Genomic DNA, 72,089 nt, shown 5'->3' on the forward strand with positions numbered 1-72,089 from the left:
GTGTGTGTATTTAATTACGGCAAAGCACACGAGGGCTATCTGCCTAAGGGGAGGGATGCCTTTCGTGGAGGACTTTCTAAGGGAAACTGGCTCGTATACACGTTACACATGGGGAAAACCACGAAAACGCCCATGCAGCCAGCCCGTTCGCGGGATTCGAACCTCGGACCGAACTACCAGTGTTCAGCGACTTTACCGCTCGGCCACTGGTGGGCAAAGAAAAGGAATGTTATGAAAGACTAGTGAAGTCAATTTGCAAGTTCTAATTACGAAAGGTCCCATGCTCTAAGGAGTCATTTTTTAAAATACTTAATTAAAAAAAAGTATTTAACGTAAAACTTCCAAACTCACACATGTGGAATATTAATTCTATATATTTTATCTCATTCTTATGTTATTGATTAATTTCATAGCATTTCATGTGACACTAGTAGTAATTATTAATTAAATTTTATGCAGTTTCTGATCTATGTTTTGATTTTTTATTAATTACGTAAGGTTACATAAGGTTTAAAATTATGTAAGGTACAAAACCTTTCTGCATCTATTAATGCATGCAGAAGTGAATGAAATTATGCCAGTGAAAATTTTTAAAATCAAAAACAAATTTCTGTGGAAAATTAAAGTTATAAATTCTAAATGTAAACAAAGGAGTGAATTTGAAAGTTATCAAATAAACCAAAGTGTTGGTAATTTTTGCAGTTTTGCAGAAGAATTTTTATACTTTGCAGAACGGGAATATGATGTTTGGTTTTGTTAGTATTAATTATTACAACTGAATTATTGCAACTTAAACACATAATTTATAACTTTTTAATTTATTTTTATCATGTATATTTCATGTGTCATAAGTCTTTAAAATGAACTTAATTCTCATCATACAAATTTACAAAACACAAATTTAACACAAATTAACACAAATTTTTTTAAAGAAGAAAACGTCACATTTGTTTTGCTTAGTTGCACATGAGAAAACATGCCTATATATATAGAGAGAGAGAAACAGGAGTTATGTTTACTTGCAGACTTTTTTCTTCCTTTTTACTAATATTATAATATGAAAATCAAGGGGGAAATTAAGCAATCAATTTAATTTTGAAGGATGTGATTACAGTAAGATAACCAATCAAAAATATCCATGAATGAACTACTGGTAACTATCATATTATTATTTAAAAGAGACCTACATTCCAATAAGAATGCTTAGTAACATTAACATTTCAGTATCTGATAATAATAATTTTCATTCCTACTTCCCTATACCTTGAATTTCACTCTTATTACTGTCCATTGCTACTCCCTAGACCTCAAAGCATTTAATTCATCTGGAACTGCAGTTTGTGTCGTCTTCTACAGCATTCACGTTATTACCATTCAGTTTGTACTACCACGAGCAATGATCTTCAGAATTACCGTATTGCGTTGCATTTTCCACTCCACCCAGCTTTAGAACCAGATTCTCAAAATTAAAAAAATATTTGCAGAATTTTCCCCTTTTTAATGCATTCATAAAATGAAGATCCCAAGATTTTAAAATGGATTTATCGACATAATGATTGTTTTCGTCATACTAACAAAGGCAAACTTTTGCACACTAAAGCCCCGTTGAATCTTTCTCTTCTAACTGTTGAATAATATGTCAGGCTAATTAAAAAAATGATCTATGATAGTTAAAGCAAATACCAACTGCCATTCACTGTGCAATTTTGCCATATCAGCTGCATATTCACCTTCTCTAATTATTTATGTATGATCTGAGGCCTAAGGAGTTGCAAGAACAACAATGAGAATGAAAGAAATTCAAATTATAAAGAAGTAGAAATGAGATAACTTATTAGATGTTGCAATTGTGTGTATTCTTATTGAACTATAGGTTTCTTTTAAAAAAATAATATTGTGACAGTAGTAGTTTATCCATGATTACTTTTCATTTGTTATATTATTACTGTAACTGTGTCATTTGGAAATTAAATTATTCGCATAATTTTTCAATCTCAATTTTCGGAAGATAAAATTAGTAAAAATAAGTGGGAATATGGCATCAAGAGCATTAGATATCCCCATTTTTCTTGAAGCTGTTCACTATTATTGTTTCATCAATGATAGGCCATGCACCCAAAATCCCCTAGCAAATCAGTTAGTAATATGAAAACGACCACTATGCGGACGAAAAATTTAGAGAAACTCGTTTTGTGAGCGCCTTAAGGAAGACAAACATTATTAAAATCATTAAAACATATTCAGAATTCTGTGCTAAAAGAAAGCTAGGGGAAAAATGTTGTCAGAGTCCCAGTGATTCATTTGGACCAATATGTAATATTGTTTTAGAAATTTAAGGTAATAAATACAATATTTTTCGAATGCTAGAATAGTTCGAGAAATTTATTCAAGTTATGAATTCTGAATATAAATATACTGTATATTATATTTAATAACTATGGTGGCTTCATTTATGAAAAGATTTGCATATTGGCTGTTTTTGTACAATGAACCTTCTCTAAGCTAGCTATACGTGATTCCTGAAGATTTTGATCTTCAATGATAGTGGGCATCCTAGAGAAGTTATGTTTACTAATTAGTTATTTTATGAGGAATGCTGGGTAAATTTAAAAAGTGGTTGACAGGGGTAGTTTGTCGTAATGAGACGGTTCACTGTAATCCAATATTTTAAAGAATTTAAGCTGTTCTTAATTTCTTAAGATATTATAAAGAAATATGATTAAAAGTGTTATATAAGCACACGTTTAAAACATCTATTAAAATAATTTTTATAAGCTTTTAAGAGCATGGTTATGATTTAAAAAAAATGTTTTTTCTTTATTTAGGAGGCATGGTTTACAAAGAGGGAAAAACCATTCATTTTCTCCAAGCAGTCGAAACGAATTTTTATGAAATGTTATATTGTGTTATTTTTAATTAATTATTTTTTCAGATTTTATGTAAAGTTTATGAATTAAGTAATAAATTATTTTAACTTCTGTATTTTAATTAGCATATTATTTGCTTCATAATATTTCACAATAAAATTATAAATTCAATAAACTTCTTAATTAACATGCTGTAATATATATATACAGGGCCTAAAGTTTGTTTTCTGGTGTCACATGTATATTTCAAAATTTTTTATGCAAATCTCGAACTTTATAATAAATAGGACTACTTTTTTAGTATCACTTTCTAAATGGTAAATATTAAGCTTAAATTTATTACATATCATGTTTGTAAAAAATTATAGGTAAAATTAAAATGCATTAAATTTTAAGATAAAGTGAAGTATTAATTTTTGAAACAAACTTGTTAAAGGCATAATTGTATTAAGCATTACGAATTTTAATGGAAGCAAGGCTTTGAAAATTAAGGTCAGTTGGTGAAGTTTTATACTTATTCAAAAAACATGACATTAGGCTTTTAATGAAAGACTTCTATCTGTTAATTTAAAGGAAATTATTTGAAGGTAAGTTAAAAACGTTATGCATTTACCATCTATTATTTCAAACAATAGCAGACTGTTGGCAAGCACTAAGTGCAGATAAGAATAAAAAGATTAGTTGGATGTTGTAATGCAAGCTTATGAACAAAATTTTGAATTCCTTGTAGTAACAAAATAAAGTTCATTGCTATGTTGAATTCTTCAATTTACTGAAAATGTCATTTTTTAGAAAGAGAGAATATATTATTTTTGAAACATAAAGAACAGCTTTTCTGAGTTCTTCATAGAAATATTTCACAAAATGTCTTTTACAGTAATAATATGATCATATCAACATGCAACATGTTTACTCATATAAGTTAAATCTAAAGCAACATGTGTCTATTTTAGCTAAAATTACTAAAAAGAAAGTTCTAGAATATATCTTAATAATTGACACTAAAACATGCAAATAAAGCATATTGTTTTTTTTTTCTCAGCTATTTTACAGGCCAAATATAAATTCCAGATGCCATTTCATTATTTTATATAAAGGATATACATGTAATTTAATGTAAGGAGTAGCATATCAATTGGAACTTAATTATCAAATTAAGCTCAAATCGATTATTAATCAAAATGATATATATATACGTACAGATATCATTGTTTTACTTAAAACATATTGATTTCAATGTATTTTATTATAATAAGCATCATTTTAGACAAAAATTTATTACTTTTATAGACATATTCTTTAGTATTTCATCTATGAAAAATATATCCTACACACATATAATTACTTAATGAGATATTAGAAGGAAATAATTTGAAACCTTTACAGATACAACCATTGGAATTTTACGTAAGAAAAGTATCTTCTACTCACATAATAACTTGCTGAAATAATACAAGCAAATAACCTGTAATGGTTACAGATATATCTATTGAGATTTTACATGAGAAAAATATGTTCTTTTTTCGTAATTATTTGCTGTAATATTACTAGCAAATAATCTGTAACCATTACAGACATATCGTTTGGGATTTTACATGAGAAAAACATGTTCTTTTTACATAATTATTTGCTGTAATATTACACGAAAATAATCTGTAACCATTACAGATATATCGTTTGCGTATTTACATGAGAAAAATATGTTCTACTTACATAACTATATGCTGTAATATTACAAGAGAAAGATCTGTAACCATTACAGGCAAAACGCTTGTTATGTTACAAAGAAAACGCCTGTTTCTGTTACCAAATAACCCATGGCATTCCAGTTTCCATGAGTTTTTTTAGTAACCTTACAGAATTTCTTTTTACAGTGTAGCGTTGTGGGAAGCAGCAACGGTGGTCATCGGGCTGATAGTGCGTGGAATGCAGATGTCGTCCCATTCTGAAGGTGTCGCTCTTTCTGAATTTAAACTACCAGGGCGTCTGAAATACTGCATGGTGTTCAGTATGGGTCCCTTTAAGACATTGATTCTATATTAACCTGACAGTCGCGGAGTGCCGACCAACACGGTCAGCAATGTCACGGAACAATGAACTCCAGTGCCAAGAGCCCATGATCCTTTCGTGGTTGAATTCCGACACATACTACTAAGAGTTACTCCTTTTTATAGGGGGCATAACACAACCTTTATACAAGCAACTGATACATAAACGCGATTTCTGAAATGAAAATCGCTCTGTTGAGTTTTTCCCATTTATGCGCAATGTAGATGGTATTACTCATACACGTTTCTCTTCCATGCGCTGGGATGCTAATGGTTTGAATATCCAGCACGTAGTACCTGAGTTTCATATAAATCTGACGTTTCATTGCATGCTACATTTTTGATGTTGCAATTTTAATTGGCAACAGCATAATGTTATCAGTTGACAAATAAGTACTCTTGTAACTAAATTGAAATGTATCGTACATACATACATGCATACAGAGAGTCTATAACATAGAAAGCGACACGTTAAGGAATTATCCGAATAGGTCGAATTGCGTATGTCCATAGCTTAGGATAGAGTATAGAAATGATTAACGTTTGGTGGCGAGTGACTGACTAGCTATGGAATTCCAGCGAATTGTAACGGAGGATCCAGGTTGAATGGACAGCTGTCTCAGCAATTCTGCACTCCACTGCTCCTGCCAACTGAATTATCCGCGGATGGTACATAAAACAGAAGAAAATCCAATGCTAATGTAAAACTTCCATGAGAGTGTGGTTCCATCGGCCTACGTGGACTACTCAACTGGCAAGGTGGCCCTCCGACCGAGCTAAAGAGGCCTACGTGGACTGTATAATGTCTCGAAGACAGGTTCGTGAAAAGTATGAGCAGATGTCATAATCTGAGACGAAAGGAATCAAGGCGGTCGCAGATCGCTAGACATTTGGGTCCGAGCGATGCGACCATTCGACGATGTTCGCAGGTTAATCACAGTCGTAGAGAGCATCAAGAAGGTAACGGTCGACCAAGAACGACGACAGATCGCGAGAACAAAGTGATCGTTCGATCGGCGTTCACAGCTTCTCATGCGCGCCCCTAATATTCACAGCCTCTGATCCGAAGTGTAACCAAGATACCACTGATTGCAATGACTATTGAAGCTTACGAGGAGTATCTGCTTAAGAGGAAGGATGCCTTCATGGAAAACTTTGTACGGCGAACAGTTTTGTATTCACTTTACGTATGCGGAAAACACGGAAACCAACCATGCCCGTTCGTCTGCGATCCAACCTGGGTCGTATGCGTAGTATTCAGCTGCCTTCCATTGGTAGGGACTGAAATTAAAAAAGATGAAGCTTACGTTCGACGACTACTTTAGAAACATGTGTCGTTCATTGGGTATGTGTAAGTTGTGTCCCTCACAGAAAGCCTAATCTATAAGGCCGCCATTTCAGAACGTTAAAAAAATCGCCGGACAAAAATATTTTCGCATCATAATAGAAGTCGTCTGTAGGGTCTTCAGGTATAATATTAGCACCACCTAAACAGCTTATTTAAATTAATTTTGGCACTTATAGCGTCCCATTAGGTGTAGCCTCGTTAGTGGAGCAGTTCTCCTATTAATGAAGTAAAATTTTACAACAAAAATTGCTCGTCATATAAAGCAGGTAATTAAAAAATAAACAGTTAATTCCACAATTGATGAGCCACTTTACTTTGACAAGGCGTTTCATGAGACATGAGTCAATTGACTACATCAATAGAATGTAGAATTTTATTTTTTCAGAAATGGCTTTTGCTTAATTACTTTCAGTAACAAAATTAATGTTGCATGCCATGCCATTCAAAACTATATAACATTAAACATGAAATAAATTCCCCGCACATGAAAAATAGTTCATAATACAGCTAATCTAAGGTGACCAGACGTCCCGATTTAGGCGGGACAGTCCGGATTTCAGACCTCATAACCCGAGGTTCCTCGCTTGACCCGGCGGGACGCTTTTTGTCCCGCTTTTTTGCAAAAGAGACTCTTAACGTCAATTAACTGGAATTGGGCGCCACAGCGCATTGGTGACGCCCCGCTGATGCTTGCTTCCGATAAATGCCGATAAAGCTATGATGTCATCACTCAGAAACCATGGACCTCATAAGAGATAGACTAACCCAGTGAGCGGAGTGAGCGTCACCGACATGTTGGCAAGAAAGAGTAGGGACGATTTGGTTTACTCTAACACTGAAACCTATGGCGTTTGTATCACATAACTGTTTTTAATTATTAAATGTGATAGGTTGTATAGTGATGAGATTATGAAAGCCACATAATTTTTCAGACAGTGATTTTCTAAACTATAATAACATTACAAAATGATCATATTTATTTGACTATATGATCATTAAATTATGAACATAACGTGGATTAGTTGTTATAATAATTCATAAAATTCGGAGCATAAAATTTTCTAAGCGTAATGAAGGGGGGAAAAAAAGATAAAATAAAATCTAGAAGCACTCTTTTTTTAAAGTTTTGTGTGTTATCTATATTTATTGAATGTCATGTTCTTCACCCGTAAGCCACATACATCTGAAAACAGCATATCTTTAGAATTTCCGTACTGGAGCTAAAACTGTTATATTCTGTACAGTGCTCGCTCTGAACTCGTTGAGTTTGTTAATCAAAAATTCGTTAAAGGTTTACAAAATATGAAATAGATTAAAACAAATTCAAAATTCGGCCGTCCAGATGCCTATGTTCGGGTGGAGGATTAAATTATTCAAACTTTGATGGCTCTAGATACTGCCGTTTTTGTCACAGTGCGAGAAAAATGCATGTATTCATGCAGATTCTTCATTATTTAATTTCTTTACATATAATACAGGGCGATAATATTTGGTAACAACATTTGCAAGGAAACACGGACACTTATAGTAAAACAGCGCAAAATGCCGCTTCGAAACTAACAGCCTTTCTAGGCTACCGCCGCTTTGAGCTAATAAATTAAACTAACAGTAAATTAAAAAAATCTTGTGCAGAACTAAAAATAAATTAAAAAAAACAATCACTATAAATACAAGCAAAATTAATTATTACAGTTAAATACAATTTTAATATTAGAATTAAATGTATAAATATTTTTAAGGAGTCAAAAGTGTTTATCACTATGATGTACTATGAAATATAATTGGAATAAAATTCTTTTATAGAAATTGTGCTATTATACTCATCTATAATTTCAAAAAAGCAGCACAATTTAGAATTTTAAACAAAACTTTCAAAAATTCGTTTTTAAATATGTTAGTACTTTTTTACTTATTTACACCAATAAAAAGCATAACATTGCAAGAGAAAATTGCTTGTTTGAAATTTTCTTTTAGTTCAGATTTAAAATATTATTTTCGAAAAGAAGTAGTTACAAATTTCCTTATAGCATAGGAAAAGCTAAAAAAATATCCAGCCCTGAAAGCATGCAATAGCTTTATAATTATTTGGAACGTTAATTATGCTTGATAAATATGCTAAATTTTTAAAAATCAATCTCAATTTCTAAAATAAAAATATGTAAAAATTCTAATTTCTGTAATGAGGCGCTACAACCAGCTTTTTCTTGACAGTTATACACGCTTCAATAGGCAACCAATGTTAAATTTCTGCAAGTCGTCCCTACTCCTCCGGATGTGATCAAGGTGACAGCCGGCAACGCCTTAGACGAGGGAGAAAACCCGTTTGGGTTAGTCTATTTCTTATAAGGTCCATGTCAGAAACGCGGCCGGCGACCAGCCTTGGTGGCTAGGCAAAGAAATAGCGTGCGCGAAATATTTGTCGCCAAAGCTGCAAGCCGTCACCGAAGTTCGAAGGTCACGTTTATCAAGTCTGTTAAACGAATATCGTTTTAAATTTTTTTAAACTTTAAAGAAAAAGAAAATTCTTTTTTGCACAAGTAAATTCGTTAATGCATTATTTATTTTGACCCCAAAAAGTGCGAAAATCCGAGTTTAAATTATTACGAAAAGTAAAAGAAACGTTCTGTCCAAGAAAATTTCTTCTTAGCACCGTACTCCTCAATTTCCTGTAAACATCGCGGAGGAGGAAATTCTCGCCGCTAGGTTCCGTCGCCAAATCTCTTGGCGAATTTTCCCTCCGCTTTCCAGCGACGTAATAGCCAACTGGTTTACATTACGTTCTGTGGAACCTTTCTTTCTTTACATAGATGTTCTTTAGCTAAGGTGGTTTGTGCGTGCGATTGTCGTGTTTCGGTGGTTATTTATTTTTTCCTCATGTGAGTGACATTACCCCAGTCTCCATTGAGCATCAGTCATGCCAAAAGGAAAGTCGAAATTCGAAGAGGAATTACAAGGCGAGTTTCCATTCATAAAGAAGTTTAGAAGCAACACCGATAGTGAATAGTGACGTGAGGTGCGACAAATGTAGATCACATTTCCCCGTCGCTCACAGCGGGCGTGGAGATATAATGAAGCATTTGAATAAGGATCGTCACAAAAACGCCCTGAAATGTCGCCATTGCCAGGTACAGTTACGAACTATTTTTCAAGATCTGAGTTAAGTGAAAAGGAAGCTCGGTTGGCTGCTACAGAAGGTACCTTTGCATACCACACGAACCTAGACGCCGTCCAAACAATCTTACGCAAGCAGCGAATACATTTTCCGTTCAGTCAATTAAGCATTATTACGATACTATGTATTATGGCAACGATTTTTGACAGTTTTAGGATTTTAACTGTTTTTAGTTCAGTTTTAGATTATTCTGATTATCATTAAAACCGAACATGAGCAACCCTTGTGAAAATCTCTAAGCTGTGATATTAAACTAAGTCAGAAATTTGATGTTATGCACTTGATTATTTATATGACTTGGCATTAAAATCGCTGCAGAAATTTTTATTTTCAGAATTACATTTTACTTTTACTGCTGGTTGTATACTGATGTTGCAGAAATTAGGGAACTTCCGGAACTAAAGGAACACACATTACACATTGACTGCAGACATTTTGATTAAAAAAATTAAATTTAAGGAAAAAATTCGTAGCAAGAAAATGCAGGTCAATATTTTCACACTCAAATTTCCGTACGCAGTTGATACACGTAAATTATATCACATTTGTATAGCATAATAATATAAAACTATTAAAACTGAGACTGGGTCGAAAAATAAGTCACACAAATGCTTCTTTTCTCTTTCTAAACAAATGCATGGTATTCTCGTTCACTACTCTCGATCAATATTAGGATATATCTCAGATCGCTTTTTAAGAAAATGTATGATAACCCATTACAAACTTTTAATCAAATGTATGCCCGCTTATACAGATTGGACTATTAAATACTTTGGAAAATTCATTCTTCATATTTCAGATTTCTTCTTGATATACATGTGATATGGAAACAGGTTTCAATTCGATGATGCAATTTATTTTTAAAAGTGTATTTATAACTTGAGATTATTTTTACCATGAAAACAATTTGTCATTAATGTGTTACTTACTAGTTTCTTCGTATATTCATCTGGTATATACCTTTTTTAAGATTGCTTTTACGCATAATTTTTTGGGATTCATCATGGTTTATAAATCAAACTGCATTGTCTATTTTAGGCAGAGCGGTGGCTTTGTAGTAAACTGCAGTTTTTTTTTTTTTTTTTTTCTGTACTCGAATTGTATCTTCAGTTTACTCTTCGGCGCGAAGTATTTTAAACACGAAAGATATTTCGTAACGTAACGTAAAGTAAGATTAAATGTTTAGATATTTCAACTGACATTATCAATTTTTTTTCAAAAGCAAATAATGAAATAATATAATTTCGTTTAAAAACGCTTTCTTGCCAAAAGATTTTCATATATTTTCGAAATTAATTTCATATTTAGATTACTGGGAAAACGTTTGCCAGTCGTATGAAACTAGGGATTGTTTAAATAATAAAATGTATTCTGGCACTGTTTACAAATTCTGCTTTTACAGATTGGATATACTACATACAACAATTGCCTTTGTCCATAAAGGAATTTTACATTTTCAAATATGAAAGGCCTAAGATTTACGACCCCGGTAATAGCCTACTCACCTCTCTGAGACTACACTTATTTTACTGTCATAATTTTTTATCATTTGACGTCTCTACTATAGTTTTTATTTATTTATTTGTATTCCTTTCGCATTTGGTTCTTAATAAGCAGAAAACGGACGTTTGTTCCTGATGGGATATTAGACTCGAAACTGGATTTTTGTCAAAGCAGTTAAATGCGTTGTATCACGTTTCATATTGACCCCGCTAGATATTATCGTCCTGTATTATATTTAATGAAATTATATAAAAAAGCATCTGCATGAATGTATGAATGTGTCTCGATCTGGGAAGGCATAACGGCACCTAGAGCCATTAAATTTTGAATAGTGTAGTTCTGCAGCCAAACATGGCTACCTGCAAGGGCGAATTTTGAATTTTTTATTGTCTATTTCACATTTTGTTAAATTGTAACGAATTTTCGATTATCAAACTCAAGGACATCAATGCCAAGACTATACGGAGTAAAATACTTTTATCTCCAGCGCGCGAGACAGCCTATCGAAAATTACGAATTAAACATGCGGAAAGAGGTAACTCCCTTACTGCGAACTCTTAAAACTGTTACTTAAATACTGTGTCGGAAATCACTTAGATTTGCATATACGCCATTAAATTTACATTCTGGCAAAAATTGAAATCGGACGGAAGTTTCTTAAAAATAATTAACTGGATCAAAATAAGGTCTTTACAAATTTCTATACCTAACTGCAGTGAAATTAACTGTGGTTGCTTAATTAACGAATATGAAACTTCCTCTGTACAAAACTAATTTTAAGAATTATGGAGAAATAGCTTATTTAAAATGTAATTTGAATTTTCGCAGGTACAATACAGTATTGATGGATATGATGGTAAGAGAGGTCTCATATTACAGTTCCGCCTCATATAGTAAGCATTAAACAGTAGAAAAGGTTTATATGTGTGTGTGTGTGATTATGGCAAAGCCTCGAGGGCTATCTGCCTAAGGGGAGGGATGCCTTCGTGGAGGACTTTCTATAGGAAACTGGCTCGTATACACGTTACACATGGGGAAAACCACGAAAACGCCCATGCAGCCAGCCCGTTCGCGGGATTCGAACCTCGGACCGAACTACCAGTGTTCAGCGACTTTACCGCTCGGCCGCTGGTGGGCACAAAGGTTTATATGAGATCACTTTCTAGTCTATTGGCCATACCCCTCGAACGCTTGTGTAGTAAAGTGCCTGCTTGCTGAGGTAAACATACTTAAAATTTTAAAAATCATGAAAACCCAATAGTGTCTGATTGATATGGAATCTAGTGAGAACAAATATATTACAAGAATCGAAACAGAATTCCGAACAGAATTTGAATGTTCTCAAGATTATTACTTTTATAGCAACTCATTGCAGCACGAATTTAAGCAGTTATTTCATTCACTGTTTCATGTTTTTCATTTAGCTTCATTTCAGCTGAAAAATGCTTTAAAAGAAAGGTTTAAAAAATAGAGATAGGATTCAGATAGAACAATTTTAGTTAATCGTAGTTTTCTAAACATTTGCATAAGCTGAGTAAATCGATTGCGAAATTAACAATAATTTGATACATGATTTATCAGTATCAATCTCGTTTATTTCTTATCAATCTCGTTTTCGTCAATGAAACAGCGTTTTTCTAATTTTGTTTCGTTAGTTAAAGTTCTAGCTTCGTCTCACTCTGAAATAAATAAATAAATAAATAAAAATCTAAAAAAAAAAAAAAAAAAAAAAAAAAAAAAAAAAAAAAAAACTTTAAAATATTTTGAACTAGAGGGTAATGTAGAAGATGAGAGAGCAGTTTTATGGAGAAATAATTTTGAAAGTTCTCACCGAAGCAATTTTATAAAGAAATTCTCTTGGAGCATGTCAGAGTTTCAAGAGAATTCCTTTCTTAATTTCCATCATAAATATTACTTTATAAGTTATATTTAGATATATTAAAATGTAAATTTATTACATTTACTGGCATAATATATTTCATAGTGTTTCTAGTGCAAATTTCTTCGAAGCATATCGTTATTAATTTAAATCCTTGAGTTTTTTAAACATCGAAAAACTTTCATTCATTTCCAGCTGAAATCGTGGTTTCAAATATGAGTGTAAATGATCTCTGAGCGTAAGACAAGCATAAGAGAAATTTCTATTTAGAACATTTTTTAGAATTACTCATAAATTAAAGGACTACTTATATTTTGAGGTGTTTTAGGTTTCATTACTGATGTCACAATTTTCGCTCACATCAGAAAGTTACGCAAATTTAATACCTGTGCGACAGAGCTTAAAAGTACGAATTTAACTCGTCTAATGTAATGTTTGTCATTACCTCACTAAAGGTTTGTTCCTAATAAATCCATATGAGAACTAAATTCAGATACTGGTTTTCATACTGGTAAGCTATTTAAGGTTTAACTCTAGTGTAGACCTACATGGGAGAGCTACAATTAGATAGAGATTGTGTTACTAGTAACCTGCGTTAGAGTTTAACTATCATGTAGACTTATCAGATGCTTAACTGAAATAAACTTTGTGTTCATAAATTTTGTAATATAACTACAAGGGAAGACACTCATCTGGGACATCCTATTTCTATGCTACCCAAACGGGACAGAGGTAAGAGACGCTGACTGCTGTATCACGGGTATCGAACCACGGATACGAATCTCAGTGAAGGCATAGATATTTGTAAATGAATAGTGTCTTTGCAGCATGAGAAACTCTATATATGCGACTAGCAAAAATTCCTCTCGAGAGGTTGGCGGTAGGGAAATAGGAAGCTCTCGAACACGTCCACTCTGAGTGTTTTCCTTCAAATGTGGCGGCGGAACTGGGCATAGTGAAACTGTTAGGTGTATACTCTAAGGTATCTGTATGCTAACGCCAAAGGTAGCTGATCTATGCGCAAAGTACCTATAATGTACAAGTATGCTAATGACAGGTGCAAATTTTACTCCTTGATATAATGAATTTCGTTGGCTTGATCTGAATCAGACAACCAAAATTAGTAACGAAAAAAACTATTTTGATTGCAACATATTATTGTTTCAGATTTGTATTACATATTCTGTTATAAACCACAACAATGGCTTAATGAACATTAATTTTTAGTTTCATTAAGTTTGTTTCTGATTAGAGTTACTTTGCTATTAAGAGCAGAAATTCTTCAACAAGGTAAGGTAATTTTAAATGTTAGCCGTTAGTTTGAACGTTTACAGATAGTTCAGGTTTGTAAGAAGGTTTGACCATCTCTTGCAGATTAGAATCCCGTGAGGTTTGGGCTGTGTCAGATTAATAAAATGAATATTTTTTCTGAGCTGATAATGCAGCATAATAAAGTCCGTGATCTTTTACACTAAAACTCTGTTCAAAATCAATATTTTATTGTGAGCAAAGAACACTAATTCTATAAGCTAGTGGTCTGAACCTAAAGGTCGTCCGAGCAATCTAACCTAGTCAACGATTGGATTTTCTGTTCAGTTAATTAGCATTATTATAATACTAAATATTAAAGCAAGGACTTTTAACAATTTTTTAGGAATCAAATGGTTTGGGTCCAGATTTAGGTTATTTTGATTATCATTAAAAATGAACATGAGTAACGTCTCTGGAAATCTGCAAACCATGATAGTAAGCAAATTCAAAGATTCGAAGTTATGCATTTGATGATTTATATGACTTGACATTAAAATCGTTGCAGAGTATTTTATTTTCATAATTACGTTTTACTTACTTTTAATGTTGCTTACATACTGATGTTTGAAGAATCCCGAAACTTCAGGTATTAAGACAACGCACACATTGACTACAGACATGTCGGTTTAAAAATAATTAATTTAAGAAAAACAGATCTACTAAGGAAATGCAAATCAATATTTTCACACTGAAGTTCCCGTACCTAATTGAAACACGTAAATTATATCAGACTTGTAGAGAATAATAATATAAAACAATTAAAATTGAGACTTGGACGTGCCATAACCCTCACAAAGACATCTTTTCTGTTTCTAAACTAAGCATGGTGTTCTGGTTCTCTACTGCAGATCAATATTAAGATTAAACTCTGACAGCTTTTTAAAAAAAAATCTGTGATAACACTTTACTAAAACAAATGCAGGCAGCTTATATAGATTAGGCTATTATGCACTTCGGAAAATTAGTTCTTCAAATTTCTTCGTGAATTATATGTGACATGGAAACAGGTTTCGATTCGATGATGCATATATTTTTAAAAGTATATTTACGATTTGAGATTATAAATTATTATAAAAAATATAATTAATTTGTTACATTCTAGTTTTTTCGTATAATGCAGCGGTATATAAATGTTTTAGATTTAAACTAAACACATGGACCAGCTAGTATGAGTGAATAACTTAAATTCAACTGCGTTGCCTGTTACAGGCAGAGCGGTGGCTTTTGAAAACGTTATATATTTTTTGTTCTTTTGCTTGTTCTTCTGCTTCTCTTTTTTTTTTTTTTTTTTTTTTTATTTTGCTGTTTCTCTCAAAACGTTTTTAAAGCGTAATTCACAAGTTTCATTTATAGTTTGTTGAAGATTTTAATATTTTTGAAAAAGAATTGTTTTGTGCTTTTAAAAGCTGAATAATGTTTAACTGAGGAACGCTTTCCAAGATCTCCCCCGCAAAGTCTTATCCGTTAAAGCATTTTGTGGGCAAATAGCGGACCGGAAAGGCTTTTTTGTGGCCCAACTGACTGTCAGAAAATCACCTCTGATTAGAGATTTGCTTCATGTGCGCTATCAAAGATACATATTGCATTTCGCTATACACTGTTAAAAATTTGGTTGAAGGTTTCACCAAATTAAGGTACTGAAAACGTTGCAGCCAAAAGATGGTAAATCATTGAACCATTATTTGGTGCTTTGGCTAAACAATTATTTGGTAACAGGTTGAACTATTATTTGGTAATGCGTTGAACCATGAATTGGCAATATGTTGAACCAAGAATGGGGAATGTTGAACCATAAATTGGTAATACGTTAAATGGACTATATTACAACATAGATTGAGAGTACCTTAAACCATTAACTATAATTTTGTTTACTCTTAACTACACTTATTTTAAGCCATTAACTGTAAATAATAGGAAGATATTTGAGAGCTCAGGCATAACATTTTACATTAGTCATTTTCTAGTTTTTTGTTTTTTCAATTACTGTATTGGATCCTTAGCGTGATTTTTTAAAATCCATTACTGCTATTGGTAAGCAATTTTCAAATTGCTTATGCTAATGAGCATAGCTATAGAAAGAATTATTGACAATTTAGCTAGCATAGCAATCTGGTTTATTTGAATGTTATTGAGAATGAAAAATATGTATCATTAAAACACATACTTGCAATATATTACCATATGTATAAAAATAATGTTTTACAAAATTGAATGCCTTACAGACCAATATAAGTATTCTAAAATATAACTGCTCATTGCAAGAGTTAAATTTCAATAAAAATTCATGTTTGATATACCTTCACTTGTCAATTAAATTGCATTGATTATTATTATTATTACCTTTGTTGTTTAATTCCACTAAATATACTTGCCATACATTAGGATATAACACACTCATGAAACATTGTGAAATCATTTCATACATGTTTCTTGGCTCTTTATACATCCTCATGTGAAAAATCTGTAAACTTACAGCTTTCTTGTTTAATATTAACACATTACTTGACAAAATTCAAATGATTTATTTCAGTTTTCTTGACAACAATATTTAAACATAAACTAAATCATAGCTTTATCTTGTACTGATTTTCTAATCTACAAACGTACATAGCTTCGAGATTCAAGCTCTCCAGTATTAAAACTCACAACAAAAATTGCTTTCTCATAATAAAATTGAAATTATACGTCGTGTCTAATATGTAATTAGTACATAGCCAGCTGATTACTATTATAATACGTAAAGAAAAATTATTCCATGCACAATTCTTATTTTCATTACCATTTCAGAATATTTACCTTTAAAATTTGGAGGTTCTGTAAAAGTGTTTGCCAGGATCTGTAAAGTTTCCCTTGTGCCCTTTTCACACGAAAACTAATTTTACTTTAAATTTTTTCATCACTCGTATCTAAACCATAAAGATTTTTTAAATTTTCATATATGGCAAATTTTTTATGATATCTTAAAATACATTATGAAGCATGATAAAATATATTATTTATGTAGCTATACAGAAAAGAAAATTTTCCAAAGCTATTTAAATTGTTCAATTTATTCAAAAGCAAATCCCATTTTTCTGCAGATTAAACATATCTCTTGGTATGTCGAAAAGTAAACATTTCATATAAAATAAGTTAGAGAAAAAACATAAGTTTAAAATTAAGATCACAAAGCCTTAATGAAGAATATATTTAAATCCACATAGACAAAATTTGTGTAACTGGTACGTAAGAAAATAATTAAATATTTTATGCTGAATGTTGCGCAGACATACATGTAAGCATACTTTAATAAATTATATCACTTATATTCGGTTTATATTCAGAATATATTATTTTCATAATTACTTCTATACTGATGACTGTTAATGCTTGTATGCTTTGATGCTCGTATGCTGATGTTTGAAGAATCAGGGAACTTCAGGATTTAAGACATGTTGTTCAAAAAATATTAACCCGATGACTGCTCAATTTGCCGACCGAAATCGCTTCCAAAATTGTGTATTTTTTTTTTTTTTCATACTTTAAATCTATATATATTAGAGAATTGAAAAATGCACTTTTTGTTTCTAGAAAGTATTTTTATATAGATTTTTATCACGAGAAACTAAGTTGCCAGAAAACCCAATTTAAGATTTTATCACAAAAATAAATAAATAAATAAATAAATAAATAAATAAATAAAATAAAATAAATATCAGTCGAAAAGTTAATTTCTATTTATTGCATAATATAAAAAAGTAAAATGTATAAAATTTAAGAAAATATTAAATGCTGAGGGAAAAATAACTTAGAAATGCAGTTTAGCATGACAGATTTTAAAACAGGATTCAAAACAAAGTCCAACTTCACAATCTTTGCGCCAGATTCAATAAATCTAATTAATAATCAGTCTAATTATCAATCTAATTAATAATTCAATAATTTAATTCAATAATCAAGATAATCGCTAAACGTTGTCTAGCAGCCATTTCTGCAAGAAAAAAAGCTGCAAAAAGTGAAGTTTGAGCGCTAATATCACGTGCCTTCAAATGCCGCAATTTAGTGGACAACTAATGATATCTTTTAGTGGACAACTAATGATATCTTTTAGCCATAACGTAAGCTAAATGCCTAATACAATATATAATTTATTTCAATGGTTAAACGGGGAAAAAACGGGATCCGCTCCTCAATAAAGGAAGAAAAACATATGCCCTCGGAAATCGCGGGTGAGCAAATTTTGCTACATTTGAGTTGCCAGTGGACATCGCTGGATGATCAGCCAGGGGGTTAAATTTACGAAAAACATATCTACTAACAAAATGCAGATCAATGTTTTTACACTCAAGTTTCTGTACATAATTGAAACAGGTAAATTATATCAGAACTGTAGAGGATAATAACATAAAACTATTAAAATTGAGACTTGGGTATTTTATAAATCTCGCAAATGCTTTTCTTCTGTTTCTAAACAAATACATGGTATTCTCGTTTAATAGTGTCGATCAAAATAAAGGTTAATATCTGATAGCTTTTTAAAAAGTCTGTGAATACGCTTTACTAAAACAAATGCGTGCTGCTTGCAGGGACTGGACTATTAAGGACTTAGGAAAATTAGTTCTTCAAATTTCTTCTTGAAATATATGTGACATGGAAACAAGTTTCTATTCGATGATGCCATGGTTGATTTTAAAAGTACATTTACAGTTTGAGATTATAATTATTATGTAAAAATGTATAACTAACTTGTTAGTCGCTAGTTTTTTCGTACAATCTTGCGGTATATAAAAATTTTAAAATTGAGCCGTACGAAACAATATGGGCAAAAATAGCAACATCTTAAATGAAACTGCGTTACCTGTTAATAGGCAGCGCGGTGTCTTTGGAATAAATTAATTTTTTTTTTTTTTTTTTTTTTTTTTTTTTTTGCTTGGTTTTGTGACTAAATTGTTTTTTCAGTCCTCAAAACGTTTTCAAAGCGTAATTCAGAAGTTTCAATTATGTTTCGCTACATATTTCCTCGAAGTTAGTTACTCCGCATAATCCTGTAGAAGAAAGTGATCTCTGGATGTTTCATGTGTGAATATCTGTGCACTTTATGCATTTATAGCCGGCTAAAACAGCCAAAGGTACGAAATTAGTTAAAACTAAGTCGCAATTAACGTTACAAAATAGATTTTCTAATCTTGATGTACATAATACTGCTATTTGTATTGATAACATTTGCCATGTGCTGATAATAATGCTGCATTGAATAATATTAATGAGAAGCCTTATCCTAGTAAAAATGTCCCTGATAATTATAAATGTAAATATTGCCAGTAGTAATACAACAGCAGTCACAGGCGTGCGGTAGCAGCCGGATCAGCCTAAAACCCCTTAGCCTATAACCTAAACCCTCACAGGGTGTTACTAAGTATGTCATTCGCAAAGACTTATTTAGACAGCTTCCTGACTGTAAATTTTTGGACGGCTTAGTTGTGAATTCCTGACAGTTCAGCCGATGTCGTCGGATGATCATCTTACACTTAGTTCTTTTCTTCTTGTATAAAAATATTGAAAACTATGTTGTCAACCCAAGACATAAAAAGGCCTGTAAGAGTTCTTTTAATTTTCTCCTCTCAAACTCAGATTGTCATATACTACGTGAATCTCTACGTGATATGATGTGCGTAAGAAAGTACAGCTCACCAAATATAAGACCAGGCCTCCGATGTTTGTATTTCAGGCGTAGGCATATTCCTAACGAGAGTTTTCATAGTATATGTAATGTTTTTTCGTATTAAATATCGAAATATATTTATCGAAAAATCAAGTGCGCTATTGTCAAAATTGTAAGAAGTGCCACAACTCTTCCGAGAATTTCCATGTGGCACCTAGATGTGTCAAATGTGCAGGTGACACATCCAGGTCCCAGAACTGGGAATTATTGTCTCGAGGCGTCTTGAGACGTAAGCGAGAAAATAGTTCTGGCCCCCACGTAGCCTGATATAGAGGATGTCGAAATTTCCTTTATGGAAAAAGAAGCATGTTATTAACGTTACAAGAAAGTCTACAAGAGAATCAGGAATTAGCTATCCTCAGGCCCTTAAACCGGCCACTGCTGAAGGACCTATTACCCAAAATCTGGGTACTGTCCCCAATACTACAGTTTCAGCTGCTACTGCTTTCCAAGTTTACAAGTAGATAAATATCCCAAGTACCTCAAACAGAAATGAACTTTCAGGCCTTCTGGAATTGTTTAACGTTATGAATCAATTTCAAAAAGTGTCTGCCCTAAATTTTGCCAGCGTTATTAAAGTCTTTAAAAGTGAAATGTATGCTTTGAAACAATGCGAAAATGAATTAGGTAAAATGTTTGTATTGTATCAGTTACTCGAAGAAAACTGCAGGCTATCTTATCAAAAGCAATTATGAATTCTTAACTTAAAATTGTGACAGGGGACGCAAATGGCTTATTCTATACAATTAATAATTAATGAAGTTCGTATTTTTGTAAATGAGTACAATCCCGACGTAATCTTCCTACAGGAACACAAGCTCAGGCGTGTGGCAACTATTAGAGTCAGGTGTTACTACATGTATACACTGGATAGAAGTCGCCAATGCCCGTAGTACCTAATTCTTGTAATTAAGCTCTCCACCCAATACCACACCGCACTGTCACAGCTTTTAAACCTTTGTAGCAACATTAGATTAAACTTTGGAAGCAGGCAAGATGAAAAATATGCAACGCCTTCGCCGGGAATCGAACCACGGACCTCTCAATTACGCGCTGAGCGTGCTGACCACGACACCGCGAAGTAATGCCATGAAGACGGAAGAAATACCTTATATAATCTTTCTTTGAAAGGGCGACTGGGGTTTTTAGGGAACCCAATTGCCAAATTCTGGTTGAGGAGAATATTCATACGACACCCGTTTAGTTCGGGCGCCACTGTAGAGACATTAGGTATTATTGAAAGCAGGTAAGATGAGATTAAACATTTAGCAGCGCCTTTGCCAGGAATCGAACCACGGACCTCTGGAATACGCGGACAGCGTGCAGACCACCACACCACGAAGGCACGCTAGGAAGGCGGGATACCTTATACCTTAACTATCACCATCACACCAGTCACCCCACTACCACTAACAATTAGCTCCGGCTATACACCATCTAACAAGAGATACAAGGGAACATTTAGCGTGATTTTCAGTTCTTTCGACCATAATATTGTCTTAGAGGAGACTTTAATGCATACCTTCACGAGTGGGACTGCAACACTAACACATTCCCTGGTAACGTAGTTCTCCGATTTGCCAAAAGCGGCCATACTTACAATTGAAGTAATTACAATTACAACAGTCTTTGACATCACATTTGTTTACAGGCACATTATCCCTGAATTTTCCTGAATAGTCCCATTTCTATATCTTTGCTTCTGTCAGATTTTCCCTATTCACCCACCACAGCATCCAGAGTGAAGATAGCATATCGTATTTACTTTACCCATGAATCACAGTGCATATTAACTGAATTTCGCCTATAGTATTAATTGAAATGAGAAATAATAAAATTAATGTTTCAAAACCGCAGACATGACATAAATTTTATATGCAAATACCGCACGCTATGTCACTAGAAGATTTGGTATAAAAAAATTAATCTCTCAAGATTTGTTAAATTCTGCAATGAATAACTGCACCGGGATCCTGAACTGGGAAACAATAAAGCAATATTTCAGAAAATTTAATAATAGTTTCATCTGTAAATTCACTATTAATGAAGATGTCAAATATACGGACACAGGTCATATACAGCACATCTCCAAAGGAATCTTTCATAATTGATCCAGTCTTCCTCTTTCAGGTAATTTCATTCAGCTCTACGTTCATCTCATCATCTGAAATCTATACAGTTTATTATTTCTGCGTCAATAAGTAGGTACCAAGCACGAATTCGGAATAGCGGAGTTAGACTTTAAAATTCAGCAGCAGTTAGTGTGTTTCCTTTTTTTTTTTTTTTCTTTTCGCCATTGGCAGAACAGGTGGTTCACTGAGTTAGGTGCTCATTAAACCTGCTAGTTCCCCGTGGATGGAATAATGAACAACTGGAGATTAGTGCAATTCGTTCCGAGAACGAACGTTTCGCAATAAAATATTCAAATTGGTTAATTTGTTTTAGTTCATGAAACTGGTCTGGTTTACCCATATTTTTGTAAAATATCTGCCTACATAAGAATCTTGAAAGTTTCTTATAAATTCGCACACTTTAGACTAAACGGAGAATTGTCGGCGCTCAAATTACCAATCTGAGTCTGAAATTATGCTACTGCAACGTATAGAATTAACAGCTACGGAGTAAAAGATTCTAGCTCCGCCTCTAAAGGACAATGCAGTTTCATTACAAAATACGAAAACAGAGCCGAAGAAATTAGGAACTCCAACTCCAACTTGCTTTATTTGCCGCGATTAACCTGCGAATTCGCAGGTTGTGTTCCGGCTATCGAACTTTGGTGCTTCTAGGAGCGCTGCAGTTAAGGAAATGCCGAACGCAGTTCTCGTGGAGACAGGATAGCAGATCCAGGGAGTGTGACCAATGTCACGTGATGAGCGATAAGACATCTGGTTGGCGATGAGGTATCCAGGCATCGTAGCGCTGTAAATCTGAAGTTATAGGAACAACTCAGCCTGATGTTTATATAATATAGTAAGTGCAGGTGAAAAGTGGTGAACAATAAACTGGCAGTAATTTTTTTTCATAAAGAGTAGAAGATTTGTTTATTTGTCAACTACGTTTTCTTTTGGATGCCTGGTTTCAGAAATTACCTGTGTTGTCTGCATCCTGCTTTGCGTCATTGGATATCAACATACAGATGATGATAATCATTTTACTTAAAGTGCCGTATTGTGTTTGGGGTGATTTCCAGTATAACAATAATACAAATTTTCAATCACGGAAATGAAAGGAAAAAAAAATCTGAAACATTTCAGATTTTAAATTACGTCCGAAGAGGAGTTTTTTTTAAGAATTTGTTTGTTAAATTTATTTATTAAATATCATGTTCTTCGCACTTAAACCGTAAAATTCAGTTTAACAGCAATATCGCAAAATATTTTAATTTGAGCATATCTTTATAACTTCCGATACAGAGCCTCACGCGCTGAAGATAAAAATTGTTTGATCCTACGAATCCTTGCTCTTAGCGTCCCATGTGACTCCTCCCCGCGCTTGACAAAATTTACGAAAAACATCTTGCACAAGGGCAGTCACCATCTCCAAGTACAGAACATCATAAGCAATAAACAATATGGATTCCGTCTTAGACTATCAATTCTTCATGCACTGGATGAAATTCGCCAAGTGATTCATCACAACAGGATCCACCTTCTCCACACGGCCTTCATCTTTCTGGACCTCCAGGGCGTATTCGACACGCTGTGGTGGCCAGCGATCAGACATTCTCTCAGGTGTGGTGTATTTAATTACGGCAAAGCACACTAGGGCTATCTGCCAAAGGGGAGGGATGCCTTTCGTGGAGGACTTTCTAAGGGAAACTGGCTCGTATACACGTTACACATGGGGAAAACCACGAAAACACCCATGCAGCCAGCCCGTTCGCGGGATTCGAACCTCGGACCAAACTACCAGTGTTCAGCGACTTTACCGCTCGGCCGCTGGTGGGCCATTCTCTCAGGACTGCACGTTATTCCCAGAATATTTAGCTTACATTTTGCAGCTACCTCCAATACAGATTTCTCACCGTTCTACATAGCAGCGGCACAGAGAGATCGGACGAGTGTCGTTTCGCTCCTGTTTTTTCGAGATTTTCTATTGGAAATTCTGCCGCCGAAAGTGCGCCGTTGATTTTAAAGTGTGTATGAATATCTGGTACATGCGTGGATACTTTGTTTATGTATGTGTGACCATTTTTACGGAGATATAAGTGTTTTAGTGCAATAACAAAGGATTATAGGCTGCTGCAATTTCAGCGGACTTCTGTTCACTTACCTCGCCGCCTTCCCTACGGAAGTTTCCCGCCGGCCAAACACGTGGCACCGAGGTAGGCTTAACTTTTTGCTTGAAATTTTCTAAGTCCAGAGATTAGACAATTGTTTTCAAAAATCCATAACTCTTCAAATTTTAGTGATTTTCATACCGGGTTTTGTTCAAAATGTGTTAAATTTTAAGTTCTATCTTTTTGTATTACTTAATATAATCTTGTATTGATATTTAACGAGTTAGTATATAATAGCTATGTTTTTATGCACTTATGCTAAATTTCACCCTGTATTTAAATAAGCTTAACTGTATTTTCATATGTATTTGCTCCAAAGGGTTTGTCCTTTTGGCAGTTGTTTTTCGCGAAATTTTTAACATTGTCGAGAAGTTGAATTTTTTGTCGAGATCCAGTTCTCGTCATTAGACTATTGTCGAATCTCACTCGACAAGTGTTCGGTTTTCGTTTTTTGACATTTGTATTTATTAAAATAGTGTTTTAAGTATATTTCTTGATCTCTCAACTGTCTTATAATATTCCTTAAGCATTGTTTCACTTTATTTTATGGGTTTTTTTTATGTAATTTAATTAATTTTACTGGACTTAGTTGTTTCATATTGTGAAGATTGAAATCTATAATCTCTGCCTATATTTAGTGTCTTGCTATTATAACTGCTGATAATATACCTCGATATGTATTTGAGTCAGTTAAAATTTTAGTCATTCTGCTGGCTAAACATTACTTTGTGTACATTGATTAGTTATACAGGAATTTTGCTTGTATTATTCTCTGTTATCACGTGTCACATAGACATTTTAATTTGATCGTTCTTAGTGACTTTTGGACATTGCACTTTTAGTCTATGTTTTACTACTGCTCTTTAATACTTTATAATGTCCCGTAAATCTGTTTTAACAACTGCCAGAGAAACATCACAGGGGGCTACTAGCGCACCCGATTTGTTAGACTCTGACTTACCTTATGCGGATAAAATTACACTACTCTGTGCTGATATACGCAAAGTAGCTACCACCAGCAGAGGTGGCAGAATCCTCTTATCTTCGGACCTGCGAGAGCATCTGTTACAATCTCTGACAACTTTGCAAACTTTGGCCTTACAGGGACCTGAGGGCTTATCTAATCCAGAATTGGTGGACGCTGAAGTCAATACATCTACCATACTTTGCTGTGAAGCGGTTCGACAACATTCTTTCCAGTCACCTGTTCTCCCATCTACAGCTGATCAGGCTTTGGCTCCTGCTCCATCTTTTGCGGATATTGTTCGACGACCTAAAAAGCCTAGCCTTATTATTCGTCCTAAAGCTGACACTACTAGTGATACGCTTAAAGAACAGCTTAATACCAAAGTTCCGCTCTCACAACTTAAAGTTGGTATTACTAAATAATAACGGATTACTAAATAATTAACGTTATTTATTTTAGTAATACGATTTAAATAATATCGTATTACTAAAATAAATAACGGAGGTTTGGAGGTCTTCTGTCAGACCCCTGATGATGTTGCGACACTCGAACAAGAACTCACGCGCTCTGATGTACCAGCAGATGTCAGTAGACCAATCAGACGAAAACCAAGAATTGCTATCCATGACTTGCCGGAATCATTCTCACCGCAAACAGTACTTTCAGAACTCAGCGGAGCCACGGGATTGCCAGAAACAGCATTCACGATGCGATTCCGTCTCAGGGAGCGACGGAAGGGATACATTAAATGGATTGTTGAATGTGACTCCCCAGGTTTTGCTGCGGTCATGCGTCGGCGAAAAATTTTCGTCGGCTGGCAAGCTCACAGAGCCACTGAATTTATTGGAATTAAAAGATGTTACTCCTGTCAGCAATATGGCCATGTGCAAACAGAATGCAAGAGTAAGCGAAAATACTGCTCCTACTGTGCAGGAGATCACGGGCTCAAAGATTGCACAGCTCAAACACCTGAATGCATAAACTGTGGCGAAGCCAATAATCGTTACGGTACCAGATATGACTTCGCTCATCCCGCCTACCACCCCGATTGTCTAGAGTATCAACGTCGCGTCCAGCTCATCAGGGCAAACACAGACTACTAACTTCAATCCTTATAGTCTAGCATCAGGTAACTTAGTATCTGATTCTTCATTGGATCATATACAAAAAGATCTTAATACCACTCTTCTGCAACGAACTTTACCGACGGAATGTCTACAAATAAACCTTCAACATGCTCGAGCTGCGACGGCACAGACTGTAGAATATGCTACTTCTGAGCATATTGACTTTATCTTAATCCAGGAGCCGTATTGTCTAAATGGTAAGGCGGTTGGCTTTCCACTACACTGGACACTATATCAAAAGGAAGATCCTTTACATCCACCCCGTGCAATTATTGTCAATTGTAATCCTTCCTGGTCTCCTTTACTTGTCACTGCGCAGCGAGATATTGTTGCTGTTCTTCTGGAAGTTCATCATCTGACAGTCCTCCTGGTTTCCATTTATTCCCCACCGTCTTCAGAAATCGAACCTGTGCTCTCTGCAATGCAAGATTTACTGACCTCAATTCAAATTCCAAATTTGCTCTTTTCTGGTGATTTTAACGCTCATAATGTTTCGCGGGGATATGCTACTACGGACGTAAAGGGTAGACTTCAGGAAGATTTTATATCCAGTTTTAATCTCGTGAAACATAATTCACATGATGCTCCTCCGACTTTTGATCGTCAACATTCACATGGTTGGCCAGATTTGACTTTGTCTACTTTGCCTATGGCCTCTCTTCTTCAAGATTGGCGAGTAATTGAGGGTCTAAGTCTATCAGACCATAACTATATACGTTTTTCACTCGCGGGAACTACAGCCACCTCCATCATACGGCGTTATAATTTACCTGGCCGAAAGGCCAGACAGTTTACTGCAGCCATTCAAGCCAATTTGGCCTCTTATCATTCTCGTCTTCAATCTCTGCATTCTCGTGAAGATCTACAAAATTTTACTAGTGATCTTATGGCTACCATTCGAATAGTATGTGATAATGTTTTGCCTATTCGTACCACTAAGAAGTTATGTACATTAAATTGGTGGAATGCTCAGCTTCGTACTCAACAACAAAAATGTAGAGCTCTTCGACGTCGGCTAAAGCAAGAGCGTCGAAATAATATCAGCTCCAATACTCTGCTTCTTTACCGACAGGAAAGAGCATGTTACAAACAAATGATTATACGTGCCAAATTAACTAGCTGGCGCAAATTTTGTTCTGAGACAACATCTGTTTATGGTATTCATCATAAGATTGCGATAAGCTGTTTAAGCAAGCAACTTTCCATCTTTTACAGTTAGTCCTAATAGTCACCTGACTGAATCAACTCTATCAGAAGTCCTTGACACGGTTTTTTCTACAGATGATAATTCAACTGATTCCTCCTTTCATCAGACTATTCGAAATCAAACTTCTAGTCTTCAAACACCAGACGATGTTATTTTTACTACTCAAAAAATTCGGCAAGTCTTACGCCAACTCCCTAATAAGCGCGCACCGGGTCCAGATGGTGTTGACAACGTATTGTCAAATTGATTATTAGCACCAATCTCAGTCTCTTCCAAAGCCTGTTTAATAAGCTATTCAATAGTGGAACTTTTCCTCAATGTTTTAAAATTGGCCAGGTGATCTTATTTTTAAAGAAACACCGTGATCCAGCCCGAGCCGATTCTTATCGCCCTATTTGTTTGTTGTCAGCTTTTGGTAAAACTTTTGAAAAACTTCTTATTTGACGATTGAGATTTCATTTGCACTCAACAAATTATCTGTGTCCTTTTCAATACGGTTTTCGCACCAAAAGATCAACACTGCATGCTTTAAAGGAAGTTCAAGATACCATCCTGCGCAATAAGTTCTCCGGCCACCACACAGCGTTTATCTCAGTGGATTTAAAGAGCGCCTTCGATACGCTGTGGTGGCCGGCAGTTCTATTATCTTATGTATTAAGAGATGCCAATTGCCCCGCAATTTATATAATAATCTTGCACATTATCTGTCCGATCGACATTTGATCATTTCCTATAATGGAGGCCTGGTACATAGATGTCAGACTCGAGGGTGCCCGCAGGGTTCATGTGCGAGCCCCTTTCTCTGGAATGTGACATACAATCTTATCCTTAAGGGGACAGTACACCTTTAAAATTTTCAAAAATTCGATTTTTCAATTTTCTGATATTTTTATAGCCCAATCATTTCTGAGTAATTTGGTGCAATTGTTTCTTTCATACGTTCATTAGTTTGCGAGATATTGAAAATAATGTAAATATCGAAGCAGCTGTTTTTCTTACACCAGCAATAATCGTGGCAGCTGCTGTAGTGTTTGTTTATAGTTTTAAAGGGCCTCAGTTTGGATTTCGTGTGATGAAAGCCAGCAATTGCTATTTTTAAATAAAAATATGCCAGTGGAAGAAGACGAGATGAAACGTTACTTCTACTTTAATTTTGTTTTGATACGTTATCGCTTGCTTATCACGTTGTAGTAGAAAATGAGTGCTAAGTTTAAGAACTGTGATTTCGTTTGAAGTTTGTTGCCTTGTTTATAAGATTTTACCGTGGTTTATTGTGTGTATTTACTATTTATATTAACTAAATAGTACGCTTTAAATACTCTTTACAAGTACTTTATTAATTTAGTTATGAATATGGATTGTGAAACTCCTAAACGTTCTTCTGGCAAGCGTCAGAAGAAGCGAAAGTTTCATGGTAATCGTTTCACAACACCAGACAAGCAAAGCATTTTTGTGAGTGCTTCAGCAAGAAAACTTAATTCTAGTTGTTTTGAAAACGTAACTGCTGATTCTAAATTTAAAGGATATAGAATTTTGGATATCGAAATTTTATTCAGTAATATTTTCAAGTATCTGTGTTGTGTATCAATGTGGATCAGATGCACAAGTGTGCGAAAACAACACTAATGGATTATCTTCAAAATTTTTTCTGCTTTGCGATACTTGTGGTGAACTGACTTCTTTTTATTCTTCGTCTATGATGGGTGACAAGAAAAACATTCCAGAAATTAATGAAAGATTTATGTATGGAATGAGATGTATTAGTCAAGGTCTTGCAGGTATGCGCACATTTTGTGGTGTAATGGACTTACCACCACCTATCCAAAAATCTGCATATTGTAGAAAATTAAGAAAAATGCTGTCGACAACTTCAAAAGTTGCTGAAATGTCTATGTCGTATGCTGCGGAACAAGAAATTGAAGCAACTGGCTGCTCAGACCTCACAGTTAGTGGGGATGGATCATGGAAAACACGCGGCCATTCATCACGCGTGGGATTTGCGAGTGTAATTGGTGCAGAAACTGGTAAAATTTTAGACATTGAGGTACTTTCTTCATACTGTAAAGGCTGTGAATCTTGGAAAGGGCCAAAGTATGGAGCACAATATCTTTTATGGAAAGCAAATCATGAACAAAAATGTATAAAAAATCACGAAGGATCTGCAGGTAAGATGGAAGTTGATGGAATATGTAAAATATTCAATCGTTCCATAGAAAAGCACAGTGTCCAATATGTCAGCTATATTGGGGATGGTGATACGAAAACATTTTCTGAATTGCAGAAAAATCATAACTATGGAAGTGATATTGTGTTGAAAAAAATCGAATGCGTTGGTCATGTACAGAAACGAATGGGTAATAGGTTGCGACAATTAAAAATCAATATGAGAGGAAAACAATTGGCTGATCATAAGCCACTAAGTGGAAAAGGTCGATTAACAGATAAAGTTATAGATCAAATCACAACGTACTATGGTAATGCTATTAGGAGCAACAAGGGATCATGCATGGATATGCGTAAAGCTGTGTGGGCTATATTCTATCATAAACGTTCTACCGATGATGAACCTCTTCACGAATTTTGTCCACAAGGTGAGAATTCATGGTGTGCGTTCCAAAGAGCAAAAGCTGCTGGTTCTGAGAAAGGATTCCAACACAAGAACAGCATGCCAGCTGCAGTGATGGACTGTATAAAACCTATATTTAAAGATCTTTCAGATCCCAAACTTTTGAAACGTTGGCTTGGAGCAAAAACACACAACTCCAATGAATCATTTAATTCCCTTGTGTGGAAACTATGCCCCAAAACAAGCGGATCGAGTAAACTTATCGCACAGCTTGCTGCATATGAAGCAATTCTATCATTCAATGATGGGAGAATAGGTCGACTTGAATGTATAAAAAGAATGGGCTTTCGTGTAGGACAGTATGCAATTGAATCAGCAAAAAAAGCTGATAAAAGTCGAATTTTTGATGCAGAAATTAGTAGTTCAGCTATGAGTTTAGAAAGTCGCAGAGCAAAACGCATGGCAAACTCTGTAAAATTTGAAACTCAGAAAGAAATAGTGGGCATTCTATATGAAGCTGGAAAATTTTAAAGCTGTTTTATATTTTCTTTAATAAATTAAAATATTCTATAATACTTGTGTTATATAGATCTCTATTATATAGACTATGATCAACTTTTAACTATCACTTAAATTTTCTTCTTTTATTTAAGTGAATTTGCAAATTTTGTATTTTTTTAATGAATTTAGCTTTTTTACGAAGATATTTGTGGCACGTAAGTATACATAAGAAGTCATATTTTTGTCATTTTCTGATGTTTCATTCCAAAATTTATTAATACACTGGCAAATAGTCATAGTTACATGTATAAAATGTATTTTTTCACGAAAGTTTAAAATAGATTACTTTATTCATAAATTTATACTTTAATTGCATTTATCTCAAAACGCTGTTTTTACAACTTGCGCGCAGGATATTTCCAAAACTATTTAAGTAACTCTTTTGCAAATTTGTATACACTTAACAACAATTATGATTACCCTTGTGTTCTACTGACATTGATATACATTGTAAATTAACACTTTTATGACCTTCTTAAAAGCAAAAATTATGCAAAATTAATTTTTATATATATATATTGTAATATTTAAGAATAAAAATTTTAAAATAATTAATATATAATAGAACAAAATTAGAAACTAAATCTTTTCTTTAATTTAGCATTAAATTTATTACTAAAAAATAAATATAAAATTAAATATCTGGCGCGCAGTGAAAAATTGAATTTTCGAAAAATGAAAACATAATTTTATTTAAGATAATTTTTAAGTATCTAAATATTAAATTTTCTTCATTAATTATTTTTTTATTTTATTATAAATAATGGATCTACATACTCTGAAAGTTTTATGCATATAACTGGAATAGTTGTTTTTTAAAAAAATGAGAAACATTGGTCAAATTTTGAACATTTTCGGATTGTTAAAGGTGTACTGTCCCCTTAAGCAGCCATGGCCTGAACATACAACTGTGGTTACTTATGCCGATGATACCGCGTTCATAGTGAGAGGTAGGACTCGTGATCAACTTCAAGCAAACTCACAGGAGACCTGTTCTTTGTTTCAGACTAGATGTGAAGATTTTAAATTGCAAATCTCTGAAGAGAAATCGCAAATTCTGATCATTCCTAAGAAGGGTGGTTCTATGACTCGTCAGCCGAGAATAACCATAAATGGCAAGCGTCTTCGTATTAAACGTGAACTTAAATACCTTGGAATTATTTTCGACGACAAACTCAATTGGATTCCCCATGTGTTAGATCTCAAGAAGCGTACTGCTGTGATTGCTCAACGCCTTAAACTTATGAAGGGAATCCACTGGGGCTTAAATCCACATCTTCTCAAAGTTTTATATGCAGCAGTAACTGAAAAGATTGTTTCATATGGTGCTGCAATTTGGGCAGCACCAATGCAAGGACGCAAAGTCCGACATTTAAATAGTATACAGAGACCATTTCTCTTAAATATCACTCGTGCCTTCCGCACATCACCAACTAACGCCCTTGCAGTTGCAGCTGGAGTCTTGCCTTTACCTATTGCGGTTGAAAAGGACGCAGCTTATCAGTTGATTAGACAACTTGGCTGTTCAGTTCAGTTTGGAGATCACTCTTTCTCCTCCCATGATTATGAAGCAGCAATAAACAGAGAAGATCAACACCCCTCCCTCTATGGTACGGGAGTTAAAGTTAATCTCAAACCGAGTCATCAAGTTTCTCATGCTGATCTGGTCTTTTATACTGATGGCTCTAAATTGGAAGATCAGTTTGGCTGTGCATATATAGCCATACTGCAAGATCAGACAACTCTTCACCAGTGGAAATGCCATCTGTCTTCTTTTAACAGCGTCTTCCAGAGTGAGTCTATTGCTATTCGACAAGCAATACAAACAATCATTAATCATCGATATTCACATTCCTATGTTCTTACCGATAGTCTCTCCACATTGTATGCCATTTTAAATCCTCTGCATTCACCCCCCCCATTATTGTGGACATTCAAACTAGCTTGTCTCGACATAAAAATCTACACATTAGTTTAGAATGGACAAAAGCTCATGTGGGGAACTACGGTAATGAAACTGTCGATAGGCTTGCTAAAGAAGCAGCACAGAATCACGAGATAACACAGACCTTGACGGTTTCACGCCCAGTATCTAATCTAAAGCGTCACTTACTTCTCACAGCCATCTCCTCGTGGCAAAATGCATGGAGTTCGGAGGAAACTGGTCGCCGACCATTTGCCCATGTCCCTAAAGTAGATTTAGACCGATTAATCATGCCACCACAGCTAATCTTCTACATTACGGGCCACGGGCCTTTTCCCTTATATTTCGAGAGACATGGACTCTCTTCCTCAGCACTCTGTAGTTGTGGACAACTGGGCAATCCAGAACACTATATAATCGATTGTCCACTTACTACTGAATTAAATATTCCTTTTCCACCAACGGATAGGACTGCCTTTAGTCGTTTCTTGATTAAGCAACGGCATCAAGTCAAAGATAGTCCGTTTAATTGACAAACTGATGAATCTGGGACTTGATCTTTGTGCCTTATAATATCGACATATGATTCAACTTCTTCAACTGCTTGTATATATTATAACCCATCTACTTTTATGCTTTGGAGTGTTTGTAACCATTGTAATCCATCTGCTATAAGTCGCTGTGTATAGCAGCAGTCAAATATTTGTATATTCTCTCTCAGCATCTTTTTCTAAGTGCAATCAGGTAATATTATCTATAATAGCTGTCCCTGTACCTATGGTACATTTAATACCAGGTGCTGTTTAGTATCTGTATATCTTGCATTTGCCTATTTACCGATGAATAATAATGTTATTTTTTGCATATGCACATTTATTATCAAGTGCTGTTAAATATCTGTATATATTGAATTTGTATATTTATCTGTTGCATATGTATTGTCCTAATAGTCTCTTTGTTGTCCATAGCAGCTATCAATGTACTTATGGTACATTTATTACCAGGTGCTGTTAAATATCTGAATATATTGAATTCTCATATTTATCTGCTGCATATGTCCCGTCCTAATAATCTCTTTGCTGTCCATAGCAGCTATCAATGTACTTATGGTACATTTTTTACCAGGTGCAGTTAAATATCTGAATATATTAAATCTGCATATTTACCTATGAATAATAATGTTATTGTCTTTATTTTTATCTTTTGCCCATGTATTATCAAACATATAACTGACTATATTCTCTCATAATGCACTATGATAATATCTACATTGAACGTATTTTGCATTTTTCACTCTATAATAGTATATAATATCTTGGCATATCTAGTTGGGCGTATTAATGATACATTGTTTGCCAGTTGCTGTTAAAAATCGGTATACCATATACTTGCATATTTGGCTATACATTATACTGTTACTGTCTTCTTTTCATCAATTGCCCATGTAATATCATACATTTAATTCTCTGTGTAATAATAACACTGAATGTATTGGGGTCGCTAGAGATTTTCATTGTATAATATATTCAACCATTATCCATTGTTTTAAATATATCCATTGTATTTATACCAACATTGAATGTATTTTATGTTTTTCACGGTATAATATATGTTCATAATTTGTGGCATACTTAAGTCTATATTTCATCCTTTGCAAATGTATAGTAACACATTTAACTGTCTGCCTCAATTTATTTGCTGCATAAGGATCACAGGTGTCATGACAATTTTAAATGTATATTTTTGTTACCAACACTGAATGTATTTTATATTTTTATTGTATAGTATTGTATAGTATCTACTGTATCGTATCGTATTATAGTATTGCTTAGTATTGTATAGTATCTTATATCAGTTGGCTTTATACAGGTTAAATATGTTAATTTTTATTCATTATAATCGTTTAATTAGCTTTTGTATTGTATTGTATTGTAGTATTGTATAGTATTGTATGGTATCTTATATTAGTTATCTTTTATGCAGGTAACTGCATCAATTTATTTGCTGCATTAGGATCACTGGTGTCATGACAATTTTAAATATATTTTTGTGTCACCAACACTGAATGTATTTTGTATTTTCATCACTAGTGTCATGACAATTTTAAATGTATTTTTGTGTCACCAACACTGAATGTATTTTGTATTTTCATTGTATAGCATCTACTTTATCTTATTATATTGTGGTATTGTATCTACTGTATCGTATTGTATTGTGGTATTGTATAGTATTGTATAGTATCTTATATCAGTTGGCTTTTAGTACAGGTTAAATATGTTAATTTTTTTTGTATTGTATTGTATTGTAATATTGTATATTATTGTATGGTATCCTATATTCGTTAACTTTTATGCAGGCTAAATATGTTATTTTTATTCCTCGTAATCGTATAATTAGCCTTATTGCATGTTTTTCCCACAATACCACGTGATCAATTGTATTGTACCGCTATTGCATTCTGTTACTAAGTTTGGTACGAATCCTGTAACATAATTGGTAGTAACCAATGTATGGACCTTTGTATATCTTAAACACAGTTGCATGCTAAATATATTTTGTATAACATATTCCTTTTTCCTAACTATTGTTGTACTATAGGGATTGAATGCGTATCGCGATCAAATTATATTGTACGCTACCTACGTCTTCTGTATCACATCACTACCTGCGGTATTGTAACATGACTTTGTCATAGCGAATATCTAGTTTATTACACTGACTTTCAATATGTTGCTTTGTCAAATATATGTACTTGGCTATGCAATGTATCCCGATTCAGTTGTTAGTCTTCTGAATTAAGTCGAATTCTGAATGCTTTACGCATTTCCCATGTATCAGTACTTCCAGTCACACACTGATGGCTATTGTATTCTTTTATTTTTATTTCTTTTGGTATATCCTCTGTGTATTGCTGTAATCATTTACATTCATTATGTCACTATGTTCTCTATTTTTATGTTATATTGTCCTAATTCTACTGTCTATATTTTACTCATCGTATATTATTGGGCTGCCCAACATCAGACTGTACTTTAGCTTATGTATATTCTATATTTGTGTGTATTACACCTTTGCAAAATTTTTGCTTATTGTCAAAATTCGCCCTTTTTGCCCTGCATGCTTTTGTTATTTTATTTAATAAATGGGGGGCCTGGGCGGTTGTTGGGACTGTCTTTCGTGGGCATTTGGTCTGTTGGACTGCCCCCGGGTTGAATTTGGCTCTGGGTTTGGGCGCCCGGTGCGTGGCGTCTTGTGATTCCTCTTTAGAATCTAGATATAGGTGGCCGTGGTGCTATACCGATTAACCTTTTGGTAAAGGGACAGTGCCCACGTCCTCCGTTGCTTATCGCTTACATCTAAGCTTATTATCTTTGTCAGGATATACACCTAATTCTGATTCCTTGGTTAGGGACATGTAAACTCAGTCTTCCCATTGATGTTAAGGCAACAAAGTAAATTCTAAATCTCTCTTTATCTCTAGCTACATTGAATTAATAAATATTGTTAATAATTATCAATGATCCCTTTTTTCCTTTGACATGAGTGTTTGAGATCTGTAAATAATTATTGTTGTTGGTTGTTGTCTTTTAGTAGGTTTATAATCTATATTTCAGTACGAGGTATGCTCAGCGAGCTATTGATAGATTAGCAAAACATAAGCCATGTTATTCTTTCATGATAAATTTTCCTGGCCCAAAAAATGCGAAAGTGAAATATTGATATCAAGTTATCAGCCATACTGTGCGTTTTTATAACAACGTTTTCATATTAACGAACAAATAGTGCAACAACTAATGCATGGAGATAGATTAAAAAATTTAATTGCATTTTAAGTTAGTAAAAATGTAGTCTGAAGAAGTGTAGGAAAATTGAATTTTTCAGGTACCACATGTACGGAATGCTGCTGTTAAAAGCTGGATCTAGAAATTTATTTTCTTTCATGATCCTTATCTCGAAAACTTAATAAGTGGTTCAAAAGATAAAAAATAGTTTTGAACATATATTTTACTTATCTACCCATACCTCGCTGGAATGCACTTTATACTGAAACACAGTGCATAAACATTGTACGTATTCTACACCCTTATCCCCCCTTCGACTACATCTATGTCAACAAGTCGACTGCGACACACTTTTAAGATAAAAAGTATATCTTATATGCAAAATGTTGGCCATCCCTGACCTATGACACCGTTAAATGAAGCAGATATGCCCTCTTATTCATGGCCTTATATTATAAAAATAGCATTGGCTTAATCTGTTAAAACGTTACACACGTTTTTGCCTTTACATTTCTTAGCTTTTAAACAATACTTTTATCCTATTTTGGGCTGTCAGATGACGTACTTTGCTGTCGTGGAAAATTTCCAGATGCACCATGATTTGACTCATCTTTTTAAATCAAGAAAGCATATTAGCATTCTGCTTGGAATGCTTCTGTTCTGCAACTGTGAAGAATAATCCAGTTGAGCTGAAGTACAAGTTCAAATTGAAGTACAAGTTTTGAGTTCAGAATATACATTGCCTGTGAACTTTTGATCAGCAGTATACAAATAAACAAATGTTTACTCAATTATATTTAGTTGAAGAAAGTGTCTTGGAGAGAACACTTTACCACATTCTACGTTATGGCTACAAATAATGAGTTTGTCTATCCTTTCAACTTATATCTTCAATCCAAATACATTTTTCTGCAAAACAAATGGAAGCACCAAGAAGGACCTTTGCGATCGTGACGTAATTTCGTATGCAAAAAGAACGTGATCGAACATGCGAATGATAATAGTTTCAAGGCAAATGAACAGGAATTGCGATCATAGCCCGCATTTCTAGTGCGCAATTTGCAGAGTATAGATCCAGTAACAGAGGCGTAAAATTTATCTTTTTTATTGCTCCCATTATAATTCCGTAAAGAAGCAACTAAAGATGCCATTTCGACGATATCGAAGACCTTACAGACAACTAAATGACTTCGAAAGTGGTAGCATTGTAAGGTTGCGTGAAGCTGAGTGATCATACCGAGCAGTAGGCCGCCACCTGCAGCGTACAGACACTGCTGTGGAACGATGTTAAAAGCAATGGTTGCTGCAAGGAAATTGCCGATGAAATGAAGGCTCTGGAAGGCAAAGTAGCGCAAATGTGAGGCAAGATAGGATGAGTGATCGCCAGCCACGAACCGTCCCACCGGTATCATTGTCGACTATTCAATGCACTGCAGCCACGTCTCTACCTCCCGTGGTATCATCCACTATCTCACGGCGCTTGTCTGAGGCGGGGATTACGCTCACAGAGGCCTTTGAGACGTTTGCCTTTGACCCCACAACATCGGCGTAGTCGTCTGGAGTCTCCGGGTGGTTGATACTCTTGCTCGGACAGCAAAGTCTTCACAGCTTTTACCAATCGAGCATGTCTGGGATATAGTAGACAGTGAGATTCAGACACCACAAAATATCGCAGTTCTGGAATGACAACTGATAAATGCCTGGCATAATGTGTCGCAGGATGATATAAGGAACCCCTATCACTCCTTGCCTCGACGAATTTAAGCATGCATTGCCGCCAGAACGGTTCGACTGACTACTAATTTCAACACTCAATGGGTGATTGTGAGCTTTGAACAAGTACTATGACCTTGATCTTTTAATCATTTTCTTATCTGTGTATGAGCTATCCGCATAGTCATTTTCATCAAAAACAACCACTTCCTTCATGGTGCTTTGATTTTTTTGCGATCAGCCCGTCTGTCTAGAATCGACTTCACGTCAAAGTACCACTGTTCAGCAACATTATTGCTCGGTCGCTCATAGGTACATCTAGCTTGATAACACATCGGCACTGTTTTCCCACCATCTCAAAATAAATTATGAAGATTTATGCTTTTGTAACTACCTGAATTTCAACAGAAATACACGTTCATATGACACTGTTGAAGCTCTTTTAAAGGGCCGGTTTCATACCTTTCTGCAAATGTAATTCTACCGCATATACCAGTACTTCTCTATAAGCTGAATTACTTTCACACTGAGTCTTCCGATGAGAATTTTCCTAATTGAATACCAAAGGATCGAGGATTATAAATGTCAAAGTACCTACTATCTTAAAGATCGTTTCACTCAAAATCAAATATTCGAAAAGTGAGCAGAAAGGGCAAAATAGGCAATAGCTAAAAATGGGAACATTGAATATGAACATAGCACTTTATTGTTGGTCTGCTGCACTTTACCAGCTAACATAGTACTTATAAGTAGTTCTTGCCAGAAACCGAAGATTATCCAACTGTGGGCTTTGTGGTAAGAAGTTCTTTACTGAGTTCTCCAGTCGAGTGAACGTGAATACGATTAAGGAGAATGCTTGAGAACCTATTGTAATAATTTTGTGGAAACATTTATTTGGAAGAACGTTTATAAAAGTATAAAGAAACATTACAATGAGAGAGAAAGTATAAATTATTATCAGGTTTTAGTCAAAATATCTGTATATGAAACGTCGAAATGGTAATATGAGAAGCATTTTATTCATTTGTGCAAGCATTTTGTTTGCTTGCATACCAAAGAGTTCTGACGAAAATTCTGCTTAGATTTATTACCTAATTATTGGCACTTGCCTGATTAGTCTTATTTGCATAATCAGAAAATATTCAAACATCTGAATCAATCACCAAGCAGTCATGAACACGCACATTCTAAATCAGATCTCTGAATTGCTCTCCTGAAAGCGTTTACGGTGCAAAGCCATCTGAAGAAACATTTTAAACATAGAACAAAGCAACAAAAGTATGAGAAATATGTGTTACTATAAAAGCCACCACTCTGCCAGTAAAAGACAAAGTAGTTTGATTAAATAAATACGTGAAAACAAGTATAAGTATGTACCCGTTTGTAATTTTAAATTACGTAAAGCGCAGGAGTATATGAGAAAACTAGTGAGTAACACATTGGTTACAATTTTTATTATAACAATTTGAAACTGTGAATATAATTTCAAGCATCGGTGGCATCATCGAATGGAGACCTGCTTCAGTGTCAGACTCATTTCATTAAAAGATATGAAATATTTTTAAGCGTTTAAGAACACAATTTCTGAAATACTCGACAGTTCACCCTGTATAAGCTTCATTCGTTTGTTTAAAAGTCGATAAAGGGTTATCACAGGTTTTCTTAAAAGGTTATAAGAGATAAATACTGGTATTGACTAATGATAACGACAATAACATACATTGTTTGGAAAGAGAGACGAAGTACTTGTGAGACTTTCTGAACGACCGAGTCTTAGTTTTAATATTTTAATATTAATCTCCACAAGTCTGACCTAACTGACACGACTGAAATAGTTACGGAAAACTGACTCACACTGTTCAAAAATTGATCTGCATTTTCTTACAAGGTTTTTTTTTCTTCAATTTTATTTTTCTAAACAACATGTCTGCAATCAATGTGCGCACCGCATTCATGCTGGAAAAACACTAAAACTTGAAACATTGTTATACAGTTTCAAAAAACAATGTGTAATTGTGAAAATAAAATATTCTAACGACTATAATGATAAGTCATGAATCAAATCTGTAGCTGCAAACCATTAAACAAGATTTATATTTCTGATTGTGCCGCTCAGAGTTATAGTGGTTAGGGAAGACTGAGTGCGATACCGAAAGGCCCGGGTTGGAATCCCGGACAAGGCATGGATGTAAAAATGTCTGTGCCTTCATAGGTGAAATGGTGGCCCACCTATTAGGTGCCTCCATGATAAAGAGACTACCGATCTGGCCTTAGGACAGGACGATGCCGACATAGGCAAATGCCAACCATTAGAAAAAAAAAATTCTGATTGTAATCTTATTCAAAGATTCGTAATATTAAGACGCAAATTTTTAGACACCTTTCTCATGTTCGCTTTTAATGGTAATCAAACTAATGTGAAAGGGGACTCAAAAGTCATTTTAAATGAACTCCATAATCTTATACGTCTCTGGATATTTGCATCAATCCATACTGGGCCAGGTATTAATATGTCGAAAGACTAGAGTCTAAATGGAACGATTACTTCGCTTGCTTGCGAGTGAAGTCTAGAAAGGGTTCCGACGAAGACATCGCGGGCGAAAACGTCGCGGAGAAATCAACGTAAGGCGGAAACTTTGCTGTAGAAAACATGTGGGAGAAAAGAAAGCAAGAAAACATATCGTAGGTCTAAAACATCGTCGAAGAAAACAATCGTGGTACAAAACATCGTCGAAGAAAAGAAAACGGTTCCAAAACTTCGCAGCTTAAAAATACCGTCGTCGAAAATATATTCCTATAAAATAAAGCAACTTCAAATCATAGCATGACGATAATTCTGGCAGATATATCTTCTTTTTTACTTTTAAAACGTGCTGGTGCGTATTAGAGTAATGAATTCTAAGTGCGAGTAAGAATGAGGAATATTTTTATCTCTATATTTCATATAATAGATTTTATTAATTTTTTTTTTAATATTCCAAGAATCAAACTTTTGCATTCGAACGCTGAAAAGAAGTAGAAAATTAATGATACGTATGGGAGTACTACGTAGTTTTTTTTTATTTTAAGAGAATTTTAAATTTATGTACTTAACTATTAAACGTCATTATTTAATTAATTCCTTTCATAAAGTTGTATTGGAAGTTCTTCATGAACATTATATTTTAAAAAATTAAAAAAGGAAAAAGGAGCATTACTTTTTTCCTTTGAGAACATACAGACTCCCCGTGCACCACATATGTACAACACGGGGCTTACAGAAGTAAGTTAACTAGAACATTAAAGGTAACATGTATAAATAAACATTAAAAATTACATGCATAAATAAAGCGAACAAAAGCAGAGAACAGCAGTCTGGACTTCACGAAAACAGATAAGTTCACTGGCCAAGTAACTCCGAACATTTTCAAATCGTTCTGTAAGCATAATCTAGGGCCATCAAATGTAGGGCACGAGAAAATCAAATGTTCCACATCCTGAGGAACTCTTTTTGAACATTCACATAAATTGTTTGATCGTAGATTAAAACGAAACAGATAACTTGCAAATTTACCGTGACCAGATAAAAACTGAGACACTTTAAAATTTAACGAGAGGAAAGACTCGGAATTCAGTCTATGGTAAGTAGAAGGAAGGAACTTTTTGGTGACTTCAGCATTACAAGATGAAAAGTATTCCTCATTCCATATAGCTAAAAGCTTTTTATAATGAAAGGACTTCCAATAACTCTTTGGAATGCTAATGGTGATATCAATGAGTAAATTTAAGGCATCTTTAGCTAAGAAATCAGCTCTTTCATTTCCGTAGAAACCATGATCAGCACGCACATAAGCAAATCAGATATCAATACATCTAATTCTAAGTGAACTAACAGTTACTTGTGTTTCGATAACTAATTTATCGCAGCTGGTAATACTGTTCAAAAGTTGAAGAGAAGAAAGAGAATCAGAACAAATAAGGTACTTTGAGGATGTTGTCCCATGATCCTGGATCCATTTGACGGCAAGATAAATGCACAGAAGTTCTGCTTAAAAAACTGTACATTCATTCCGTATACGGTGTCTAAGAAAACAAATCTCGGAATGGCCTTCAAAAAGAACAAATGCAAGGCCAACCTTGTTGTTCATCTTGCTGCCAGCTGTAAAGAAAACTACATGAAAACTTATTTCAGCAGTCTCTTTATAATCGCAGAAATTTATGGGCTCTAAAGAAGCGGGATGAGGAAGATCAGTGAAGGGGACAATTCCATTAATACATTCTTCCGAAGCATGAGTTGCCAATGACTCAAAAATATTATTCTTATATGCAATTTCAAAATCAATAGGCGGAACTACTGCAAGAACAAAAGTAGCCTCATAGCTTAAGGTTCTATAACCACTAATAATACGAAGAAGAATTCTCCGTTGAATCTTTCTTAAATTTCTTTTGTTAACCTCCTTGGCAAGAACATGTCCCCAAGCACGACAGCCTCACGAAATGAAAGGTACAATACACTGCTTATACATGAGTTTCTTAACATCGTAGCTTACTCCAAAAGTATTTTTGGCAATTCAGTGAAAGCCATTAATAATTTTTTCACATTTAGCAGAAAGGAATTCAATGTGCTTTTTCCATGTTAATTTTTGTTCAAGAATGACACCAAGATATTTAACATTTTCTACAAATTCCAACGGAGAATTATCGATCATCAAAGAAGCAATATTTTGTTCATGAAACGTACTGGGAACAAGCATAGCTTTACACTTTGAAGGATTGAAAGTGAGTTTATGAGCAATCGCCCAACTGGAGACAAATCTAGAACTTCTTGTGCTCTCAAAAGAATGTTATTCAAAATCCTTCCTTGGAAAATTAATAGTAAGTCGTCTGCAAACGCAATTTTTAAACAACCGTCGAGATGACTTAAAAGATCATTTATGATTATGTTCCAAAGAGTAGGTCCGGATACAGAGCTTTGAGGACAGACTTTTTCTAGAGAATAAACCTTAGCTTCGTTCCCAAGCTGAAGCTCAGCAGTCCTCTCGTTCAAGAAGCTTTTAAGAAGGTTATAGATATTATGTGGTATACCAGCATTTTTTAAAATTTTTAAGATAGATGGCCACCAATCATTATCAAAAGCTCCTTTGAAATCCAGGGAAATAAGAAGTGTAGTATACTTCATTTTCTTTGCACAGTGTAAGATATTACAAAGGCGAATAATGGCGTCTTCAGCGGACTTCCGAGGAGTAAATCCGAACTGAGAATCATTATAAAAGCATTTTTGTCCCAAATACCAATTTATTCTGTTAATGAAGAGAGTTTCAAGACATTTTCCCAAAGTAGGCAAAAGACTAATGCATCTAATATTATCAAGATAAGGGGTTCTTGTATCTAACGTTTTAGGAATCAAAACAACCCGAGCTCTCTTCCATTGTGCTGGAAAAACTGCTAATTGTAAACAAAAGTTGAAAAGTCTGTGTAGAAATGTGCTATCCACCTGTGTAGAAATGTGCTATGCTGTACCCTTTCATTAGAAAGAGAGTCAAGCCCAGGTGATTTGTTCTTCTTGAGATTTTTAATAGCACTGTTAACTTCTGAAGTAGAGAACAGATAGTCCATAAAAGAAGTATAACGTCCATCAGACTCAGTGCCCATAGTTCTATGAGAATTTCTATCATCAAGTGCATTATCTCTTGGGAAATTCTTTGTCATTATAGCAACAATCGTATCACTCAAACTCGAAGTAACACTGCCATCCTGGAGTTTAATTCCCGAAATCTCAATCCTTTTCGCAAAATTGATCTTAACCCCATACTTATATATAGATTTCCAGACATTGTGAACAGTAATAGTTGAGAGAAAATTTCTCCACGACTCAAGCTTAGCATTAGCTAATTTAGCCTTGTACGTATGCCCCAATTCGAAATATTTAATTTTATAAATATTTTTAAGAAGACAGTTTCTTTCTCTCTGGAACCTACGCCTAGCAGCATTTACATGCTTTCTATATGAATATAAAATGAATATTTGCATCAGTTTAAATATATTAAAAAGTTTTATGCATGTCTGACATTTCTAATATTATATTCTTTGAATATAATTAAGTCTTCTTTTGTTCTTTTTACTTCAACTTCTTCAAAGTGTAAGTAATCCTTTTATATAAGTATCCTTTGGATGTTGCGATTCGTTAGTTGTGATGACACAAGTCAGGATGAATTACTTAATATTTCAGTACCGTATTTATATTTATTAGATTATTGGAAAAGCACGTTAGGGTTCTTTGCTAAGGGGAAGGAAGCCTTTGAGGAGGACTTTCTCAGGAAAAGTTTCGCACCCACATTACACATTAGGAAAACCACAAAATTCTCAAGCAGCGTGTTCGTGTGCTGGGTCAGGCTACCAATGTTCAACGACTCTACCTCTCGACCACTGCCGCCCACTTGAATACATTATTAACGGAAATGCATTCATTTTCACACTATTTATTCAGAAAGCTCAAATTTAAAATTAGATCTAGAAAATGAAAACGCAGATTTTTACAAAAGGAAAATATAGGTACAATAAATCCTCTTGTCGACTACCATCCTAAGATGACCAATGCTTCTAAGAAAATAAGTAAATATAGCAATGTCTCTCTAAGATGACCACATCCACGGAAGAACAAAGGGATATGGAATCGTCAATGATATTTAAAACGAATTTTTTATACTTAACTTTACATTTAGATATTTTTATAAATAATTTTAAAATATGGTTAAATGTTTTTGTTCAATGTTATGCAAATTGTATTTCTCTCTTTGTACCGAGGAGCGGCGCAGACACAAATTTGTTAGGATCTTAAAGCTCGCGTTTAGAGCTTTTAGGTTGCTGTGAGTTTCAACTAAGCAGATGTTCACATGAGCTTGCTTGGGAAGCCGCTATTGAAGTTGGAGGTTTCAACGTGTTCTTCGCCGTTCCTCAGCCAACTTAATGTTTAAAAACCAATAAAGAAGTTTCGGTCAGCATTATGACTCTGGGGCCTACCAGCGGCCGAGCGGTAAAGTCGCTGAACAGTGGTAGTTCGGTCCGAGGTTCGAATCCCGCGAACGGGCTGGCTGCATGGGTGTTTTCGTGGTTTTTCCCATGTGTAACGTGTATACGAGCCAGTTTACCTTAGAAAGTCCTCCACGAAAGGCATCCCTCCCCTTTGGCAGATAGCCATAGTGTGCTTTGCCGTAATTAAATACACCACCACACCACAACACAATTATGACTCTGAGGTTTCTTGGGTTCTACACTGAGGGAACATCAAGTTAATTTACAGTCCACTACTTCTGAACGACGGAACATACAGTTTTCAGGCACATTCTATTCGAAAATGTTTTAGTTATTGCTCGAACGTTTAGAACGAAGTTCTCAGCGAACCACCTTTTTTTTTGCGACCACTTCTTATAGTATAGCTGTGAAATTTTGGTACTAATTCTCATCTTCCTAAGATTACCCATTTAGGTAATTTTTTATTACTGCCTTTTACAATGTCAAGGAAGTATTTATTATAATTAGAAAAATTTCAAGTATCCCATTTCAGTCCATTTTGTCCACTTCTGAATCCATTTGGATGATTTTTGTGTGACATTTCATACGGACAGAATAAAGACTTCTTCCTTTTCATAGCATATTTTATAATGAATTCAAACGGATTTTTTGTGACCTCTGTATGTATGTAGATATAATATGTGTGTATGTATCTCGCATAACTCAGAAACGCTTAGCCGTAGAATATTGAAATTTTCTAAATAGTAGGCGTGCTTTTCCCTTTTATATTGCAGGTTATCTGTACCAGCCGTATATGTATTTGCTCACGTATATGTACACCAACATCCTTTATCCGTCTTAAAAGTCCCTACACGACCTTTATTTTTGCAGTCGTTGCTTGTAGTAATATACTTCCAGTTATCGAAATGTTTTTAAATCACGAAAATATTCATGTTTTGGCGATGTCAAATTTTTAAAAAATTGTTTTTTGACAAATAAGTAAATCCAAATTTTAATGCTGTCTCGCGGTTCGTATACTTACATTTGGGAAAGTTTTTTACTTGTTACCTATATCTATAAAGAAGAAGGTTTGTATGTTTGTCCTCTCATAACTCGGTCACTACTATAGCTATCACCACCAAACTTTCGACAATTATTTTCTGGGTCCCGGAAGCGTAATGGCAGACCGCACATTGAGTTGAACAGTGTTAAGCGAATTTCGCTTACTGCGCATGCTTGATGGTATAACCTTGGCGCGGGAAGAAATATTGGCGACTAAAAGCAACCCTACGCTAGCTTATTCGTGATCTCCATGGCTGTCGAGCGTTTTCGAGTGATGTGTACAACTGCAATGTTCTGGAACTTTGTTTATTACTTATTTTAACATTCATACCGATTGCACGTGCTTATTTTTCTAATATATGTTTCATTTTAATTTGTCTAACAGTGCATTTAATAATTGTTACCATATATTGTGCTTAATAATTCGTTATTTAGATATAATTTGTTTACATGTTATAATTCTCAGTAATGTAAACTGGATTTTCCCGCTTAGTTTGTTAACGTATATTCGCGCTTTTATTTCTTATTTAAAAGAATTAAATAAACAGCATTAAGGACTTGTAAAATTTCTTCAATGTTATTTGCAAACACTTGCTACATTTTTTACGTATGTCCGTCTTTCTTTACGTATGTACGAATGTAACGTATGGTAAATTCTGAATTGTTTTTATTCCTTAAAAGTGTAATGAATAAATTTTCAACTAATATATCCTAAATTTCAGTCTTTTTCTGAGCGAAAATTCGTACAGTTCCAAAGTGAAGTGCAGAATTTCATAAGTGTAACATCTTACATTTTGTATGCAAACACTGCTTCACATTATTTCGTAATAATTATTTACATCTCCTCCGTCTATGCCTGTATCAATTTTTTCATCGGGTTATTTATCAATAATTCCTGGTAGAATTAGAAATATATTATTAGAAAAGGTTTTTCCTGTATCATCTGCAAAGAACAGAAATTTAAAGCGATGAATTATTGGAATGAATTTTAGTCAGCATTTGAAGTTATTTAGAATTCCAGTGCAGTGGGAAATATGTTATTTAGATTTCTGTTGCATTAAAAATTATTTAAAAGCTGCATAGAAATATTATTTTGAAATGCAAACATTTTAAGTACCAAAATTAAAAGTATTTAAAAGGTAGCTATTGCCATTGATGATAGATTAATTGACTTGTCAAGGGAAACAAATCAACACTTCAGTACATAAACAATATATTTTTTATTCTGGGGAGTGAACATTGTTATTAATGGTGATATAATCAAATAAATAACAAAGAATCTACAAGTGAAACGTATTTTACAATTTCTTTGAATTTAGATATTTTTCTGAATATTCCAAGCACTTAAAAGAAATATATTTTCATATTTTGTAACTGTGAATGTATTCGTAGTTCCGGAAGTTCTGAATACCTGCAGAAATACATATTTCGGTCTATGATTTAGCTGGCTTAGTAAGTTAAGAAATAAATTTTTCTTTAAAATTAACAAATGATTTTATGTTAATAAGAAATTGGTACATTTGTAATCCCCCCCAAAATTCTTTAAGACTGGCAAATACGTACATAAATTTGATTACCCCCCAGTATGTGTGACGAGTACGTTCCATTAGACTTCGTGATTATTTTGTAATAGCTCTACTTATTGCCAAATTTGGGTCTTTATGCATATATATATATAATGCATATAACATGCATGCAAAGTTATGATAGCTGTTAATATATCATAATTGACTAAACATAACAAAGACTGTTTCTCTTTCAAGACATGTACTCTCAAATGTTTTCATAACAACTTCTGTATTTATTTAGAAAAAATTCTTCTGATAAAATACTACACACAGAAATATTTTTAAAATGGTGTTTAAGAATGCTGTTGATTTTTCAGAGACACAGTAACAATTTAACTGGTTATAACCTTAACAGAGAAGAGATGTCAAACAGAAAAAGAAATGTCATTAGAAATGCTCAAATGCCAAATTAAAATATTTGATCATAAAACAAATGTAATTACAGTTAACTTACTTTCGAACTTGAAGATTGATTATCAAGTATAAGTTAATGTTTAATAAAAGAATTTCATGAAAACAACCTAAATTTGAAGTACAATGAAAATAGTAGATTTTATTTTACCAAAATAGCTTAGTACAATGATTTTGTAAATGTATTTATGGTTATTTATGGGAAATTAACAGAATGTAACCTATATTATGAATATAAAGGTAATTTTTATTTTTAACTCTCGCTATTTAAATATAAAACATTTACAAAAGTTTGAATATTTGGTGTAAAATTCGAATTTTCATTATTAAGATTAACCCCTTAACTGCCGCGGGCGTATATATACGCCTTGCTCAGCCGATGCGTTAACTGCCCCAGATCCGCCCAGATGCGCAGCCGATGCGTTAACTTTGCGAATAATTTTAGGTGTAGCAGCGCAAAGCAAATGATAGCAGTTTGGAAGGACGTATATATACGCCTGGGGCAGTTTACGCATCGGCTGAGCAAGGCGTATATATACGCCCGCGGCAGTTAAGGGGTTAAATGCCCTTTCCACCGATTACTTTTCTTGATTTAATAAATCTCCTTTTGGTCTTTTTTACACCTTATACGAGTTTCACCCACTTTGGTAATATATACTGTGTGAGAACTCTGGAAAACTTAAGCGACTTCTCGTTTTGGAAATTACAACAGAGGTTTGAAATAGGTGTAAAAAAACCCTTTTATAGACTCGGACAAATTAACAGAGTGCACAGCTTGTTCACACAGAATCAGCTAGCATTTATGGCGTAAATCAAAAGTAACGAAATGAATTCATCTAAGTAAATTTTAATTACTCCGAAGGCTACACAGAAAGAAACTGCACAAATTATCTCAGACCTAATATTTTAGTATGATATTCAAATAGATTCTAACATCTAAAACCTCTTCCTTTCAATACTACTGCTTTCTACCTCATTCAAATACACTAAAAATTAGCATTCTGGCAGGAAAATGGAAAGGAAGAAAGAAAAGCTAATTATCATAAAATACCTGGTTAATAAAAATAAATGAAAACTCTTCAACCTCAATTCACTATTTTAATTTAGCCATTTTCATTTTTATACAGCCTTTATATCGAAGTATACATTTGTTTTGGTGCCAATAAACATAATTCTTTCATTTTTTACCCGATTACATAACATCATATGCAACAGCTGTAAATATGAAAAACACATGCATGTATCCAGCAGCATGTTAATTTCTTTTGAATATATGGTGTCTGTCATCTACAAAAGAAAACTGTAAATTCAAAATATAAGATGTGAACCTAGGTCTCCTGTTGGATAATATAAGAAAGTAACACTTTCTGGTATTACTATTATTTTTTTATTATTTGTAGGACCTAAGGTCCTACAAATAATAAAAAAATAAAAATTAAACACTGTGTAGAGAGTAAAAAGCATAACGCAGAAACTTGTTGAAAAATTAACATGTATATCACTTTGCCCGAGTGTTATGGTCAGAATCCCATTCTGTATAATAATATATGCATTTGACATTATTAGGTATTGCTAATTAAATTAACATTTAAATACTTCAATGAAATATTAAGAAAATGAGAAAAATTATGAATACTACTTACTATATGAAATGATTTTTTTAAAAGTGAGCTAATTAATAAACAAAGAGCAAAATATATAGTTCCATATTTCTTACGCTGAAGTCTACGTCATGCTTATTATATCATCATTAGTTATGAGGGCAGAACATTTGTGGTCTTCACCTTGCAAAATCATGAGAAACATTTTAATAATATAGGAAAATTTCATATAATGGCCAGTAGCTGAACTGAATGAAATGAGTATTTTAAATCCACTAGAAATTTATGGTCGTGTAATGTTTAAATATTTCAAGTTTTGGAAGAAACTATTTAAAATGTCTTCTTTTTTGGGGGTGGATTGCTTTAACTGATTTTGGGCTACAGATTTCAGCCATATAATCTCATAAATAGCATTTAAAGATTAATTTTTTAAACCAGGCAAATCATATTTCCTCATATAAAATTATTGTTCAAAATGTATTCACTGCCTTACTTATTCATTACACACAATATATTCATATACTAATTAATCATATATTAATACAATATTCAAATACTAATAATTAAAATGTTTCTCTATTAAAAGGAAAAAACATTTTAAAATGTCCAATTGAGCAGTATTTGTTTTACCTCAAAATATGTCACTATTATATTATTTTTCAAATTCGTTATTAATACATGAATTAAGTAAACTCAAGTATTTTTTAGAATTGGATTAGTGATATGGGATGTTTAGAATGTTCAGGGTTTTATGGAAAAGTACTACTGAATGGTAAAAAGGTTTATTAAAATTCAAATACAGTAATTCAATGATGTAATATACACATATAATTAATATGCACAACAAACAATTAGTATGAAATGCATAACAGATCAAGAATGAAAACATACATGAATTTACAATAAGTTTCAAAATAAACAGAATACAGGAAAACTCACATAAATTTACAATAATATGAAACAATTAAGTGTTATGAATAATAATATTAGTCAGATTTTTCCTTATAGTTAAATCTTCATTTTCATTGCTCTTTTAATATCTTGTGTTGGTGGTTGGCCTGCACGCATTCTTTAAGCGATAATCTCTGTGGCACTTCATCAAACCCTAAATTGTTGAAACTAACATTACCAAATGCTAACTTGTAATGACATTAATACATGCATCATAACAAATACGCAATGAATATTAAGAAAATGTTAATGTACCAATATTTCTTGTTTCAGAAGTATCAATTCTTGAAATATCATAAAAGAGGAATTAGAAATTTTTGATTAAACATTCAATTATACATCTATCAATTTCAGTGTTATAGTGTGGCACTAGGATAACTATGCGAGACACACTAATCCCGTAGAAGATTTCTGATTTACAAAATAATTTTGGCAGTAACTTGTAAAGGCTAAAAAAATATTATCAAAAAGATACAATTCTTAAGTAATTACATATATTTTGCAGAAATACTTTGGAACTGTTTGAGCTGGTATTCGTGAGAATCCTTGAGTAATTTTTTGAATGCAGAATAGTTTAACTGAGAAACAACAGAATGCAGCCAAATATTATCCCTAAGTATTATTTCATTTCACTTTTTAATGCATGCATAATAGCATTAATTAAGAATTTAATAAAAACATTAAAATAATTACATGAAGCAAGATCTCTAAAATTTCAAAATTGCATATAATTAAAATCTAGTTTAATATCTGCAATACATTTTTAACTCATCATATTTTCATAAATTTAACTTTACAATCTAAGACTAATTACAATAAAGTATACTTTATGACACAAGAATGTGAACTTCCAGATAATGTGTATCATTTAGTCTGAGATTAAAAACTATGCTAGGAAACATTCTGTAAAACCACATTTAATACCTTTTAAACTATTTTACTTTCCTAGATAATCTCATCAAAATTATTAAATATTCATCAATCCTTTGATCGTCAGTTTCTGTTACCTGCCAGCGAGGTAGAATGTATTCACCAAGACACAAAGAATACGTATTACATACATGTAAAATATAGAAAATACAGTGGCTTTGCTCCGCGTGAGCATGCAACCTATAATTAACTTACGGCAATTTCAGTATCTTACCCTAGACCAGTACTTTCGAGAACATTCTGGCATGTTATATAACCGTTGGTACACATACTGAATACGTGCCATTTTTCGTCAGACTGCTTTCTTCTACCGCTGCTACAAGACCTTGCAGCTGCTCCTCCCATCTTGTTCTTTCCTTTGTTAAAGCAGATATGACGTAAAGTCTAAATTTAATCTTACTTAGTTAAATCAATATTGAATATATAATTTTGAGAATTTCATCTAAAGGGAAAATGATCTGCTGGGAGAATTGAATAAAGATGTGGGATCTAAAAAGCTAAATCCTTCTTTGTCATCATTTTGCAACCTTCTATCCAGCCATAACAATGCCCGGCCTATGATGTAGTTATATTGTCAAGCTTTGGTCATTCCTGTACCTGCCAAAATATTACATATGCACGTATGAAAATTATTAATATAAGCTACATAATGTAATATACTACGATTGTTTTGTCACAGTAATTAGGATAAAAGTCTGAAATATTGCCGTGTCTTGCAAAATATCAACTAAATCTGTACACAAGATACGAAATATCAACTAAATCTATACACAAGAATTTTCCATTAAAAATATCTGTGCAGACTTGATTATCATTATATATACTGCTCTTTGTATAATATACTGAACTGTAAAGCTCCAGGTATACAAAACATTTCAAGACACTCGATATTTATTCTGTTGCAGAAGCAAACTGTTTATTTTCAATATATATATAATAATAAGCAAAGATGATACGTGACAAATCTTTCAGTTCTACAGTTTTTATATCTAATATTCATTGCACTATTATGCTAATAAGCAATCTTTATTCTCAAATCCTTGTATTATATGTTGGTGATTATGGGTGGTCTATTATTCATCTGTTTTCTTATCTGTCATGGCGACTACACTAAGTCTGTTAATCAAAGTTCAAATGTATGCCTGTCTCCTGTAATTTTAAAGAAATATTTGAAGGAAAGATAGGTTAAATTACATAATAATTATACATACTTTGCCTGTGTGTTTACAGTCAGACATAATATTCAACAACTAATATGCTTGAAAATGCCCAAGTGGGATTTGAATGGCTTCAATAACATATACTGGAAAATTAAATAAAAGTATTATAAAAATATTGCGCCCATTTGGATGGCTTAAAGAATAGTTGTGTAATAAAAGAACATTTCAGGTATGATATTAACTAATTAATTTTTTTTTATTAATTTATCTCTTTGACCTTTAAAATGAAGAGGTAATGTTTCTAGTTGATATTATGTGAAAACCTGAAAAGCCAAAAAAAAAAAAAAAAAAAAAAAAAAAATTACACTAAATCTAAAAATGTTTCCAAAGTTCACACATCTGCAAGAAACTAATAAGGTCAACAATGCCTGATTAACTGAATTTGTTGGCAGATGATGATTCAAATCTTAATATAGAAGACATGTAAACAGTATAAAAGCATACCAAATTTATATCAGTGTATGAGTCATCATATGTGTGAATGAGTGATCTATAAATTAAGTACAAGTTTTACTCTGAACTATTTAGTATGCTTTTACACTAATTTTTGCATTTTCTTAATTCATATTTTTAATTAGCATTATTACAAAATTAAATAATATTTGTAATAATTGTAACTGAAACAATTGTATTTGAAATTTCACCTCTTTCATAATAACCACAATTGCCTAGTACATATTCATTAGCAAAGCATACAATTAAATGCTTCACAGTATTATTAACAGTAAGGATCACACGTCAGCTTGTTTCGGAAGAACAACTGTTTGGCACAATTTTTCTGCTTTGTCACAACAGCCAATTATCATAGATCACTTTGGGGTTAACATGGGAAACTGGTTCCCAATTATAAACAAGCTGATAGCTGATTGATTGAAAACGAACAATTTGCAATTTTTTTAGAAAGGAAGGAAAACGTCGCATGTCTTTCTTTCAATAGTAAACCAAGCAGAAAAATTATCCGAAACAAGTTGTTCATGTGAAACAAATGCCGTGTGATAAGGGTCTCAGACATCATTACTTACATCTAACATTTCACTTCCAGAAACAAGGGTAAAAATTTTTCAGCTGCCATTCACTGTGCCAATGTCTGAAATTAAAAAAAAATCATTTTATAAAAATTTTAAAAGGATGATTCAAGTATTGAAAAATCTTAGATCATAACTTGGTCATACACACAAAATATATTATTTTTATACCAATAAAATAATATGTTGTTCAGTGCTGAATGAATTATTTAACAATAGGAGAGGGTCAATGGTTGTGAAATCACATCATAATAATAAGAGAATTTATAAAAAATGAAATAAGGGGTTTTATTTTTATTTTATTTAAATTTTATTATTTAGTTAAGAATAATTATCCTACTAACTTTAATTCATATATTCAACTCTGAAACACACTTTCTACAACTTATCTTTGGATAATATAGTCTGTGTAATCAGCTTGACAGATACAGAAGGCAAATGATGATTGACAGTCATAATTGTTATCTTGTCTTCCTGGTACATGCGCAGTACACGTACATGTTTTCCTACAGCTTGCATGATTGCATACATACTTATCACTACAGAAATATAAAATTTTATGAAGAACTAATTTGCAATAATATATAGCACACATGAAAACAATCCAAGCATACTTTATATTAAAGTGCAATGTTATGTAATCATTGATGAAAATTACATACATCAAAATATAATTTATTGTTGACTTTACTATTACTTTAGGATTATTTAAAAATCATCATCAATTCCTACATGCTGTACAGTCATCTGCCTTTTAAAAATAGAACTTGTTACATTTAATATTTCAGCAGGTTTTTCTATTCAATAGATATTTGATAATATAAGGAGTTAAGTAAATTTGAACTAATTATATTTTATTTTTAACAATTCTTTACAGTTGTACCACAATTCATTACATTACGAGTTCATTACATTATTTTATATCATATTAACTTCAACCAAAACATTTCAGCACATTTTGAGATAAAAGACTCAAGTACCTTGCATCAGTTTTAGCTGTAATAAAATTACGCTGTACATACTAATAACTTTCTTCTTGAAGTTTCTCGAAAATGATGTTTCTTTTCAAAAAAATTAAAACAGTAAGGAAACAAATTATTTCTTAAAACATCTTTCTTAATGCTATATTATATAGAAATTTAGGAAATGTTAAAAAATGTTAATGAACTGTATATGTGTTAAAATACAATATATCACATATTGCACATATAACATATGAAATTTACTGAAATGGGAAAATATATACATACCTGAAAGCAATCTTGTAATAGCATTTGGTTTGAAGCTCGCGCTATCCACTGGAGCATCTGCATTTACGCTGACTTCCTTTACCCATTTTTTGCACTCTTCAATCGAATTTAAACTTGATCGTATTGTTGCACATATACTCTACGAAGACTTAAACGCCGGATTGTTTACAATCAGATGGCGGTACATCTACCACATACCGTATTTATCCTCTTTTCAAATCGCGCCAACATAATAATTACGCCAAATTTGTTTCTGGGCATGCGCAGTATGCGACATTCGTTTAACACTGTTCAACTCAATGTGCGGTCTGCCATTACTCGTCCTGGAATAGGTCGACGTCACTTTTCTCCAAAAAAAAAAAAAAAAAAAAAAAAAAAAAAAAAAAAAAAGCTAAAATCAGAGCTATCAATTAAAAACACGGAAAAACGATAATTTTCTTCCTCATTTTCCGAGTGGTAACAGTCTCGCAAGCTGGAGATGAAAATCTGCTTTATTTCGAAAGTTGTTACCATTGCTCTCTTTCAAATCCTATTGTTATTAAAATACGAAAATAGATAAACGATGAAATAAAAATAGCATTGCCAAACATTAAATGCATTATTCCCGATTAAAATTCGAGGGAAGTCATTTCGACTATTCTTGTCTTCTTACCTCTTTAATCAGCCGAAATACTAATTAAAAACCCTGAAAGCTTTAATTTTCGCTCTCATTTTCCCGGGGAGTGGTACTAGTCTCGGGCGTTGGGGATAAAAATGCTTTATATCGAAAAGTGTTGCTATTGCTCGCATGCAAATCGTAGAGTTTGGTAATAAAAAATTTGCAAGTTTTACATAATCTGTACATATAAAGAAGAATGTATGTTTGTGTGTCTGTTTGTTTGTTCGCGTTACTGATTTCTGATCAATTATGATAAATGTTTTGCGACATCGAATCGACTCAAGTTGAATATAGGTGAAATATTGGATGGAACTTGAGCTTTTACGACCATTTCATTAGAAAGACGAAAATCATTAAAAGCTGAGTGACATTGTTGGTGATACAAGGAGAGAGATATATATTTTTCTATCGAAATTTTTTTATGTGGGGTTCCATATAGCATCAGACTGAAAAATGTATGACTATGAATCGTATTTTTTGCATCGTTATTACAGAAGGATTATAGCAGTATCGTTCTCTCTGTTATTAGATGCATTACTCTTAATCTAACTTAATTGACATCGGGGACTTCCGCTAATAAAAAAATAAAATTAAGAAAAATTGACAAACGCACGACGAAAATTGTGCAGTATACGTGATTTCAAAATCTGCAACTTTCTTTTAGGAATCCAAGTGAGAACGAGCAATTCGAAAAAATAAATTTAAATGAATAGCAGCAAAAAGTGTATATAATTTAATAGGCCTTATGAGGAAGTTATGTTGTGTTCGCATTAGATTTTTTCCTTTAGTAATCATTTAATTTTTTGATTTTTTCTTTTGAAAAAATCTGCGTCTGTTTGTTACACTTTTCTAATAGTGAATTATCTCATAAGGAGTATCAGAAATCCCTATACCGACAATGTTAAATTGGCCATTTTCGACGTACCTTTTCTCAAAATCTGCTGTAGATACAAGCTTGAAATTTTTTCTGTAATTAAAGTATACCTATCTGATTATACTGTAATGAGCTTTTGAAACATTTTGAGTTTTAGAGTAAATTACAGGATATTTTGTTAGGCATAGTACAATTTAGCACTTTCCTCACACAAAAAAAATTAATTTTTTTTCTAAGTTTATTACAAAAAGCTCATTTCAATAAATATTAGGGAAACTAATAAATAAGTATAAAATGTTTAGATACCTTTGAGCAGTAGTTCCTGAGAAAAGGTACATCGAGTATAAAAAAAAACAAGTTTGAAGAAAAACGCGTTTTTATGTAAAAATCCTCATTGATCAAAGCAGTGGATCACAAATTAAAACTAGACTTTTTTACAGTTCTAATTTTCATAGAGATTAAAGAATGGTATTTTTGCAAAGATAAAAGTGTAGAGAATTTGAAAATGCAAAAATCCGAAATCACAATTTTTTGAAGATTTTGGGGTTCCTGGAAATTTCCAGTAATCAGATTAGATACAGACATTGTCAAACATCACTCATTTCCTCCAGATGTAAAACACCTGTTTCTCGACCTGGCCCAAACAGCTTTTTACATTTTGTTAATTACAAACAGTCCCTCGAGTTACTGCATAGTTGAATGGGAAGTATTCCTAGAGTTCAAAAATGTCATCTAAACAATTTGCAATATGACTCATTTTTAGTAAATCTGAAATCAGTTTTCTCAGTTTCAAAAGAAAGAGCATTCTTTATGCATAGTGGAGGAAACAGATTGAAGATTTAATAAAAATTAAATTCTAGGTTCGCGTTCCATTTGACGAATATCAAAATGTTTACCGCGAAAATTTAATAACGGAATTTTTAAAATCGGAATATAATTTTTAATTATTTTAAAACTATTCACTCTAAAGCAAAATGTTGTTACGTTAAATATCAGATGTTTAAGTAGAAGATATATAGAACTAAATGTAGATGGATAGAAGTAATAAACAAACAAAAACGAAAGTGAGAAAGACAGATCGGAGTAAAATTATTCATGCTTGAATTAAAATGGAAAGAATTTTAAAATGCTATATTTCAACAGCCTAGTATAGTTTATCAAGGAAAAATACCTCGTATGTGCATAATATACGTCATAAGTAAAGTGGTAAAAGCATGCGGTATCATGTTTTTACTATTTGAACACTTTTAAAGATCCGAATTATAAGTTTAGATTAATCAAATACATTATTATTTACTTACTTGTTTCTGTATGTATTTGTATGAAAAGAAGCTTTACATCTGAGATCATCTTGCACATTTTCATGAAACATTAAAATTTTTATTCATGCATTTATTTTTTATTTTGTCTTGAATTTTGTTCGAGCAAACTTTTCGGAAATCGTGCCTACAACAAAAATCATAAAAAAAGCAATGCGGATAATTTAAAAGTCAAATCTTCAGCTCCTAAGTGGTGATGAAAAACAATATACGATAACAAAATGCTACTGTATGTTGTTTATTATAGCTTGAATAAACAATACTCTGTTTTTGCTGAAACGCCGAGTTAAAAATACCGTGTGCGTGATATGAAGCCACCTAAACATCATTTGACTAATTATTAATATGTTATTACATCATAATATTAGTTAACAATGGAGAACCTAGGTATTTAAAAACCCCCTTAACCAGTTTTTTTTTTTTTTTTTTTTTTTTTTTTTTTTTTTTCTAAAATGACAATATTTCTCCTTTGGTCACGTTTAAATTACCCATTTGACTTTAGGTATCAAGAATATTGCAAGAGGCCATATTTTTCAAGGAATGATTAGTATTGACATTAATTTTACATTAATATTATAAGATCAGACATAATAAATCTAACAACATTAATGTATTATGTGAAAACAGCATGGAATTTGTATTCTTATCCATTAGAATGTTATACTATATTCTCGATTATTTCGATGTGCGGAATACCAGTCTTGCAATTTGGATCTAGAGGCTGTCGAAGCAATCTTATGCGACCAGCGAATATAGTTTTCATTCCGTTAATTTGTAGAAATTTTAATCTTTTTAAGAGCAGTTTTTCATTATTTTGATTACCAGTAAAAATGAACACGAGTAACTCATCTGAAAATCTACAATATGCGATAGAAATCATATTGAAAGATTTAAGGTTACAGATGAGACTAATTATATGGCCTTGGCATTACAATCGTTGTTAGGATTTTTTATTTTCAAAATTATGTTTTTGTATTTATTGCAGATTGTACAATGATGAGTAAAATCAGTGGGAACTTCGGGTATTAAATAAGTGCAAACATTGATTACAGATTGGTTAGTTAAAAAAAAAAAATTAAGTTTAAGAAAAAAATCATGTAACAGAACACAGATCATTTTTCAATTCAGAATCATTTTTCCTTACCTAGCTGAATCACGTAAATTTGTGATAATGTTTTACTAACATTTAAACGAGTAAATTAAACCTATGCAAATTCGACTATCAGACTTATGCAGATACTTCAGAAAATTAGTTCTTAAATTTCAAAAATTTTCAGCATTCGTTATGAGATATGCCTGACATCGAAACAGATTCCGATTCGATGATGCCATGGATTTTTAGAATTACGTGTACAGTTTGAATTTATATTTATTATATGAAAAATATCAAATAAATTTGTTAATCACTAGTTTTCTCGTAGACCCTTGTGCTATATCTTGTTTAAAGTACAAAACCGGTTAAGCAGTTTTAATTAAGTTTGAAGTATTTTAAATCAAACTGCTCTGCCAATTTTAGGCCCCAGAGCGGTGGCTTTACGTTTAAAATTAGTTTTTCTTCCTTTTGCTGTTCATTGAAAAAGCTTATGAAAACTTACTTCAGAAATTTCATTTACAAAATGAGTGACGATAGTTCTACACTTGATGTAAAACTGACGTAATTAAAAAAAAAAAAAAAAAAAAAAAAAAAAAAAACTTATCTAGGGATACAATGTCAAGCATATGCGTAAATCTGATTCTTCAAGTGAAACAAAATTTGCAGTTCCAAGATTTTTAAATTTTCAAAAAAAATAAATAAATAAAATAAAATAAATCAATTTTTAAGCTATAAAAAGCTAGATTCATTTCATTCAGGAGGGCTTTTCTTAAGTCCGACGGGAAGGTTACATTAATCAAAATATTTCAGCAATAGCCTTCCTCTTAAACTTTCAAATGTTAAAACACATTGTAAGTTAACGTGTAAGTAACTATTGTAATGTTTTAACGTATTAATATAGTTTTGTTAGCCATTTTCAATAATTTTAAACTTCACGCAGATCCGTCCCATGTCGTTTGATGACTCAATCTGGATCAACCATCCAGTGTTCAGCAGTTTTACATCTCCGCTGGTGATGTGTCTCCCACTGTAAGCAAAAATGATAACATGTAATTTTGCGCGCGCTCTAATAATATACAAAGCTGTATATTTATCCTGGGTAATAATCAAAGACACAAAAACTTATCCTCGGAAACTTACTTATGTTTGCAGTTTGCAAATTTGAAGGAGTTGGTATTCTTGAACCTAGCTCACAGGAGGCTTTTTGCGCTAGTGGTAGAGAATTCGACTGACATTAAAACAGACCCAGGATCGAATTTCACTCGTGCGCCGCAGCACTTCTCACTGTTGCTAATAGATGGCGACACGAGCAAGCAACTGCCGGGGCAGTGCCTCCTATATCTAGGAGATGTAATCTCCTATATCTAGGAGGCACTGGCCGGGGTCTATCGCACCAAGTGATAGCTACATGTTCTTGAAGGAAACCATTAATTTTGTGCTTTAATTGTTTTAAGTGTTAGCTTTCTTAAGCTTGCATATTACAAAACACATAGTTTCCCCACAAATATTTACCAGCTCACGTTACAATTACTAGATTACTAGCCTTTTAATGCGAAATCACACAACTTTTATTTGCAGCAGTGGTGGCTCGTGGCTAAAATTAACGAGGATGTTTGTTCCAAAAAAATTTAACCTCTGTTTTAAAATTGTGTAAAAGGAAACAAACATGTATAAAAAAGAAACTTTATTTTGAAACTTCCTGAAATATTACAAGAAAAAAAAATTAAACATTTCTTAATTACTTGAACCAAAATTGTTACAGTTCAATCTTTGTCTATTCATTTAAAAATGAAATCCATTCTTCTTGTTTTAATTTGAGCGAAAAGATCAATAAATTTCTCCTTGATCTCTGGATGACAGCTGTGGAAATGTTTCTTTATTGAAAGCAATGTAAGCGCATTTAGTCTCTCCGAATTCCGAGGGCTTCTTAGAAAAGTTTTCATTCTTTTCAATGTTGTAAAAGCAGCGTTTTGCCTCTGATGTAGTCATGGGAACTCTCAAGAGAATTTTTATCAGCTTCGTAATTTCACTAAGAACATCATCTAGATTACTTTCGAAGATAAATTTTAGTAGCTCAATTAATTTGCAGTATTTATGGATATCAGACCTACAACAGAATACTTTTAGTTCAGTTTCAAGCTTTTCTTTGCCAGTCATTGGATATGCTTCAGTGGTCAATACTATTTCTTCTGTAGAATGTTCATTCCTAAAATTAAGCATTTCTTGTTAAACAATTTAGCAGCTGCTAAGCGTTTAGTGTAATAATATCTGTGCATTATATCAATACATAGCATTGAGTAGTTTTGAGTATAACTATGTATTGATCATAGTATTGAGTATACATAGTTTTTAAGTCATATATTTCTATAGCTTCTGCCATCAGTGTCTTTGAAAAATTCTCACAGTACTTTGAGTTTCTTAATTCTAAAATAGCAGTTTGAAATTTGTTAACTTTAAACACACTAATTTCTTTGGATTGCATTTAGTTGTATATTATTTCAACATGAGGCATCTGATAAAAAAGCTGTAATCAAAACTTCAAGTTATCATCATTTAGATATTTGAAAATTCCTGTTGCTTTTGCAGTAGTTTGATCTGCATTTGATGTTGACTGAATTTCAGTAAGGCAATTTTTAAAAGTTGCAAATTTTCATGAACTCTGTTTATGGTCCGTATGATGAAGTTCCACCTTGTGGAGGAATACTACACGCGCGGAGTAAAAAGAAATCACGTTTTCAATAACATGCCAGAATTTCGGCGGCACTGCAAGAGCAACAATGCTCCCTCTCTACCCGGCTCGAGTGCAGCTTTCTGTGAGCGCATGCATGCGCAGAACAGCCAAACACTACGTTGCTGGAACTGTGAGGCGCGCAGTTCCAAACAAAAACTTTCGTACCTTTTCCAAAAACTGGGGGATGGCTACTGACATTAAGCTTAAGGAATTATGTATTGTAAAAGTATAAAGAAAGAATTAAAGACTAAAGGGCACACTATATTAAATATTAAAAATAATAATAAGGGGAAATAGGGGGTGCTGCAGTTCCACAGTGCTTATTACGAGCCGCCACTGATTTGCTGTAAATAATTCAAATTACTGGATTTTCTTCACCGCAAGTAAATATGTTCGGCATGCATAGGCTATTCAGCCTGTATCGCAAAACTGAGAGAACCAGTGATATCGGTACCTGTGGATGGATTTTTAAGATGAGCTTATTTTAGATGTAGTGCAAAGACACTCTGAGGAATTATCATTTTGTTTATTTTCTGATTATAGAAATTCTGCAAGAAGTACCAGTAATTTAATATTAAAGGATTTTAGTCATTTAGGTTTTTAGTCAGAACTTGTTGGTATACATTTCAATAAAATGCTTGTGAAACTGAATGGAATAAACCTCATAGTTACCATTTCGGCGAATCTTCGAGTTTGTATTTTGAAATTTTGTCTGACATCTAATACGATTTAGAGTGGCTCTCGCAGTGTAATGTTTGATTATATTCTTATAAACATTCATTCCACAAAACAATTTTTGAAAAAGTACTTAGAATACGACAATAAGCATTTATCCTCCTTTCTCGTATCACTCGTTCACTCGCCTCGAGTACTCAACAAGAGATTTCTTATCTTGCCCTACACTGACATAAGCTTAGTTTACTCGGAAGTACACCCTAAAAAGTAGAAACTCAGAATAGTCACATATGTATCAAATTATCAGTTTCCCCTCACTTCATCTGAGCTGGTAAAGCGCAACACACCAGGAATAATCTGCTATATTCGTATTCAGTTTTCCATTTTAAGCTATTGTGTATTTTGTTCTTTCTGTTTACTTTTTTTAATTTCTCATGTCCAGGTAAACGATCTTTAATCTAGTAGGTGCTTTGAAATTTCTAATCCGTATTCCTTTGGGATTAAATTAGGAAAACACTATAAAGCCCCAAATTTATTTCTAATTACAGGAAAATAACGCTGTGTGCAGTAGAAACACGTCTGCATCGATGTATGAAATCGGCCCTTTAATCGCTCTTTCAAAGTTTTCATGTGAACGTTGATTTCAGTTGAAGTTCATATATAAATCACCTAATTTATTTTGTGATGGTGTGGAAAGAGTGTTTGTGTAAAATGAAGCTACATGAGGATATAAAGCGAAAGAGCAGTAATGTTGATGAACACTGGTTCTACAACCTCAGCCCGTTCCTAGGCAGATGGGCTAACTGCACGAGCGTTTTCATGATGTGTGCTACTGTGTAAGGAGTAAGATCTAGTTTCTCTTTTAAAAAGCCCCCAAGAGAGCATCCACCTTTAGGCAGATACCCTTAATATGGTTTCTTGTAATCAAATAACATACCTACTATGTTACTTGATTGATCTTGCCATGGGTATATATTTATCTTAAAGATATGAGTTGAAAGAATAGATAACTCATTATTTGCAGCCATAATGTATAATACATACACTGTAAATAAAGTGTTCTCTCCAAGAGACGTTTTCTGCTAAACATAATTAAGTACGTATTTGTTCACATCTATGACCACTGCTGACCAAAAGTTCATATGAAGTACAATTTCTAAACTTAAACTTCAGGTTAAATTTCATTTGTCGAAGTTCAGCTGTCGTTGCAGAAAGAAATACTGAAAATATCATACGATGTGATTAACGCAACTAGATTATTCTCCACAATTACAAAGAAACAGCATTCTTTAATCTAGAGATGGTTTGTTGATTTGAAGAGCTAATCGCATAACGGTGCATCTTGAAATTTTCCGCGACTGATGAATACGTCATCTGACAGCACTAAATAGGATAAAAGTATTGTTTTAAAACTATGAAATGAAAACGGAAAGTGTGTAGCGTTTTGGCAGTTTAAGCAAATGCTATTATTATAATATGCGATGACACCATGCATAAAAAAGCAAATCTGTCTCAGTTTACGAGGTCATAGGTAATTAGCAAGGAAGAGAGCAACCTCAAAAGTTTAGCCAGATGGACTGTCACACATGCGGTTTCTTTTGCGGTCGTGGAAGGTCTTAGAGGAATCCGTGGTAGTTACCGAAGCATGGTAATTCCGCAGGACTATGAATAGATGTAAATCCTGGATATTTTGATATATTGATAAACCTTTCATTCCAGAAACGGTTCCAATAGCTTCTGTATATTTATGCATCACTAGTCTATGTGACTATTAGCAAGCCATAGACATTTTGGTATGAGCTTCAGGAAATAATTTATTTCAAAGGTTGGACTAATGCCTCCTCTAGAGGATTTCTGTGGTCAGTTGCAAATCACTTAATTGCTTCTTATGGATAACTTCAAAGATTAAATATTATGCTGCCTAAAATAACTTTTGGATTTTTAGGTAACAGATTGTGTGTTATAAATGAAATAATTGATGTTTTCTAGCATCGGTCGATTTTTATCTTGATAACATGTTGCCTACCTAGATGATGCAGTATGGTAGTGAAATACAAGGCACGTTACATGAATAATCAACATAACTAAAGGAGTACTAATATATTTATGTTCTGTATTTTGCGCTTTAGGAGAAACTAATATCTTGTACGTAGCTCCTTCGCAGTAATGTAATGGAGAAGTTATAGTTTTTTTTGAGAGAATTATCGCAAAGTCTGGACAAGCATAAAAAACGTAAGAAGAGTGTAAAGGACCCTTTTATTAAGAACTCAGTAGAGTTGAACAAAAGGCATTTCATGTGCTTAGAAAACTGTCCAGCATTTATGGCGTAGCTCAACAGTAAGGAATTTTAAATATAAGCGAAACTAAACCCAAAGATGATTAGCTCCTGAAACCTATGCAAGCATGAAATGTACTATTGCCAGGAATAAAGCAAACCTGAAAACAGACTAGTAACGTCAGATTTCAACTAGTAACGTGGTCTTCAGCAGGCGGAACACGCTCTGACTAAAACATCTTGAAACCTGCCTTTAAATACTATATCTTCTAGCTCACCTAAATACGCACGAGCTAAAATTTACATTCTGGAGGAAAAACGGAAGGGAACTCACATAAAAGACACGTAACATAAAATAACTGGCTAATTAAAATAAATTCTTTACAAATTTCAATTAGTCTCTGGAATCCTATTTTGACAAAATTATTAGATGCAAACAGATTTACATCAGTCATATTTACGCATATTTGATAATTTAATTGTGGATATTTGTGTGATCACAAATTTCCTTTGTTTTCATAAAAACTTTGAATCTTGAGGACTGATTTCTGTTCAGTTCCTTCCTTTTGTCTGAGAATCTGATAATTCCTACTTCGAAAACTGCCATTTGGATTCAGAATTATGTTGGATTAAACGTGTAACCTCACCTGCCATATAAAAAATCCAGAAAAATTCAATTTCTTCCAACGGCGATTATATCTTCCCAACTGATTTATATATAACCTGTTTTATTTCGCACTCTGATACAACTACCGAGAAATACGAATTTGACTGCGAATGTTCATCAGCAAATACAGTTATGACACGTGTTTATTACACGTTGCTTTATATCATGCTCTAAAATAATTACCCAAATATGAAAATAATAGAAAATGTACATCAGCGAGTGCAGTTAAACCAGTTATTAACTATTAACTCAACGTTTATTAAGAAATTACCTTTCATTTCTCTTGTTAATTGATTCTTTACTGTGCTTCATTTTTTCACCTCATCCACAAACTAATTTAAAATGGCTGCAACGTATATTAACAGAATGCGAAACAATTAAATTTCTCCAACTAGCAAAGTTGTATGCAGACATCCAATAATATTTTTAACGACAATTATAAATATTAATCTGTTCTTAAACAACGGGCATCTAACGTTTTTTTTTTTTTTTTTTTTTTTTTTTTTTTTTTTTTTGCTTTTGCGCGTATAGAGGTTCAAATATGCCATGAAACCATTTCATTGCAATTGACACCTAAGTGTAAAAAGACAGCCATTTCTGTATTAGAAAAATTTGTTTTACAATTTGTGTCTGTACAAATCATGTACTTCAAACGTTTTAAGTGCTTTTTTAGAGCTCTCAGCAATGTACCTTTGCTAATATATCTAAATAGATTTTATTCTATTTTTAAACATTTATAGAGTTTAGAACTCAAAGCTGTCTTTGCTACAGCGAGTTGCAGATTAGTTACCAGCTCTCTAGGTTTGTGAGGCAATTATTCATTAAAGTGAAAAGTTTATTTTTGGGATTGATTTTACCTATTTTGCATTTCATATACATGTAAATTTGCAATTACATTGCAATCAGTCTCTATTTAATAGCATTTTATACGTGAAACCTTATTGTAGTCGAAATTTATATTGCGACATTTCGAGAATTTATTCTTCTAGGATCAAAAGGTCATGTTTAGAATATTTATGAGACGTTGAATAAAATAAATCAGCAAAATCTCGAAACGAAATTTTTACCGAGATTTTTATTAAGTTACTGTCTTTAGGAAAAGTCAGCATCATGGAACTTGAATTCTATGATCTATTGTTAGTTGCACACTCCTCCGATATATGTATACGAATGTTCTAATTAAGTGATTGTAAAGGATGCTTCAATGCCAACAATACTACCTTCGGTTCATATAGACCTTAAGCTGTCCAAACTCTGATGGATAATTTCAAATGCTGGTCATGATTTTAATGTAATTATTATATCCTGCTCCCATCATGATTTTAAAGCAACTCCTGTGATAATCTATAAAAGTATTTTACTTACGGACGTCAAAACAAATTTGAAACACTTGAGCCGTATACTGGCACTGAGATAGGAATGCCGGTTGTCACAACACTGCTTTCGTGTCGAATTCTGAAACAGGCACGGATGCTCGTTAAGTGTGGAGTCTCTTTGTCCCATTGATGCACTTGAACTTCTCGCGGTTTGGTTTGGTTAGTTGATTTTGGTAAAGCATAAGGATCCTGTATGCAAAAGACAAGGTTTGCTTTCGTTGAGAACGTTCTGAGGAAAATTGAATCGTACACATGTCGTATTCAGCGAATAACCCGAAAACGCCCTAGAGGTCAGCCCGTTCGCCTGCAATCGAAACCAGGTCAGAACTACCAGTGTTCAGCAACTTTACCGCTCGACCGCTTGGGGGCGAGAAATACTATCGCGCCGAAGGTCTAAAGAGGGTGTAACAAGAGAGAGTTTGGGAGACTTTTGATACATTGCCTGAGACGTTCTTTAGCAAAACTGGAGAGGAAATTTCCCTTTATCGCTACCGTAATTCGACTCTTCTGCGGCTCCTTCTAGGATGTTCTCGCTCATAAGACAGCTAAATTACCGACAGGTTTTGTCACACTGCTCAATTGCTTAACTAGCAAAGTGCCTGGTTGATGACGTAAGCATGGTTTGAAATTTTGCAGAACATGAAACAAAAAAAAAAGTCCAGAGAAAATTTTTGTTTGATATGGAACCCTCTGCGAACAAATATACTACAAGCACCGAAACTTTGTTCCAGTTACAGTTACGTTCTTAAGATGATTACTCGAATTAGAACTTTGTTGTAGCGCGAATTCAAGCAATCATTTTAGTGTCTGTTTCATCCATTTCACTAAACTTCATCTCATGTGCAGAAACTTTCTGGAAGGAAGGTTAGAAAAACGAAGTTTGATGGTAATAATATGGGTATTGATGGTAATAATATGGGTATTTGATGGTAATAATATGGGCTCGAATTCAGCTCGGTTAGCGGAGTCTTCGCCACTACCGCAATAAGAGATTGGTAGATCCTGCAAAATCCGTCTTGAGTGTAAAAATTTGATACTGCATGTGTTAATAGCAACCTGCGTAAGAGTTTAACTGTTGTGTAGACCTATTTGATAATTAACAGTCATTTAAGCTTTGTATTTGTCAATATTTGAAATATAACTGGAAGGGAAGACAGCCTCATCTTTGTCATACGGTCTGGCTGCATGAACTTTTTCGTAACGTGTATGCTAGCTACTTTTTTTTAGACAGTGCTACACTAAGCCATGCATTGGTTAAGACCACTAATTCTTCAACAGGTTAAGATAAGTTTAAATGTGAGCCGTTAGGTTGAGTGTTCGAAGAGAGTTTAGCTTTGTTTTAAAGTTTATCCAACTCAAGTGAACATAGTTTACAAACTGGACTACCGTGCGGTTTGCGCAATCTCACGTTAACAAACACGATATGATTTCCAAGCTGTTGATACGACATAGTAGAGTACCTGGCCTGTTAGACTGAAATTCTATCAAGTTTTATTTAGTTTATTTTAATGCGCGGAGAAGCACAATAGGGCTGTCTGCCTAAGAGAAGGCAGGGCTTAGTGTAGCACTGTCTTAAAAAAAGTAGCTAGCATACACGTTACGAAAACGTTCATGCAGCCAGACCGTTCGCCTAGATTCGAACCCAAGTGGTAACTACCAGTGCTCAGCGATTTAATGTCTCGTCCACCAGTACTCCTGAAACACTGTTAAGTACGAAATATATTATAGTTATAGTACGAAATATATAAATATGTTATAGTACGAAAAAGACACGTATCCTAAAAGCTAGTTGTTTAGAATCTTGAGGTATTGAAGTAAACGTATAAACGTACGCGGCCAGCGAATACATTTTCATTCCGTTAATTAGCATTATTACGACGTTAATTTTTATGGCAAGATTTTTTCAGTATTTTAAGATGTCAGTGATTTTGGACCCAGTTTCACACTATTTTGATTGCCATTAAATTATCTGCTTCTGGAATCCTACAAACTGTGATACAAATCTTATTCAAAGATTTGATGATACATATTTAATTATTTATGCGATTTGGCATTACAATAGTTGATAGAATATTTTATTTTCATAATTATATTTTACTTTTACCAGAGTTTGTGCAATGATGATTGAAGTCTCTGGGAACATCCATAATTAAATCAGTGTGCACTTGATTGCAGACTTGTTTAAAAAAAAAGTTTAAAATGAAAACCATAAAACAAAATGCAGGTGAATTTTTTAACAATCTGAATCAAGTTTCCTACCTTGTTAAGACACGATTATTATGTCAGTCTTGTTGAGGTTAATATAAAAGTAATAAATTTAGACTTGGCCATGTAGGAAATCTCAGGAAAACTTCGTTTCTGTTTCTAAATATACGCCTGATATTCTCTTTTATTGCTATCCATCCATCCATGCGTGAGAAATTTAAAATAGTAAAAATGGGTGAACATGGGTCAAGCAGGCATCAGCATTTATCATTCTTATCACTATAAGTAAACCTGTCGTAACACTTTACTATCTTTTAAACAAAGCAACGCAGAGCGTTAAGATTGTACTGTCAAATACTTATAGAAAATTTAGAACTTCAAATTTTAAAAAAATTCAAATTAGATGACGCGATGGATTTTCAATATTATATTTACTGTTTAACATTGTATTTATTATGAAAAAGTTAAAACTAACTCGTTACTTACTAGCTTTTTCGTATAATCCTGCGCTATATGCTGCTTAAAATTTCGAGCTACATAAGGTGCGTCTTCCTCTTGCGCTTATTTAAACCAAGCTGCTCTGCTTGAAATAGGCAGAAGGGTGGATTTGAAATAAATTCCTATTTCCTCTCTTCTGATAATTCTACTAAGTCATCATATGTGCAGGCGACAGGTGAATCTATCATTACAGTTAAATTTTAAAATCATAAACTCTTCAATCCACAAATCGTCATCAAAAGAGGAGTTCCAAAAAGAAGAAAAGTGCTTTTGCATTCAAATCGAGCGACTCAATCGCTAACTCCGATAGGCGGAGACTACTTTAACATTGCATTTCGTTCCCAATTTGCACCCATTTACTTTCTAGCCGCTGCAATGTACGACGGTTGCCCACCAACTCAACACTTAGTTACAATTCTCATCGAATGCTTTTCGAACCATGTCTATGTCTATATCTTATCACTTAGTAAGCCGCAATTAACCATTAGCGGCCTTTACCAATATACACTGCTCGACATTGAAAATGCAACACCAAAAAGGAGTGGTCAGAAATTTATTAAAATTTTAGAGTAGACGCATGTCACCGAGTTATGCGAATGATGTGAAAGGCGCAGCTATCCGACGCACGTGAAATAAGATATAAGGGAAGGAACGTGCAGAATGGGCAATATTCGTGTCTTTATTTTTGCTAGAATTATCGAAGAAAATTGGTTTTTGTCTCGGAGGATACGAGTAATAGGAAAGAATGCCAGGCCGCCGTCAACGAAGGCACTTCCAGCAGATAGACGATTTCACGAGGGGTATAGTGATCGGATTGAGAAGGGCGGGTTAGTCCTTTCGTCAAATCGCAGCTGATACCCACATGGATGCGAGCACGGGGCATCGGATATGGCGAACATAGTTGGAACAAGGAAATGTGGGAAGAAGGACGGGTGGAGTGCAGCCCATGGACCTTGATTCAAATTCGCTTTCGTCACTTGAAGATATTACCTCGCACTCGTTTGGAGTTGATTTTATTCAGTTACCGTGTAGTCGGTGATTAGGTTTTGCGACGACTGCTGCTTGACTAGACTCTTGCACATGTCTCGGTAGCCAGATATAAAAGATTGAAGCTACATTTGGAATTTTGAATCTCTTTCAGAACTGGCATCGATTGCAAAAAAATGAAATTTTTATTGATAACTTTGTCAATTATGTTCCAATTTGATTGAAATTTTCATATACCGCACAAAAAAGAAAAAAAAATCGAACCAAAAAACACTGCACAAAAAGACGTTTGAGAATACTTAACCTTTTATACTTAAAATACGTTTCAATATTTGAAATTTTAGCAGGAAGAATATACTGTTATTTAAATGCTTTAATTTATAAACTCTTACCGTGCGGTTTTAGAAAATCGCTCGTGAATGAAACATAATACCGCTTTCTAAAGAACAAATCAATTTCATTTCAAAAATTTTAAAACCTTCAAACTGTTACTTTTGTTTCTCTCGGTGAATTGGCCTTTACGTACATTTTAGGAAATGCAACCGTAGACAAGGATTTTAGAATTTCTTGAAAATTCTGTATTTTTCATAAAAAAGTGTTGAATCATCGTCACGAAAAAGGCTTAATAAAATTTTTAACGACGTATTTAAAAGCATTTGTGATAATCAGAAAATGGAATTAACAATTTAAGTACAAAACCAAGCAGAGGAAACAGTAAGTCTGCAATTTAATCAACTGCCTAAAATGGGCAACACAGTTTAATTTAAAAAAATTCTCTGACTGCACTTTTTTAATATATAGCATATTGTAATTTAAAAATATATATAGCGGAAGAGCAAATGAAAACTTTGGAAGTGAAAAAAAAATTGATTAATTTTCTTCCATATTTAATTTTTCGTAATAATTGTAATTGCAAACTATAATTTTAAAAATCCATGGCATCATCGAATCGAAACTTGCATCTGTGTCAGATGCAGTTCGTGAAAAATTCTGAAATACTTTGAAATCTGACGAAATAAATTTCATAAATATTTGGCAGCCAGAAAGCTGCATTCATTTGTATTAACATTAGTGAAATAAAAATGACGTATCAGAAATTTTCTTAGAAACCTATCAGAGATAATTGCTTATATTTATAGATACCAGAGACCGAGAATACCCTGCATTTGTATAGAAACAGAAATGAAGTATTTCTGAGAATTCCTTCAGAACAGAGACTCCATTTTAATCTTTTTGTATTAATCTCCTCAAGTCTGACATACATTACGTGACTCAACTAGGTACGGAAAATTGATTCTCAACGTGAAAAATGTATCTCACTTTCGTTACAAGATTTTTTTAATATTTTTAATCATCATATCTCTAATGAATGTATACATTAATTTAATGCGGAAGGATCAGTAAGACTTCAATCATCATTACTCAAGCTGCAAAAGCATAATTATGAAAATAAAATACTCTATTAACGATTGTAATGAAAATTAACATAAATAATCAAGTCTGTACCTTCAAATTTTTGAAAAATATTTATACCACAGTTTGCAGATTTTAAAAGGCGTTACTCGTGCTTGTTTAATGGTAATCAAGTCAATATAAGACAGGGCTTAAAACCATTCAAATCTTGAAATTTCTCCAAATTCTTGCCATAATAATGAATGTCAAAAGAATGCCATTTAATTGCATGAAAAATGCTTTCGCTGGGCCCTTGATTTTTCTTCAACGGTTTTTTGTTTCAAACCACAGGTTTACAGGATTATTGTTTTTTTTT

Source organism: Stegodyphus dumicola, chromosome 4 (genome assembly GCF_044657685.1).
Source record: "Stegodyphus dumicola isolate Sdum_Otavi_A_Nest chromosome 4, ASM4465768v1".
Taxonomy (NCBI): domain Eukaryota; kingdom Metazoa; phylum Arthropoda; class Arachnida; order Araneae; family Eresidae; genus Stegodyphus; species Stegodyphus dumicola.